Source organism: Salmo salar, chromosome 16 (assembly GCF_965601325.2).
Source record: "Salmo salar chromosome 16, fSalSal1, whole genome shotgun sequence".
Taxonomy (NCBI): Eukaryota; Metazoa; Chordata; class Actinopteri; order Salmoniformes; family Salmonidae; genus Salmo; species Salmo salar.
Genome location: NC_138306.1, coordinates 53,358,967 through 53,431,055, shown reverse-complemented (window position 1 = coordinate 53,431,055; position 72,089 = coordinate 53,358,967). Strand labels below are relative to the sequence as shown.

General features: G+C 43.9%; 1 protein-coding gene and 1 non-coding gene across 2 annotated transcripts; one reads left to right on the top strand and one right to left on the bottom strand.

Moving 5' to 3' along the window:
• Positions 1 to 12,643: 12,643 nt before the first annotated feature.
• LOC123727937 (U7 small nuclear RNA) lies at positions 12,644 to 12,700 on the bottom strand. The gene has a single exon (XR_006759899.1). It is a non-coding gene; the product is annotated as a U7 small nuclear RNA (small nuclear RNA).
• An 11,312-nt stretch (positions 12,701 to 24,012) lies between these two features.
• On the top strand, positions 24,013 to 63,049 carry nmur1a (neuromedin U receptor 1a). The gene is made up of 3 exons (XM_014149840.3): positions 24,013 to 24,398; positions 37,670 to 38,582; positions 59,928 to 63,049. The coding sequence occupies exons 2-3, from the start codon at positions 37,688 to 37,690 to the stop codon at positions 60,287 to 60,289; spliced, it is 1,257 nt and encodes a 418-aa protein (XP_014005315.1). The 5' UTR covers positions 24,013 to 24,398; positions 37,670 to 37,687; the 3' UTR covers positions 60,290 to 63,049.
• The last annotated feature ends 9,040 nt before the right edge of the window (positions 63,050 to 72,089 follow it).

The window sequence follows — 72,089 nt, the reverse complement described above, 5'->3', positions numbered from 1 at the left end:
ACATAAACGTTTTACTTGCTATGACTGTGATATGTTGGATATGTTGTTGTTTATCTATCTCAAATCAAATCAAATTTTATTGGTCACATACACATGATTAGCAGATGTTATTGCGAGTGTAGCGAAATGCTTATCTTAGTTGAATGCACTGACTGTAAGTCACTCTGGATAAGAGTGTCTGCTAAATGACCAGAATGTACAGTGCATTAGGAAAGTATTCAGATCCCTTGATTTTTCCCACATTTTGTTACCTTACAGCCTTGTTCTAAAATTGATTTAATCGTTTTTTTCCCCCTCATCAATCTACACACAATACCCCATTATGACAAAGCAAAAACAGGTTATTAGACATTTTCGCTATCACATTTACGTAAGTATTCAGACCTTCTACTCAGGACTTTTTTGAAGTACCTTTGGCAGCAATTTTAACCTTGAGTGTTCTTGGGTAGGACGCTACAAGATTAGCACACCTGTATTTGGGGAGTTTCTTCGATTCTTCTCTGCAGATCTGCACAGCTATTTTCAGGTCTCTCCAGAGATGTTCGTTCGGGTTCAAGTCTGGGCTCTGGCTGGGCCACTCAAGGACATTCAGAGACTTGTCCAGAAGCCACTCCTGCGTTGTCTTGGCTGTGTGCTTTGGGTCGTTGTCCTGTTGGAAGGTGAACCTTCGCCCCAGTCTGAGGTCCTGAGCGCTCTGGAGAAGGTTTCATCAAGGATCTGTCTGTACTTTGCTCTGTTTATCTTTGCCTCAATCCTGACTAGTCTCCCAGTCCCTGCCGCTGAAAAACATCCCCACAGGATGATGCTGTCACCACCATGCCAGCGGGATGATGCCAGGTTTCCTCCAGACGTGAAACTTGGCATTCAGGCCAAAGAGTTCAATCTTGGTTTCATCAGACCAGAGAATCTTGTTTCTCATGGTCTGAGAGTCTTTAGGAAAACTCCAGGTGGGCTGTCATGTACCTTTTACTGAGGAGTGGCTTCCGTCTGGCCACTACTAAAAAGGCCTGATTGGTGGAGTGCTGCAGAGATGGTTGTCCTTCTGGAAGATTCTCTCATCTCCACAGGGGAACTCTAGAGCTCTGTCAGAGTGACCATTGGGTTCTTGGTCACCTCCCTTACCAAGGCCGTTCTCCCCCGATTGCTCAGTTTGGCCGGGTGGCCAGCTCTAGGAAGAGTCTTGGTGGTTCCAAACTTCTTCCATTTATGAATGATGGAGGTAACTGTGTTCTTGGGGACCTTCAATGCTGCAGAAATGTTTTGGTACCCTTCCCCAGATCTGTGCCTCAACACAATCCTGTCTTGGAGCTATACGGACAATTCCTTCGACCTCATAGCTTGGTTTTTGCTCTGACATGCACTGTCAACTGTGGGACCTTAATGTGTGTGCCTTTCCAAATCATGTCCAATCAATTGAATTTACCACAGGTGGACTCCAATCAAGTTGTTTTGTTACTACCGGCGCCAACAGAGATGGCCGTCTCGCTTCGCGTTCCTAGGAAACTATGCAGTATTTTGTTTTTTTTATGTATTATTACTTTCATTGTTACCCCAGGAAATCTTAGGTTTTATTACATACAGTCGGGAGGAACTATTGGATATAAGAGCAACGTCAACTCACCAACATTACGACCAGGAATATGACTTTCCCGAAGTGGATCCTCTGTTTGGCCTACCACCCAGGACAATGGATCGGATCCCAGCCGATCCCCGATCCCAGTGACCCTAAACAACGACGCCGTAGAAGAAGGTGCAGACGGAGCGGTCTTCTGGTCAGGCTCCGTAGACGTCGCGCACCGCTCCCGAGCATACTACTCGCCAATGTCCAGTCTCTTGACAACAAGGTAGACGAAATCCGAGCAAGGGTAGCATTCCAGAGAGACATCCGAGACTGTAATATTCTTTGTTTCACGGAAACATGGCTCACTCGAGACACGCTATCTGAGTTGGTACAGCCACCTGGTTTCTTCATGCATCGCGCCGACAGAAACAAGCATCTCTCTGGTAAGAAGAAGGGCGGGGGTGTATGCCTTATGATTAACGAGACATGGTGTGATCATAACAATATACAGGAACTCAAGTCCTTTTGTTCACCTGACTTAGAATTCCTCACTATCAAATGCCGACCACATTATCTACCAAGAGAATTCTCTTCGATCATAATCACAGTCGTGTATATACCCCCCCAAGCAGACACATTGACGGCCCTGAAAGAACTTCATTGGACTCTATGTAAACTGGAAACCACATATCCTGAGGCTGCATTTATTGTAGCCGGGGATTTTAACAAAGCTAATCTGAAAACAAGGCTCCCCAAATTCTATCAGCATATCGATTGTGCTACCAGGGGTAGCAAAACCCTGGATCATTGTTATTCTAACTTCCGCGACGCATATAAGGCCCTCCCCCGCCCTCCCTTCGGAAAAGCTGACCACGACTCCATTTTGTTGCTCCCAGAATATAGACAGAAACTAAAACAGGAAGCTCCCGCCCTCAGGTCTGTTCAACGCTGGTCCGACCAATCAGATTCCACGCTTCAAGATTGCTTCGATCACGTGGACTGGGATATGTTCTGCATTGCGTCGAACAACAACATTGACGAATACGCTGATTCGGTGTGCGAGTTCATTAACAAGTGCATCGGAGATGTTGTACCCACAGCGTCTATTAAAACATTCCCCAACCAGAAACTGTGGATTGATGGCAGCATTCGCGCAAAACTGAACGCGTGAACCACTGCTTTTAATCAGGGCAAGGTGACCGGAAACATGACCGAATACAAACAGTGTAGCTATTCCCACCGCAAGGCAATCAAACAAGCTAAGCGTCAGTATAGAGACAATGCGGAGTTGCAATTCAACGGCTCAGACACGAGAGGTCTGTGGCAGGGTCTACAGTCAATCACGGACTACAAAAGAAAAACCAGCCCCGTCGCGGATCACGAAGCCTTGCTCCCAGACAGACTGATCAACTTTTTTGCTGGCTTTGAGGACAATACAGTGCCACTGACACGGCCCGCTACCAAAACCTGCGGGCTCTCCTTCACTGTAGCCAACGTGAGTAAAACATTTAAACGTGTTAACCCTCGCAAGGCTGCAGGCCCAGACGGCATCCCCGGCCGCGTCCTCAGAGCATGCGCAGACCAGCTGGCTGGTGTGTTTACTGACATATTCAATCAATCCTTATCCCAGTCTGCTGTCCCCACATGCTTCAAGAGGGCCACCATTGTTCCTGTTCCCAAGAAAGCTAAGGTAACTGAGCTAAATGACTACCGCCCTGTAGCACTCACTTCCGTCATCATGAGGTGCTTTGAGAGACTAGTCAAGGACCATATCACCTCCACCCTACCTGACACCCTAGACTCACTCCAATTTGCTTACCACCACAATAGGTCCTCAGACGACGCAATCGCCATCACACTGCACACTGCCCTAACCCATCTGGACAAGAGGAATACCTATGTAAGAATGCTGTTCATCGATTACAGCTCAGCATTTAACACCATAGTACCCTCCAAACTCGTCATTAAGCTCGAGACCCTGGGTCTCGACCCCGCCCTGTGCAACTGGGCCCTGGACTTCCTGACAGGCCGCCCCCAGGTGGTGAGGATAGGTAACAACATCTCCACCCCGCTGATCCTCAACACTGGGTCCCCACAAGGGTGCGTTCTCAGCCCTCTACTGTACTCCCTGTTCACCCATGACTGCATGGCCATGCACGCCTCCAACTCAATCATCAAGTTTGCAAACGACACTACAGTGGTAGGCTTGATTACCAACGTCAACGAGACGGCCTACAGGGAGGAGATGAGGGCCCTCGGAGTGTGGTGTCAGGAAAATAACCTCACACTCAATGTCAACAAAACAAAGGAGATGATCGTGGACTTCAGGAAACAGCAGAGGGAGCAGCCCCCTATCTACATTGACGGGACAGTAGTGGAGAGGGTGGAGAGTTTTAAGTTCCTCGGCGTACACATCACGGACAAACTGAAATGGTCCACCCACACAGACAGCGTGGTGAAGAAGGTGCAGCAGCGCCTCTTCAACCTCAGGAGGCTGAAGAAATTCGGCTTGTCACCAAAAACACTCACAAACCTTTACAGATGCACAATCGAGAGCATCCTGTCGGGTTATATCGCCGCCTGGTACGGCAGCTGCTCCGCCCATAACCGGAAGGCTCTCCAGAGGGTAGTGAGGTCTGCACAACGCATCACCGGGTGCAAACTACCTGCCCTCCAGGACACCTACACCACCCGATGTCACAGGAAGGCCAAAAAGATCATCAAGGACAACAACCACCCGAGTCATTGCCTGTTCACCCCGCTATCATCCAGAAGGCGAGGTCAGTACAGGTGCATCAAAGCGGGGACCGAAGACTGAAAAACAGCTTCTATCTCAAGGCCATCAGACTGTTAAACAGCCATTACTAACATTGAGTGGCTGCTGCCAACATACTGACTCAACTCCACCCACTTTAATAATGGTAAAATTGATGTAATCAATTTATCACTAGCCACTTTATATTATATAATGTTTACTTACCCTACATTACTCATCTCTTAAGTATATACTGTACGCTATACCATCTACTGCATCTTGCCTATGCCGTTCGGCCATCACTCATTTATATATTTTTATGTACATATTCGTATTCATTCCTTTACACTTGTGTGTATAAGGTAGTTGTTGTGAAATTGTTAGGTTATATTACTTGTTAGATATTACTGCATGGTCGGAACTAGAAGCACAAGCATTTCGCTACACTTGCATTAACACCTGCTAACCATGTGTGTGACAAATAAATTTGATTTGATTTAAAGTTGTAGAAACATCTCTAAGATGATCAATGGAAACAGGATGCACCTGAACTCAATTTCGATTCTCATAGCAAAGGGTCTGAATAATTATGTAAATTAGCTGCGAAGCCCAGTGAATGTTATCATTGGCCTTGTTTCAGTGCAGAGCTCTGTCGTGTCTTTGGCATCATTAAAAGTGAAGACTAATTTTATCAAATCAATTCTCTGTAATTATTATTACGTGATTAAACTAATCATGTAAATGTAATTAACTAGGAAGTCGAGGCACCAATGAAAATTTTCAGATTACGAAGTTATAATTTTCCGAATATAACTCTTCAGGTATTTTAATATCTGATCAGTTAGTCTTCTTATTAATGAATTATTCTTCACCTCACATCAGTCTCATTCCAAAAGTTGTAAATTGTTGGTTATCTGATTGAACCCAGCCTTTACTATGAATCATCCATACACCAATTGGCTTAATAATTTATTTACTAACTAAATAATCACAGACATGCATAAACAAAGAACAGTAGATCTGTTACTAACAGATGATAGGGAAGATTCCCTAGTGGGCTAAGCCGATATGACGGCTTGGTGGACAAAGGGAAGGGGGTGTGGACGGAGAGAGAGCGGGAAAGACAAAAGTGGTCACTACACACAATTGATAATTATATTAATTGAAATGCTAATCCTTTGCACATGAACACTCACTCATTCAGGAAAAATCCGGTCCGTCTGCTGGAGAGTTCATCCGAGTCTCTATCTCTCTCTTTCTTTTTATGCGAAGATCAAAGTCTTTCGTGGTTAGATGGATACTTCAGAGTACCATTCAGAAATGTTCTCATAGAATAGATTTTTCAGCTGTTGTCAGTAATCGCGTCCCAGGTTTACATAATTTCTAGCTGCAGACTAGTAATTAGTATCTAAGATTTACTCTTATTCTGTAGTGATCGATAGTCTAAGAGTTTAACCATTTCCAGCCGTGTAGCCAATGCTCCACGTGGTATGGTTAGGAATTCAATAACCATTCGCAATCACAGCTGACGCTGTGGATTTGCTTAGTCTAAACTCAAACCTGTGCCACCTCAGCTGACACCGAGGTATGTGGTCTAAAGAGGCTTTCCTCAGGAGGGGGTTTTACATATACTTTTTAATTTAGTTAATTTAGCAGACGCTCTCATTAGATTTTGGGTTCTTAAGAAAAAATGTGGGTCCCCAGAAATTTGGCCTGGAAACATTTCTATAGGCTATGCAATTGCGTGAGATAACAGTGCTGGCCTCTACTAAAATAGGATGATCCCATCAGCTTTCTATAGGCTAGGCCTACTATATTTATTTATCAACTTTTCTAATATTAAGCACATTGCTTATCTTTACAACAGGAGTATAGCCTACCTGGCTGGCATGAAAATGAAACACGGGAAAATTGTCTTCCATTCACTATGTCAGTGCATAGATTACATGTATTTTTTCCCCTGCCCCTGTTTCGAGACAGGTGATGATAATGGTCCATTCTTAATCAAAACAAATTTCACACATATATTATTTAGTGTATGTACAGTAAAGACCAGATTAAATCAAGAATAGTCTGATGGGTGACAACATTGGCCTATCACTTGTGAATGATATAGAAGCAATGCCTTTTTTTGAGACTTTTCCGAATCACAGTCGCACACCTCATGTAGCCCAAAGGCCTATATGTTTTGATAAGGTTTGTATCACAACTAAAGTGGCCAAATAACTTACAATTAAGCACATTAATCTGCTTTACAAGGGGTGTAGAGCCTAACTGGCGAGTGAGTTTCAAGTTTGGGGAAGATAATTTTCACCATATAAATGCACCTTTATAATAAAAGCATTACATGCATAATCACATTTTCGGTCACTTTTGATAATGGTGTTTTCCTGCTAATGGAATATTTGCGCTTAACCTGTTGGGTCTAGGGGGCAGCATTTGCACGTCTGGATAAAAAAAATGTACTCGATTTAATCTGGTTACTAATCCTACCCAGTAACTAGAATATGCATATACTTATTATATATGGATAGAAAACACTCTAAAGTTTCCAAAACTGTTTGAATGGTGTCTGTGAGTATAACAGAACTCATTTGGCAGGCAAAACCCTGAGACATTTTCTGACAGGAAGTGGATACCTGATGTGTTGTATTGACTTTAAACCTATCCCATTGAAAAACACATGGGTTTAGGAATATTTTGGCACTTCCTATTGCTTCCACTAGATGTCACCAGCCTTTACAAAGTGTTTTGAGTCTTCTGGAGGGAGATCTGACCGAACAAGAGCCATGGAACGATGATGTCCCATTAGACACCTGGCGCGCTAGTTCATGTTGGGTACCCTCGTTCCAATACGTTATAAAAGAGTATGCATTCGTCCACCTTGAATATTATTCATGTTCTGGTTAAAAAAGGCCCTAATGATTTATGCTATACAACGTTTGACATGTTTGAACGAACGGAAATATATTTTTTCCCCTCGTTCATGACGAGAAGTCCGGCTGGCTTACATCATGTGCTAACGAGACGGAGATTTTTGGACATAAATGATGAGCTTTTTTGAACAAAACTACATTCGTTATGGACCTGTGATACCTGGAAGTGACATCTGATGAAGAGAATCAAAGGTAATGGATTAGTTACATAGTATTTTCGATTTTAGATCTCCCAACATGACGTCTAGTCTGTATCGCAACGCGTATTTTTCTGGGCGCAGTGCTCAGATTATTGCAAAGTGTGATTTCCCAGTAAGGTTATTTTTAAATCTGGCAAGTTGATTGCGTTCAAGAGATGTAAATCTATAATTCTTTAAATGACAATATAATATTTTACCAATGTTTTCTAATTTTAATTATTTAATTTGTTACGCTGACTTGACTGCCGGTTATTGGAGGGAAACGATTTCCTCAACATCAATGCCATAGTAAAACGCTGTTTTTGGATATAAATATGAACTTGATAGAACTAAAAATGCATGCATTGTCTAACATAATGTCCTAGGAGTGTCATCTGATGGAGATTGTAAAAGGTTAGTGCATCATTTTAGCTGGTTTTATGGTTTTGGTGACCCTGTCTTTGACTTGACAAAACATTACACACAACTCTTGTAAATGTACTGTCCTAACATACTCTAAATTTATGCTTTCGCCGTAAAACCTTTTTGAAATCGTAAAACGTGGTTAGATTAAGGAGATGTTTATCTTTCAAATGGTGTAACATAGTTGTATTTTTGAAAATTTTGAATTTTGACATTTATTTGGATTCAAATTTGCCGCTCTTGAAATGCACCTGCTGTTGATGGAGTGCACCACGGGTGGCACGCTAGCGTCCCACCTAGCCCCAAGAGGTTTTAAAGCCTACTGCCATGTGCGCATTGCTACGCTTATAATGTGAAGAAATCGCCTAATCGTTTATCAACATTTTAAGCTAAACGTTCTGATCTGTTGCATCAGGCTCATTGCGTAAAACTGTTTTTTTTTTATACTGGTTGTTGTATTAATTTGGGATCTATCGCATTCCACAACTGGCCCAGACTATGTTTGGAATATTTATTTCAGGCACAGAATAGAATAAGTCAACTTTTGTACTATAGGGGGTAGTAGATTGACATAGGCTAGTGCTTTTGCTATTCATCTTGTTGGCTGACGAAAAGTAAATGTAGCCAGTTCAATCAATATCTTCAATATGCACCTCGGAATTGGATAAGGAAGTCCCAGAAGTGTCTATATTCACTTGTAGCCTGTGAAATTCCGTGAAATTCATGGTATTATCAAGTGTTTTATCAAGTGTATTGTCAAGTGTTTGTCAAATTGTGAATGAGAGACTGATGAAGTCAATCAAATTCAAATGTTTTTATAAAGCCCTTCCTACATCAGCTGATGTCACAAAGTGCTGTACAGAAACCCAGCCTAAAAACCACAAACAGCAGGCAATTTTTTAATTTTTTTATTTCACCTTTTATTTAACCAGGTAGGCTAGTTGAGAACAAGTTCTCATTTACAACTGCGACCTGGCCAAGATAAAGCAAAGCAGTGTGACACAGACAACAACACAGAGTTACACATGGAGTAAACAATAAACAAGCCAATAACACAATAAACAAGTCAATGATACAGTAGAAAAAAAAGAAAGTCCATATACAGTGTGTGCAAAAGGCATGACGAGGTAAAACAATAAATAGGCCATAGGAGCGAATAATTACAATTTAGCAGATTAACATTGGAGTGATAAATGAGCATATGATGATGTGCAAGTAGAAATACTGGTGTGCAAAAGAGCAGAAAAGTAAATAAAAACAGTATGGGGATGAGGTAGGTAGATTGGGTGGGCAATTTACAGATGGACTATGTACAGCTGCAGCAATCGTTTAGCAGCTCAGGTAGCTGATGTTTGAAGTTGGTGAGGGAAATAAAAGTCTCCAACTTCAGCGATTTTTGCAATTCGTCCCAGTCACTGGCAGCAGAGAACTGGAAGGAAAGGCGGCCAAATGAGGTGTTGGCTTTGGGGATGATCAGTGAGATATACCTGCTGGAACGTGTGCTACGGGTGGGTGTTGTTATCGTGACCAGTGAACTGAGATAAGGCGGAGCTTTACCTAGCATAGACCTATAGATGACCTGGAGCCAGTGGGTCTGACGACGAATATGTAGCGAGGGCCAGCCAACTAGAGCATACAGGTCGCAGTGGTGGGTGGTATAAGGTGATTTGGTAACAAAACGGATGGCACTGTGATAGACTGCATCCAGTTTGCTGAGAAGAGTAATGGAAGCTATTTTGTAGATGACATCACCGAAGTCGAGGATCGGTAGGATAGTCAGTTTTACTAGGGTAAGTTTGGCGGTGTGAGTGAAGGAGGCTTTGTTGCGAAATAGAAAGCCGATTCTAGATTTGATTTTGGATTGGAGATGTTTAATATGAGTCTGGAAGGAGAGTTCACAGTCTAACCAGACGCCTAGGTATTTATAGTTGTCCACACATTCTAGGTTGGAACCGTCCGTGGTGATGCTAGTTGGGCGGGCAGGTGCGGGCAGTGAACGATTGAAAAGCATGCATTTGGTTTTACTAGCGTTTAAGAGCAGTTGGAGGCCACGGAAGGAGTGTTGTATGTCATTGAAGCTCGTTTGGAGGTTTGTTAACACAGTCTCCAATGAAGGGCCAGAAGTATACAGAATGGTGTCGTCTGCGTAGAGGTGGATCAGGGAATTGCCCACAGCAAGAGCGACATCATTGATATATACAGAGAAAAGAGTCGGCCCGAGAATTGAACCCTGTGGTACCCCCATAGACTGCCAGAGGTCCGGACAACATGCCCTCCGATTTGACACACTGAACTCTGTCTGCAAAGTAGTTGGTGAACCAGGCGAGGCAGTCATTAGAAAAACCAAGGCTATTGAGTCTGCCGATAAGAATACGGTGATTGACAGAGTCGAAAGCCTTGGCCAGGTCGATGAAGACGGCTGCACAGTACTGTCTTTTATCAATGGCGGTTATGATATCGTTTAGCACCTTGAGTGTGGCTGAGGTGCACCCGTGACCAACTCGGAAACCGGATTGCACAGCGGAGAAGGTACGGTGGGATTCTAAATGGTCAGTGATCTGTTTATTAACTTGGCTTTCAAAGACTTTAGATAGGCAGGGCAGGATGGAAATAGGTCTGTAACAGTTTGGGTCTAGGGTGTCACCTCCTTTGAAGAGGGGGACGACCGCGGCAGCTTTCCAATCTTTAGGGATCTTGGACGATATGAAAGAGAGGTTGAACAGGCTGGTAATAGGGATTGCAACAATGGCGGCGGATAGTTTTAGAAAGAGAGGGTCCAGATTGTCTAGCCCAGCTGATTTGTACGGGTCCAGGTTTTGCAGCTCTTTCAGAACATCTGCTATCTGGATTTGGGTGAAGGAGAAATGGGGAGGCTTGGGCGAGTAGCTACTTTTTTCAAATAATCATTAGAGTCGCATGCAATGTATTAAAAATCAAAACATATAGCCCAACATTCAACCTGCCCAGGGACTGCGGTTGAAAATTAGCCGGCTGGCTAAAACCGGCACTTTTACTGAAACGTTGATTAATGTGCACTGTCCCTGTAAAAATAAAATAAACTCAAAATAAACTCAAACATTTGTATCACAACTAAAGTTACATAAATAACTCTAAATGAAGCATATAGGAGGGCTTGTTTCTTTGTTAACCGCTCAACACAGAATAGCTGTATGTGCACACTCCCTCAAATCATTTGGAGAAAATATCCTTTCTATTTTATTAAATTGTATTTTTTTTATTTAACTAGGCAAGTCAGTCAAGAACAAATTCTTATTTATAATGACGGCCTACCCAGGCCAAACGACACCCTATGGGACTCCCAATCACAGCCGGTTGTGATACAGCCTGGAATTAAACCAGGGTCTGTAGTGACGCCTCTTGCACAGAGATGCAGTGCCTTAGACTGCTGCACCACTCTGGAGCCCATATATATATATATATATATATATATATATATAGTATTCTTCATACTATAATATAAAATAATTCCACGGAATTCTAACCAAATCTTGTCTGCTAAATGAACTAGTGTAGCCCACAGCCATATGGCATAGCCAGATCAGTACCTAACATAAGGACGACTCAGAGTATGCTCTTCTGTTCTTCTGAAATAGACTACATTGTCTGTACATCATCTTTCTTTAGACCTGTCTAAAATAAATAATGGATTTATCGTGAAGGTGTAAGCTATGTAACATGGATTTATTAGACTTTTTCTTAAATGTAGTTGTTTCCAAAAGTCTGCATCAGTGGCTTGTGGAAGCCAGGAGATGCTAAATGTGTTTATGTTAATTAACGGTCAATTTACCGTCGCGGATATCATGTTACCAAAAGGTGTCCCAAAAAAATTCCACTACTCCCACGTGCATGCGCGCACGTAGATCAGTGAAGCTTCTAGTAACCATGACTGGAGAAAAAGTCTGCAACTCTCACTGAGGGTTGGCTCTTAATGAATACAAAATACTTTGCCATATAAATGACAAATGGTCATGTCATGTAACTTGTTACTTGATTCCAAGTATACGATGTTAGTTGAGACAAATGGAGGCATAAAAGGTCATCATGACACTTATTAACATTCAATAGTCCAGGAGGGCTGAGAACACCTGTTGGACGTGACCATATTGTTATTCATCAAGAGGATCTAGACTACAGGACAGCACCCAAGTATCACGAAATGACACCTTCTCCTCTGGCTCCATTGCTACTCAAATGAGAAAACTGAGTGGATAAAAGACACCCGCTGCCTTTGAAATTATACACAGTGTTTAAACGTTATATAATTGGCAGATCACTAAACAGGTACTCAACATCCCAATTGTCATTTTTATGATACAACATTTAGGTGGCTTCTTTGTGGAGCACAAACCACACTCAGACAGCTACGAAGGGTATGATTAGCAACTTGTCCATTGTCGTGCTATACCCGCATAAAAAAATACTATAGTGTACTTCAGGACACAACACGGAGTGCCCGAACACAGCTGTTAGCTGTGGTATATTGGGCATATTGTGTGTTATTGTTATTATAAACTGGTTACCAATGTAATTAGAAAAGTGTTTTGTCATACTCGTGTCAGCCAATCAGCATTCAGGGCTCGAACCAATCCAGTTTACAATATGGTATGAATACTGTCGTAATACTACTGTATAGGTATATATTATAGTATTCACTGAAGTGTACTTGCTGATTTTTCTGTATTTCATGTAGTATGTTTGCATGCTGTAGTATTTACAGTTTACTGTAGTAAAATTGTGTTTTTGTTCTATTATTTTTTTATATAAAAGGGTAGGCTTTCTCCTTGAGGAAACCTACTGGACAAATACCAAAAGAGCACATTTTCTATAACCTAGGTGGGATGGACTGGAGACTAAACAGCCTGAACTTGTGTAAAATCATTATAAAAAGTTCTAACCTGTAGGTTTCTCACTCATGGGTGGCACACATTTGGATATGGGGGAGGGGAATGGGTGGGGTATATGCAAACTAAATACTGTACTATTACTACGCTGTAAACCCCAACCCCATTTTTAACTCAAATACTTCTAGTAAGTTGAACTCGAAGTCAATGAAAAGTCTTTATTACTTAAATATGTATGTGGTACTGACTCAAAACTAAATTAGAAGTCACACCAACTAAAATGTTTTAAGATATGATAACAAATACACTTTTTTTCCCGGCATGCTCTACTGCAGGTTGATAAAAAAAAAATCTGTGTTTTTACATTGAGTGATTGATTGATTACTCTTATTTTACACAAAATCAAATCAAATCAAATGTATTTATATAGCCCTTCTTACATCAGCTGATATCTCAAAATGCTGTACAGAAACCCAGCCTAAAACCCCAAACAGCAAGCAATGCAGGTGTAGAAGCACGGTGGCTAGGAAAAACTCCCTAGAAAGGCCAAAACCTAGGAAGAAACCTAGAGAGGAACCAGGCTATGAGGGGTGGCCAGTCCTCTTCTGGCTGTGCCGGGTGGAGATTATAACAGCACATGGCCAAGATGTTCAAATGTTCATAAATGACCAGCATGGTCAAATAATAATAATCATAGTAGTTGTCGAGGGTGCAACAAGTCAGTAACACAAGAGTAAGTGTCAGTTGGCTTTTTCATAGCCAATCTTTGAGAGTATCTCTACCGCTCCTGCTGTCTCTAGAGAGTTGAAAACAGCAGGTCTGGGACAGGTAGCACGTCCGGTGAACAGGTCAGGGTTCCATAGCTGCAGGCAGAACAGTTGGAACTGGAGCAGCAGCACGGCCAGGTGAACTGGGGACAGCAAGGAGTCATCAAGCCAGGTAGTCCTGAGGCATGGTCCTAGGGCTCAGGTCCTCCAAGAGAGAAAAAGAAAGAAAAAGAGAAAGAGAGAATTAGAGAGAGCATATTTAAATTCACACAGGACACCGGAAAAGACAAGAGAAATACCCCAGATGTGACAGACTGACCCTAGCCCCCCGACACATAAACTACTGCAGCATAAATACTGGAGGCTGAGACAGGAGGGGTCAGGAGACACTGTGGCCCCATCCGATGAAACCCCCGGACAGGGCCAAACAGGTAGGATATAACCCCACCCACTTTGCCAAAGCACAGCCCCCACACCACAAAGATAAATAACATAGTTTTTTTCTAATAATTTAGTTCAAATTTTTTGCACCCATTACTGAAATGGTTGTTCCGGTTTAAATGGTTTAAGTAATCGCCTCATACTTCACCCAAGCCTGGCAGTTATTATGAATACAAGTTGTGAGTGAATACAAATTTCAACTGTAGTGTAATTTAACTCTAGTGTGATTCCAATAGGAATTACACATCACTTTGCAAGCAAGCATAAAATTCTGTCTGGAAGATTGCTGGAAAACTTTTAACCAGGATTTTTTGAAACCCAGGATTTAGAGAAAGTTGCCAGTATTTTGTGACTCTACTTGCAGGCCTGAAAGCCATGAATAAAACTAGGGCTCAAAATAAGTCCTTATGACATATCCAGTATATTGTCATAAAGAGTTTAATTAAAATGTTGACATTTACTCAGGAAATCACTTGGTGATGGCCACAGGATGGGAAAGGAATTCAATTCAGTCTCTAACAAATACAGCCATGGGTGGTAACTCTACAATTCACTTGAAAAGGCAAGACACGCTGGGATATTATATTGGAGGCGTGGCTTAGCGGGGGCATTACTCAAAACAGTAGAACTGATACAACACAAATCTGGATGCCCTACAGCAGCATTTCCCAAACCTGGTCCTTGGGACCCCAAAGGGTGCACGTTTTGGTTTTTCCCCTAACACTACACAGCTGATTCAAATAATACATTAATCATCAAGCTGTGTAGTGTTAGGGCAAAAACATGCACCTCTTGGGGTCCCAAGGACCGAGTTTGGGGATACCCTGAATGTAAAGATTATCTACACACAAAAAGCTTATTTCTCTAAAATGCACAAATTTGTTAATATCCCTGATAGTGAGCATTTCTCCTTTGCCAAGATAATCCATCCACTTGACAGGTGTGGCATATCAAGAAGCTGATTGAGGAGCATGATTATTACACAGGTGCACCTTGTGCTGGGGACAATAAAAGGCCACTCTAAAATGTGCAGTTTTGTCACACAGCACAATGCCAGAAATGTCTCAGGTTTTGAGGGAGCGTTAATTTCTCTATGTTAGTTTAGATCATTTGGCAGTACATCCAACCTGCCTAAACCGCAGACCACAGGTAACCACGCCAGCCCAGAACCTCCATTTCTGGCCTCTTCACCTCCACTTCCTGCCAATATCTAGCAACTTTGCAGGATATGTAGGTGCTGTTGTAGGCCCTCCTTGGTTGAGGACAGCATTAACAAAAAAACAGAGATAACTAGGATGCTATTTGGCGCTTAACAGAGAGTACACACTGGCAGAACACCTGACCACTGTGACTGACCCAAAATTAAGGAAATCTTTGGCTATGTACAGACTCAGTGAGCATATCCTTGCTATTGAGAAAGGCTGCCGTAGGCATACCTGGCTCTCAAGAGAAGACAGGCTATGTGCAAACTGCCCACAAAATGAGGTAGAAACTGAGCTGCACTTCCTAACCTCCATCCAAATGTATGACCATATTAAAGACACACATGTCCCCCAGATTACACAGATCCACAAAGAATTCAAAAACAAACCCAAATTTGATAAACTCCCATATCTACAGGGTGAAATACCACAGTGCGCCATCACATCAGCAAGATTTGTGACCTGTTGCCACAAGAAAAAGGCAACCAGTGAAGAACAAACACCATTGTAAATACAACCCATATTTATGTTTATTTATTTCCCTTTTGAACTTTAACTATTTGCTCATTGCAACACTGTATATAGACGTAATATGACATTTGAAATGTCTTTATTCTTTTGGAACTTCTGTGAGTGTAATGTTTACTGTTAATTTTCATTGTTTATTTCAATTTAGGTTATTATCTACTTCACTTGATTTGGCAATGTTAACATATGTTTCCCATTAAATTGAATTGAGAGAGTGAGGAGAGAGAGAGAGAGAGAGAGATTGTATTTTGGAATTTGTGTTTATTAGGGATCCCCATTATCTGATGCCAAGGAAGCAGCTACTCTTCCTAGGGCCCAAACACCACTACATATCTACAATACAAAATGTATAATACCACCAACAACAAAAAAGAAAGAGAGAGAGAGAGAGACTTATTATTATTTTCATATTGTAAATATCCAAAGTAAGCTTTGGCAGTATGTACATTGTTACGTCATGCCAATAAAGCAAATTGAATTGAATTGAGAGAGAGGAGGAGAGAGAGGAGAGAGAGAGGAGGAGAGAGAGAGAGAGAGAGAGAGGAGAGAGAGAGAGAGAAAGGATGGAGACAGAGAGCAAGAGAGAGAGAGAAAGTAAGGAAGGAGAGCGAGAGGGAGAGAGGAAGGAGAGAGAGGAAGGAGAAAGTGATAGAGAAAGAGAGAGAGAGGAAAGAGAATGGAGAGAGAGAGAGAGAGAGAAAGGAGAGAGCGAAAGAGATGAGAGAAAGAAAGGAGAGAAATATATCTATATTATATATATATATTTTATATGTATTTAAATATATATATATTTTTCTATATGTATACTTTGACAATGTAAGTAATAATGAACTTGCCATGTCAATAAAGTCAATTGAATTGAAAGGAGAGAGGGAGATGCTCAACATGAGCTCCTGATATATATTATCAGGAGTGATGAACAACAACTCTATTCAATTAGAATAGAAAAAAAAGTAACTTTGCGCCTCAACACAACAACACAGAGTGCCATGGAGCTGCTTGATAAGGTCCAGCTCGTGTCACCAAGCCACATAATCATACACACCGGAAGCAACGACCTGCGTGCTCAGCAGGTGAGGGTGGCCACTTCACTACGGGGAGTGATTGAGAAAGCCTCCCGAATCTTCCCCAACTCAAGGATCGTGGTGTCAACCCTTCTACAGGGGAAGGACTTCCACCCTGCCACAATCCAAAGAATAAACGGCAGCCTCTCCTGCAACCCAATGTACACCTGGCCCACCATCCCACCCTTGATCTGAACTGTCTCCATGACCATGTTCAGCTGTACAGGGAGACAGTCCCCATCCTTGCCAAAACTCTCAAGGACGTTACTTTAAACCGCAGCCCGACCTCTCAACCCAGAAACAGCGGAGCAATCTCCACCCCTACGACATCACCGAGACAACACCCCGGACCAGCACCCCGGACCCCCCCCCCCCAGCCACGACCACAGCACCACCAACCTTAATGCCCACCACAGCCAGTACAGCACAGACCACCCCAGCCCAGCTTCAGACCCACCCAGACGAGGCCTACCACCCCCCTCCTCCCCACCCCAGACCCCCACCTGGAGGAGCCACAGCCCAGCAGGCAGAGCTACGCATAGGCTGTGAAAGGAACAACTGGCCCAGCCCCCACCAACAAAATGAGTGACATTAAACAAAATGCTGAGTCTACTATGCTCACATGTGATAGGCCGAGGGTCATGGTAAGATGAGCACAAGAACTCCACCCTCCTCACACTACATCCACCCAAGTGGCAAGACACAAATGCTGTCTTAAATGATAAACAAATAACATTTGCATAATAAGAGTTTACGTTAATTGAAAAAATCCTATTTTAATAGTTATTGGATTGTGAGTGTTTGTCTCATTTTGAAGGTCAAGAGCAGAAACCCACACTTCCTGAAAGAAATTGCTGATGTTGATATTGTAGTAGTACAGGAAACATGGTGCAGAGGTGATGTTTCCACTGGCTCTCCACTAGGTTATAGGGAGATAGTAATACCATCCACTAAATTAAAAGGAATCACACAGGGCAGAGACTCAGGACAGGGCAGAGACTCAGGACAGGGCAGAGACTCAGGACAGGGCAGAGACTCAGGGGGAATGCTAATATGGTATAAATCTGAACTATTTAATTCTATCGAATTGATCAAAACAGGAGAATTCTTTATCTGGTTAAAATCAACAAGGAGGCTTTATCTTAACAGATAAAAACGTCTTCCTCTGTGCCACATACATTCCCCCCTCAGAGTCACCCTACTTCAATGAAGAGAGTTTCTCCATTCTAGAGGGGGAGATTAGTCACTTTCAGGCCCAAGGCAACGTACTGGTCTGTGGAGACCTGAATGCTAGAACAGCAGAAGAACAACACACTATTAACAGTCATGAGGATAAACACCTACCAGGAAGCAACAACCTTTCCCTCCCCACAGAAACAACTATGACAAAGTGAAAAACAAAAATGGAGTACAGCTCGTGAAGCTCTGTCGAACACTGGGTCTGTACATAGTCAATGGTAGGCTGAGAGGGGACTCTTTTGGTAGGTACACCTACAGCTCATCCCTTGGCAGCAGCACTGTAGACTACTTCCTCAACGACATAAACCCAGAGTCTCTCAGAGCCTTTACAGTCAGCCCACTAACATCTCTCTCAGACCACAGTAAAATCACAGTGTATCTGAGAAGAGCGGAACCCAACCATGAAGCATCACGGCCCAGTAAATGACATGGTACTAAACAGGCCTATAGATGGAATGCAAACAGTACAGACATCTACCAAAAAGCAATTCGTAGCCAAAAAAAAAACTAGCTCTCCTGGACAACTTTTTAGCCTTAACATTCTCCTACAGCAATGAAGGTGTACATTTGGCCGTTTGGAACAGAAACTTTATATTTGACAAATTAGCCTCCTTGGCTAATCTAAAGAAACATAACAGCAAACCAAAAACAATAGATAATGAAAAATGGTTTAATTTATGATTGGAGAAATCTAAGAAAGTAATTGAAAAATATATCTAATCAAAAACACAGAGAACCAGACAACAAAAACATACGCCTTCAATATGGGGAAACACTGAAGCAATACAAACACACCCTGAGAACAATAAAGGAACAGCACATTAGAAATCAGCTGGATGGAATTGAGGAATCCAGAGAATCAAACCACTTCTGGGAGAATTTGAATAAATTATACAAACCTCATCAGGAGGAATTGGCTATCAAAATGGGGATATGTGGAGAAATCACTTTGCAAACCTCTACAGCAATATAACAAAGAGCCCAGAACAAAAAGATATACAAGAAAAATTACAAATTCTTGAATCAGCAGTCAAAGAATATCATAATCCTGTGGATACCTGTCACGCTCTGACCTAGGAGAGCTGTGTTTTCTCTGTTTAGTTAGGTCAGGGTGTGATAGGTGGGTGGGCATTCTATGTTTTGTTTTCTATGTTTTGGCCGGGTATGGTTTCCAATCAGAGGCAGCTGTCTATCGTTGTCTCTGATTGGAAGCCATACTTAGGCAGCTTGTTTTTCCCTTTGTTTTTGTGGGATCTTGTTTTTGTGCAGCTGTGTGTGAGCAGCCCCAGAACGTCACGTTTGTTTCAGTTTCACCTGTTTTCTTGTTTTGTTCGAGTTCACAAATAAAAGATGTGGAACTATCGGCACGCTGCGCCTTGGCTAATTTATGACAGGGAATTCGAAGAAGAATTATTGGAAAAACTATGCACGCTCCAACCCAAAAAGGCCTGTGGTGCTGATGCTATTTTAAATAAAATGATCAAATATACAGACCACAAATTCAAATTGGCTATACTCAAATTCTTCAACATTATCCTCACTACAGGTATTTTCTCTGATATTTGTAACCAAGGATTGATCACACCAATCTATAAAAATTGAGACAAATTTGACTCAAATAATTACAGAGGAATATGCATTAACAGCAACTTAGGGAAAATTCTCTGTAGTATTATAAATATCAGACTACACCATTTCCTTGACGAACACAACGTCCTGAGCAGAAGCCAGATTGGATTTCTAAAAACATATCGTACAACAGACCACATTTACACCCTCCAAACTCTAATTGACAAACAAGTAAACCAAAACAAAGGCAGAATCTACTCGTGTTTTGTAGATTTCAAGAAAGAGTTTGATTCAATTTGACACAAAGGACTTTTTTATAAACTAATAGAAAGTGGTATTGGAGGGAAAACATATGATGTTATTAAATCAATGTACACTAAAAACAAATGTGCGGTTAAAATTGGCAACAAGCAAACAGACTTCTTCTCTCAGGGTCGGGGAGTGAAACAGGGCTGCCCAATAAGTCCAACACTATTTAACATCTACATTAATGAATTGGCAAAAACATTAGAAGAATCGGCAGCACCTGGTATCACCCTACACAACACTGAAATCAAGTGTCTGCTGTAGACAGATGACCTGGTGCTCCTGTCTCCCACTAAGGAGGGGAAACTGTACACAGATGACCTCCCACTAAGGAGGGGTTACATCAGCATCTAGCTCATCTGCACAGGTTCTGTCAGACCTGGGCTCTGACCGTTAACCTAAAAGAAAGGAAAGGAGAGAGAGGAAGGAGGGAGAGAGGAAGGCGAGAGAGAGGAAGGCGAGAGAGAGAGAGAGAGGAAGGAGAGAGAAGGGAGAGAGGAAGGAGAGAGAAGGGAGAGAGGAGAGAGATAGAGAGAAAGGATGAGGGGAGAAAGAGAGAGAGAGAAAGGAGAGAGAGAGAAGGAGAGAGGAGAGAGATAGCGAGGAAGGATGAGGAGAGAAAGAGAGAGGATAGAAAGCACAGAGAGGAGAGAGAGAGAAAGGAGTGAGAGGGAGAGAGGAGAGAGAGAGAGGAGAAAGAGAGGAAGGAAAAAGAGGGAGAGGAAGGAGAGAGGAGAGAAAGGAGAGAGAAAGGAGAGAGAGGAAGGAGAGAGGAGGGAGAGAGAGGAGAGAGATAGAGAGAAAGGATGAGGGGAGAAAGAGAGAGAGAGAGAAAGGGGAGAGAGAGGAAGGAGGGAGAGGGAGGGAGAGAGGAAGGAGAGAGGAAGGAGAGAGAGATGGAGGAGGGAAAGGAGAGAGAGAGAAAAGAGAGAGGAAGGAGAAAGAGAGAGGAGAAAGGTGAGAGAGAGATGAGAAGGTAGAGAGAGGGAGAAGATAGAGAGAGAAAGAAGAGAGAAAGAGAGATGAAGGAGAGAGAGAGGAGGAAGGAGAGGGAGAGAGAGGGGAGAAATGAGAGAGGAAGGAGAGAGAGAGAGAAAGGAGAGAGAGGAATGAGAGAGAGGGAGGGAGAGAGGAAGAAGAGAGGAGATAGAGAGGAAGGAGAGAGGATAAAGATAGGAAGGAAAGAGGAAGGAGAGAGAGATGGAGGAGGGAAAGGAGAGAGAGAGAGAGAGAGAAAGAAGAGAGAAAGAGAGATGAAGGAGAGAGAGAGGAGGAAGGAGAGGGAGAGAGAGAGGAGAAATGAGAGAGGAAGGAGAGAGAGAGAAAGGAGAGAGAGGAAGGAGAGAGAGCGAGGGAGGGAGAGAGGAAGGAGAGAGGAGATAGAGAGGAAGGAGAGAGGAGAAAGATAGGAAGGAAAGAGGAAGGAGAGAGAGATGGAGGAGGGAAAGGAGAGAGAGAAAGAAAGGAGAGACGAAGGAGAAAGAGAGAGGAGAAAGGAGAGAGAGATGAGAAGGTAGAGAGAGGAGGAAGGGGAGGGAGAGAGAGGAGAAATGAGAGAGGAAGGAGAGAGAGGGGAAGGAGAGAGATAGGAAGGAGAGAGAGAGGGAGAGAGGAAGGAGAGAGAGAGGAGAAAGGAGAGAGCGAGAGAGAGGGAGAGAGGAAGGAGAGAGGGAGAAAGGAAGGGGAGAGAGAGAGAGGAAGGAGAGAGAGGAGAAAGGAGAGAGAGAGGAGAAAGAGAGGGAGAAGAAGGAGAGAGAGAGGGAGAGAGGAAGGTGAGAGAGGAGAAAGGAGAGGGAGAGGAAGGAGAGAGAGAGATAGACAGAGGGAGAAGAAGGAGAGTGAAAGAGAGAGGAAGGGAGCAAGAGAGAGAGGAAGGGGAGCAAAAGAGAGGGGAAGGAGAGAGAGAGGGGGGGAGAGAGAGGGAGAAAGGAAGGGGAGAGAGAGGAAGGAGAGAGAGGAGAGAGAGGAGAAAGAGAGGGAGAAGAAGGAGAGCGAGAGAGAGAGGAAGGGGAGCGAGAGAGAGAGTAAGGGGAGCGAGAGAGAGAGGAAGGAGAGGGAGAGGGAGAGATGGAGAGAGAGAGGGAGAGAGGAAGGGGAGAGAGAGGGAGAAATGAGAGAGAGAGAAAGAGAGAGGAGAAAGGAGAGAGAGAGAAGGAGAGAGGAGAGAGAGGGAGAGGAAGGAGAGAGAGAGAGGTAGGAGAGAGAGGAAGTAGAGAGAGGGAGACAGAGGGAGAAGAAGGAGAGCGAAAGAGAGAGGAAGGGAGCAAGAGAGAGAGGAAGGGGAGCGAAAGACAGGGGAAGGAGAGAGAGGGAGAGAGAGGGAGAAAGGGAGGGGAGAGAGAGAGGAAGGAGAGAGAGGAGAAAGGAGAGAGAGAGGAGAAAGAGAGGGAGAAGAAGGAGAGCGAGAGAGAGAGGAAAGGGAGCGAGAGAGAGAAGGGGAGCGAGAGAGAGAGGAAGGAGAGAGAGAGGGAGAGAGGAAGGAGAGAGAGAGGGAGAGAGGAAGGGGAGAGAGAGAGAGAAAGGAGAGAGAGAGAAAGAGAGAGGAGAAAGGAGAGAGAGAGAAGGAGAGAGGAGAGAGGGAGAGGAAGGAGAGAGAGAGAGGTAGGAGAGAGAGGAAGGAGAGAGAGGGAGAGAGGAAGGAGAGTGAGAGGAAGAGAGGGAGAGAGGAAGGAGAGCGAGAGGGAGAGAGGAAGAGAGAGGAAGAGTGAGAGAGGAAGAGTGAGAGAGGAAGAGCGAGAGAGGAAGGAGAGAGAGGAAGAAGAGAGAAAGAAAGAGGAAGGAGAGAGAGAGAGGAGAAAGGAGAGAGAGAGAGAAGGAGAGAGGAGAGAGGGAGAGGAAGGAGAGAGAGAGAGAGAGGTAGGAGAGAGAGGAAGGAGAGAGAGGGAGAGAGGAAGGAGAGTGAGAGGAAGAGAGGGAGAGAGGAAGGAGAGCGAGAGGGAGAGAGGAAGAGAGAGGAAGAGTGAGAGAGGAAGAGCGAGAGAGGAAGGAGAGAGAGGAAGAAGAGAGAAAGAAAGAGGAAGGAGAGAGAGAGAGGAGAAAGGAGAGAGAGGAAGGAGAGAGAGAAGAAAGGAGAGAGAGAGTAAGGAGAGAGAGAGGAGAAAGAGAGAGAGTGAGAAGAAGGAGAGCAAGAGAGGAAAGAGAGGAAGGAGGGAGAGAGGAAGGAGAGAGAAAGAGAGGAAGGAGAGAGGAGAAAGGAGAAAGAGAGAGAGAGAGCTGGGGGAGAGGAAGGAGAGAGAGAGGAAAGAGAGAGAGAGAGAGAGAGAGAGAGTAGTAGAGAGAGAGAGAGAGGGAGAGGAAGGTGAGAGAGAGAGGTAGGAGAGAGAGGAATGAGAGAGAGAGGGAGAGAAGAAGGAGAGCGAGAGGGAGAGAGGGAGAGAGGAAGAGAGAGAGAGCAAGGAGAGAGAGAGAGGAAGTGAGAGAGAGGAAGAAGAGAGAGAGAGGGGAAGGAGAGAGAGAGAGAGGAAGGAGAGAGAGAGGAAGAGAGAGAGAGAGAAAGAGAGAGAGAGAGAGAGGGGGGAAGGAGAGAGGGGGAGAGAAGATGGAGAGAGAGATAGAGAGGAAGGATGAAGGAGAGAGGAGAAAGAGAGAGAGAGGAGGAGGTAGAGGAGAAAGGAGAGTGAGAGAGAGGGAGAGGAAGGAGAGGGAAGGAAGGAAGGAAGGAAGGAAGGAAGGAAGGAAGGAAGGAAGGAAGGAAGGAAGGAAGGAAGGAAGGAAGGAAGGAAGGAAGGAAGGAAGGAGAGAGTGGGAGAGGAAGGAGAGAGGAAGATGAGAAAGGAGAGAGAGAGGAAGGAGAGAGAGGGAGAGCGGAAGGAGAAATGAGAGAGATAGGGAGGAAGGAGAGAGGAGAAAGATAGAGGAAGGAGAGAGGAAGGAGAGAGAGATGGACGAAGGAAAGAAGACAGAGAGAGAGAAAGAAAGGAGAGAGGAAGGAGAGAGAGAAGGATAGAGAGGAGAAAGGAGAGAGAGAGGAAGGAGAGAGAGGAATGAGAGAAAGGAGAGTGAGATAGAGAGAGAGGGAGAGAGAAAGGAGAAAGAGAGAGAGAGGGGAATGAGATAGAGTGGAAGGAGAAAGAGAGAGTGGAAGGAGAAAGAGAGAGTGGAAGGAGAAAGAGAGAGTGGAAGGAGAAAGAGAGAGTGGAAGGAGAAAGAGAGAGTGGAAGGAGAAAGAGAGAGTGGAAGGAGAAAGAGAGAGTGGAAGGAGAAAGAGAGAGTGGAAGGAGGAAGGAGAGAGGAGAAAGAGGAAGGAGAGAGAGATGGAGGAGGGAAAGGAGAGAGAGAGAGGGGAAGGAGAGAGAGGAAGGAGAGAGAGAGATAGAAAGAGAGAGAGAGGAAGGACAGAGAGGAAGGAGAGAGAGTGAGGGCGCACCGGGGAAGTATATTCACCGAGTGGCAGACTGAAAGGACAGTTACTGAAAGAGCGCTCACAAACAGGGACTTAACACCAGCTGACCAGCAGGATTTCACTCTGTAGGAAATGACTGAATAAGAGCTGTAGAGCCATTACTCAAGAAGATACTTGTGTGACATCAGAGGAACATAAGGTGGGAAAAGCAGAACAATTAGGAGGTAAGACTATTCTTGCTGAGAAACTTACATAGATGTATTTTCAAATGTATTTAGAAGTTTTTACAGATGTCAGCAGAGATTTTTTGTGTCAAAATTATGGTACATTAATACAGTATAAATGGTACATTAATACAGTATAAATGGTACATTAATTCAGTATAAATATATCAATGTTTACTGTGATACAAACAATCTATTTCATACATTATTCATAGCTTTAATTGTATGCCACATTATTCATTACATTACACATTCATTACGCTATTTCATCAGAGCTTTAATAAAACCAGTCATGGCATTACAATTAATACATGATGACATCATATCGAGATCCCATGCCCTTTACAAACTGACAACAGTTTCTTCAAGGATATAATTATTATTATTTTTTTTTAAACATTGCCTTGCCTTGATCTGAACTCCGAAGCTGAAAGGTTTTGCTGATTTGGTTTGTGAGTGCTCTATCGCCTTCAATTAGTCAACCGTTCACCCCAGGGTACAGTCAGGTTAAGTCAAGCTCACTGTGACAACTACTGTATTATTACTGGTGAAATTATGTTTTCCTAACCAAGTCAGCAGTCTGTGAATTCACTTGATCTTTGGCACACACACAAAGTCTTGAAATGCAATCCAGAATTTGTACAGCTACTAATGTTACCGTGTCACATTTCTCAGCAGTTATTTTAGTCCCGGAATTCAGGGTTTTACTACTATTAGATTGGACTGGATTTCAGCCTAGTTCAATGCTTCTGATGATCAAACCTTTCAGTGGTATCTAAACTATTCTGTTGATTTAGGAGCCAAAAGTACCTATAGCCCCTCTGAACACTGCACTTTGTAGCACTTGTTGACTATAGCACTATTTCTTTGTTGGTTTTAAGGGCTTGTAAGCAAACATTACACGGTAAGGTCTACCTACACCTGTTGTATTGTGCGCATGTTACAAATAACGTTTGATTTGAAATATCGATGTTTTGTTCCGCGAGCCACTTAGTTATCACTTTTGCCTTATGGCAAGGTGCTCCATCATGCTGGAAAAGGCATTGTTCGTCACCAAACTGTTCCTGGATGGTTGGGAGAAGTTGCTCTCGGAGGATGTGTTGGTACCATTCTTTATTCATGGCTGTGTTCTGAGGCAAAATTGTGAATGAGCCCACTCCCTTGGCTGAGAAGCAACCCCACACACGAATGGTCTCAGGATGCTTTACTGTTGGCATGACACAGGACTGATGGTAGCACTCACCTTGCCTTCTCCGGACAAGCTTTTTTCCGGATGCCCCAAACAATCGGAAAGGGGATTCATCGGAGAAAATGACTTTACCCCAGTCCTCAGCAGTCCAATCCCTGTGTCACGGCTGTTTGAATGAGCAGACCAAGATGCAGCGTTTTCGTAGTTCCACATGTTTTATTAAATCAGTGAAACCGAATGCAACAATTAACACTTTAAGTAAATACTAAACAACAAACCGTGACGCTGGAGGAACATAAACCTCACGAAGAACAATCACCCACAAACACCTGTGGGACAAACCTAAACTTAAATAGGACCTCCAATTAGAGACAATGACAACCTGCTGCCTCTAATTGGAGGTCATGCCAAATAACACCAACATAGAAATACAAACCTAGAACCAAAACATAGACATACAAAAACCAGACAAACACCCCCTGTCACGCCCTGACCTAATCTACCATAGAAAATAACACTCACTATGGTCAGGACGTGACACCCTGTACCTTTTGCAGATTATCAGTCTGTCCCTGATGTTTTTCCTGGAGAAAAGTGGCTTCTTTGCTGCCTTTCTTGACACCAGGCCATCCTCCAAAAGTCTTCGCCTCACTGTGCGTGCAGATGCACTTACACCTGCCTGCTGCCATTCCTGAGTAAGCTCTGTACTGGGTGTGACCCGATCCCGCAGCTGATTCAACTTTAGGAGACAGTCCTGGTGCTTGCTGGACTTTCTTGGGCGCCCTGAAGCCTTCTTCACATCAATTGAACCGCTCTCCTTGAAGTTCTTGATGATCCGATAAATGGTTGATTTAGGTGCAATACTGGCAGCAATATCCTTGCCTGTGAAGCCCTTTTTGTGCAAAGCAATGTTGACGGCACGTGTTTCCTTGCAGGTAACCGTGATTGACAGAGGAAGAACAATGATTCAAAGCACCACCCTCCTTTTGAATCTTCCAGTCTGTTATTTGAACTCAATCAGCATGACAGAGTGATCTCCAGCCTTGTCCTCGTCAACACTCACACCTGTGTTAACGAAAGAATCACTGACATGATGTCAGCTGGTCCTTTTGTGGCAGGGCTGAACTGCAGTGTAAATGTTTTTGGGGGATTCAGTTCATTTGCATGGCAAAGAGGGACTTTGCAATTAATTGCAATTCATCTGATCACTCTTCATAACATTCTGGAGTATATGCAAATTGCCATCATACAAACTGAGACAGCAGACTGAAAATTTATATTTATGTAATTCTCAAAACTTTTGGCCATGACTGTAGATGTGGGTGTTTGGTCAATTATATTTTTAAACAAAACATGAATGGAGTGCCTTTTTTAGCTGAGCATGGGAAAGGATGTTGAGCACTCCATGAACCATGAGTGGGATTTCCAACTGTACTCACATACTCTGGTTGGAATGGTGTGGCGCAGGGGCGGAAATCCTGGGGGGGACGGGGGGGACACGACCCCCCCATCCTGGGAAAAATATGATTTGTCCCCCCCAATATATCACTGAAACATAACTATGTAATTTAAATAATATTAATAATACGCAATGAAAGCAATTGTGCTGATTATAGACACTTAATAGCTCGTTTTTAAGTTTCAAAAGATTGCGACCCCCCCACCCTTTGCTTCACAATGGTTTGATCCACTGCCAGTTCCTTAGCTTGCGAGGTAACGTAGAGGTCGTATCTACTGTCTGAAAGGCACTCAATGCACGTAACTGACGTGAGGTTAATCCAGTCAATCGCGCACACACACTAGCTGAATATGCAGAGCTAGCGCACAAATATTAACTATTAAGCTAGCTAGTACCTATTCCATTTATGTGGCGTCGTCAAAGATGGAATCTTTGCTATCGTCAATTTATTCCAAGATCAGCATGCATGTAAGTTAGTGCTTCAAAGTCCCTGTGATAAGGTTAGCGATAAACTGAACAGAACTACACTCTCTTCTACCATTGTTTTAAATATATTTAATGGTCTCGTTGCAAAAGCTAAATTGTCGCAAGGGAACTTTTGTTTATATATTTTATTTCACCTTTATTTAACCCGGGTAGCAAAGATTATAGCAAACACCACTGAATTGGTGCTCGCTAGCTTTGCAAATTCCGCTATTGTTGGAAGCCAGCCAATATGAAACAAACGATTAAAATTACAAAAGGTTGCAGCATATGTTGTGTAAATGGTGAACTCATACACCTGTCAACTCTTGTCACTGCAATCCGTTTCACATTTGCTAGCTACCTTTTAGATCGAAGCCCATATAGAATGATAGAAGATAAGACGATAGAAGCCCATCTCCTACTGTAAATAACCTACATACTGTGTGTGTAGCCAACCAGGTAGAAAAATGGCAGAAAAATGGCAGAAAAAAGACGGACATCAGAGTATTTTTCAGTACACCAAAACGCAAAGTAAGAACCCTAGTAGCCTAATATCTCAAAGACTAGTTGATAAAATGTTCATAAGAAAGAAATGAAATTATAATGGAAATGTTTCACAATGATGTCATTAGGCAGAGCAGGCAACAGATGGCACACAGACAGCAGAGTTGGGGACAGATATGCAGGGACAGACTGGCAGAGACAGGGTCTCAGGTAAGTTTGTTGAGTCTTTGTTTGGCAACATTATGAAAGGTTCTCAATTTTTTTTACTTGTAAAATAGGAACATAATTGGAAAATGCCATGGATACCCCCACTCTCAACTTAAACTGGTGACTGAACTAAGATTTGTTAAAGGCAATGGTATTGCTGTTGTGATTAGTTGTGTAGTTTTGGGTACTGGTAGTTAGGAGTACGGCAAACACCTTATTTCTTTGGTTCCTAAATATACATTTACCATATTAAACGTAGGCTATGTGTTACAGCACTACTTTTGGTGTCCCCCTCAGGAATTGCTCTTGAGAAAATGTAATGTAATTGTCCCCTCCAAAGTTGATATCAGATTTTCGCCCCTGGTGTGGCGTATACTAATTATAAAAAATATTCATGCCATTAGACTGCTGATTGGCCCTCTCCTGTCAATGACCCAACATGACATCATGTTCTATGAGGAAATGGCAAGCATTTTTCTAAACGGTCTGTTTGAGATACAAGTTTGAGGTGGGGTTTTTGAAGTGTTTTTTTTTCTTCCTCCAAACTATACGTTAGCCACAAATACGACTATTGGACGAGTCAACTACATTATTTGGGAATGAGTTCACAGAGTATGAACTTTTCACTGGACAGTTACTTAAAACCTCCAACCAACAAGGAAAAGTGTAAAAAGCGCAAAAACAGTCACAACCATCAAATGTATACAAACAGGCTTCGTGAAATAACACGAGAGAAAAAACACGCAAGCCTAGTGCGTACAAAAACACTTATCACACAAACAATCTTACACAAAGACATGAGGGGGAACAGAGGAATAAATACCTGTAAATTGATTGGGGAATGAAAACCAGGTGTGTAGGGAACAAGACAAAACAAATGGATACATGAAAAATGGAGCGGCGATGGCTAGAAAGCCGGTGACGTCGACCGCCGAACGCTGCCCTGAACAAGGAGAGGAGCCGACTTCGGCGGAAGTCGTGACAGTACCCCCTCCCCTGATGCGTGGCTCAGCGGTGCGTCGACACCGGCCTCGGGGATGGGGGCGACCCGGAGGGCAAGGCACGAGAGGAGGAACTCCCGCAGCAGTTCAGGGTCCAATACATCTGCCACCGGAACCCAGCACCTCTCATCCGGACCGTAACCCTCCCACTCCACGAGGTACTGAAGGCCCCTCGCCCGACGCCTCAAATCCAGGATGGAACGGACGGAGTACGCCGGGGCCCCATCGATGTCCAGAGGGGGTGGAAGAACCTCTCGCACCTCAGACTCCTGGAGCGGACCAACCACCACCGGCCTGAGGAGAGACACATGGAACGAGGGGTTAATATGGTAATCGGGGGGAAGCTGTAACCTGAAACATACCTCGTTCACTCTCCTCAGGACTTTAGCTTCTGGCAGGTCAGGCGGAGGGGCCGGTTTCGGGTCGAGAGCCAGACCCTGTCCCCCGGGGCCTCACTGTGGTGATGGTCTGCGCTGGTCTTTTGGCGCAGCGCGACCTGCTGGAGGTGACCATGGGCGGCTTCCCAGGTCTTCTCCGCGCATCTGAACCAATCGTCCACCGCAGGAGCCTCGGTCTGACTCTGATGCCACGGTGCCAGAACCGGCTCGTACCCCAATACACACTGAAAGGGGGAGAGGTTAGTGGAGGAGTGGCAGAGCGAGTTCTGCGCCATCTCTGCCCAGGGCACAAACGCCTCCCACTCCCCCGGCTGGTCCTGGCAATAGGACCGCCGAAACCTGCCCACATCCTGGTTCACTCTTTCCACCTGCCCATTACTCTCGGGGTGGAGGTGACGTTCCATGAACACCCTCCAGACTCTCGAAGTGAACTGGGGACCTCGATCAGACACTAAATCCTCAGGCACCCCGTAGTGCCGGAAGACGTGTGTAAACAGGGCCTCCGCAGTTTGTAGGGCCGTAGGGAGACCGGGCAGAGGGAGGAGACGACAGGACTTAGAGAAATGATCCACAACGACTAGGATCGGGGTGTTTCCCTGTGAGGGAGGAAGATCCGTTAGAAAATCTACCGACAGGTGTGACCAAGGCCGTTGTAGAATGGGTAAGGGATGTAGCTTACCTCTGGGCAGGTGTCTAGGAGCCTTACACTGGGCGCACACCGAGCAGGAGGAAATATAAACCCTCACGTGCCGAGCCAAGGTGGGCCACCAGTACTTCCCAGTCAGACAGCACACCGTCTGACCAATCCCCGGATGACCAGAGGAGGGTGATGTGTGGGCCCAATAGATCAACTGGTCACGGACAGCAGACGGACCATACTGACGCCCGATGGGACACGAGTGGAGCGGGCTCTGTACGCAACGCCTGCTCAATGTCCGCGTCCAGCTCCCACATGACCGGCGCTACCAGGCAGGAGGCCGGGAGAATGGGAATCTGATCCATGGGCCGCTCCTCTGTGTCATACAGCCGGGACAGTGCATCTGCTTTCACACATGGCCAGCAGCATACCACCCTGCATCCCACTGCTGGCTTGCTTCTGAAGCTAAACAGGGTTGGTCCTGGTCAGTCCCTGGATAGGAGACCCGATGCTGCTGGAAGTGGTGTTGGAGGGCCAGTAGGAGGCACTCTTTCCTCTGGTCTAAAAAAAATATCCCAATGCCCCTGGGCAGTGATTGGGGACTCTGCCCTGTGTAGGGTGACGTCTTTCGGATGGGACGTTAAACGGGTGTCCTGACTCTCTGAGGTCATTAAAGATCCCATGGCACTTATCGTAAGAGTAAGGCTGTTAACCCCGGTGTTCTGGCTAAATTCCCAAGCTGTCCAGCATACCATCATGGTCACCTAATCATCCCCAGCTTACAATTGGCTCATTCATCCCCCTCCTCTCCCCTGAAACTATTCCCCAGGTCATTGCTGTAAATGAGAATGTGTTCTCAGTCAACTTACCTGGTTAAATAACAGTAAAATAAACATTCTGGGAACCTGGTCTGTAGGACAGGTAGGACAGGGTAAAGAACATGGCCCACCTTGCCTGATGAGGATTCAGTCTCCTAGCTGCCTGGATGTACTCCAGGTTGCGGTGGTCAGTCCAGATGAGGAAAGGGTGTTTAGCCCCCTCAAGCCAATGTCTCCACGGCTTCACAGCCAACAGCTCCCGGTCCCCCACATCATAGTTCCACTCTGCCGGGCTGAGCTTCTTTGAGAAGAAAGCACAGGGGCGGAGCTTCGGTGGCATTCCCGAGCATGGCTCCGATGCCAGCCTCCACTATAAATGCCAAAGAGGGATCCAGATGGGCCAGCACGGGAGCCGAGGTAAACAGAGCTCTTAGGTGCCCAAAAGCCCTGTCCGCCTCAACCGACCTCTGCAGACGTACAGGACCCCCCTTCAGCAGTGAGGTAATGGGAGCAGCCACCTGTCCAAATCTCCGGTAGTAATTGGCAAACCCTAAAAATCGCTGCACCTCCTTTACTGTGTTGGGAGTTGGCCAATAATGCACGGCTGCAATGCGGTCACTCTCCATCTCCACCCCTGATGTGGAAATGCGATACCCTAGGAAGGAGACGGCCTGCTGAAAGAACAGGCATTTCTCAGCCTTGACGTACAGGTCACGCTCCAACAGTCGTCCAAGTACCTTGCGCACCAAGGACAGATGCTCGGCACGTGTAGCGGAGTATATCAGAATGTCATCGATATACACCACTACACCCTGCCCGTGCAGATCCCTGAAAATCTTGTCTACGAAGGATTTGAAGACTGATGGAGCATTCATCAACCCATACGGCATGACGAGGTACTGATAATGCCCTGAGGTAAATGCCGTCTTCCACTCGTCTCCCTCCCGGATACGCACCAGGTTGTACGCACTCCTGAGATCCAGTTTAGTGAAGAAGCGCACCCCGTGCATTGACTCCATCGCCATGGCGATAAGAGGTACCTCACCGTGATTTGATTGAGACCTCTATAGTCAATGCACGGGCGCAGACCTCGATCCTTCTTCTTCACAAAAAAGAAACTCGAGGAGGCGGGTGAAATGGAGGACCGAATGTACCCCTGACGCAGGGATTCGGAGACATATGTCTCCATAGCTACCATCTCCGCCTGTGACAGGGGATACACGTGACTCCTGGGAAGTGTAGCGTCTACCAGGAGATTTATCGCACAATCCCCCGTTGATGGGGTGGTAATTGAGTTGCCTTCTTTTTACAGAAGGCGAGAGCCAAATCAGCATATTCTGTGGAAATGCGCACGGTGGAGACCTGGTCTGGACTTTCCATCGTGGTAGCACCAACGGAAACCCCTACACACCTCCCCGAGCACTCTTGCGACCACCCCGTTGCCAGGAAATGGTGGGGTTATGACGAGCCAACCAGAGAAGGCCTAGTACCACGGGAAACGCAGGAGAGTCAATGAGAAAGAGACTGATTCTCTCCTCGTGACCCCCCTGTGTCTCCATGGCCAGGGAGATGGTGGCTTCCCTGATTAGCCCGGACCCTAATGGTCGACTATCCAGAGCGTGAACCGGGAAAAGGTCTAACCACAGGAATAATGGGGATCCCTAAACTAAGAGCTAACGCTCTGTTGATAAAATTCCCAGCTGCGCCTGAATCGACGAGTGCCTTATGCTGGGAATGCGGGGAAAACTCAGGGAAACAAACAGGTACAAACAGGTGGACAACAGAGGACTCTGGATGAGAGTGGTGCAGACTCACCTGGGGTGATGCCAGAGTGCCCTGTCTGCTGCCTCGACTCCCAGAGGGACCAACCCGGCACCGACCGGCAGTGTGCCCTCTGCGGCCACAGATGGTGCACGTGAAGGCCCCTCCTCCAGCCTCCCTACGTGCAGCCCCTCCCAACTCCATGGGCACCGGAGCGGGAGTGCTGGGAGATGGAACTGACAGAGCCCCCTCAGGACGTCCACGGGTGACCAGCAGGTTATTCAACCGGATGGACAGATCCACCAGTTGGTCAAAGGTGATGGTGGCATCCCTGCAGGCCAACTCCCGTCAAACGTCCTCACGCAGGCTGCATCGATAGTGGTCGATTAGGACCCTGTCGTTCCATACTGCTCCGGCGGCCAAGGTCTGGAACTCCAGCACAAACTCCTGTGCGCTCCTCGTCCCCTGCCTCAAATGGAAGAGTCGTTCCCCCGCCGCTCTACCTTCGGGCGGATTGTCAAAGACGGCCCGGAAGCGGCGGGTGAACTCCTCGAAGTGGTCTAACGCCGCGTCTTCCTCTCCCCACACGGCGTTTGCCCACTCCAGAGCTCTCCCCGAGAGTCATGAGACGAGGGCGGACACTCTCTCCCTTCCTGAGGGAGCTGGGTGAACGGTGGCCAGGTATAGGTCCAGTTGTAAGAGGAAACCCTGGCACTGTGCGGCCGTCCCATCATACTCCCTGGGAAGGGAGAGACGCATCCCACTGGAGCTGGATCCAGACGGGACGGGTAGAGGTAACCCCGGTTGCGCTGGTCGAGGCGCTGGAGAGACTTCCTGTCTCTCCCAGCGGTCCATGGTCTGGATAACGCGATCCATCATGGCACCGAGATGATGTAGCATTGCCGTGTGTTCCTGGACACACTACTCACTCCTCTGACCGGGGTACCTGCTCCTGCTGACTCGATGGTGGGAGTAAGATTATGTCAGGCATGTGCATACTTGTGCTGAAGTCAGGTGCAGGAGAGCAGAGAATTGTGAACAGGCGCACACTTTATTTCGGCAGGAGAGAATATAGACAGACACAGCTGCGTCCAAAAAACCTCCAATCAACAAGGCAAAGTGTAAAAAGCGCAAAAACAGTCACAACCATCAAATGTATACAAACAGACTTCGTGAAATAACACGAGAGAAAAAACACGCAAGCCTAGTGCGTACAAAAACACTTATCACACAAACAATCTTACACAAAGACATGAGGGGGAACAGAGGAATAAATACATGTAGACTGATTGGGGAATGAAAACCAGGTGTGCAGGGAACAAGACAAAACAAATGGATACATGAAAAATGGAGCGGCGATGGCTAGAAAGCCGGTGACGTCGACCGCCGAATGCCGCCCGAACAAGGAGAGGAGCCGACTTCGGCGGAAGTCGTGACAAAGGTGAATGAAAGGCACGAGAAACTTGAATGGAATAATTCATGCGACAGGGTTGGTCAGATTTGTCTTCTCTTATCATCAAAAGCCTATAGGATACAACCCACAGAACATACTGTACATATTCATGAAAAACATGTTATTGCTCTAAATCTTGTTTGCTCTGGAGTTTTGCACGGCTTTGTGTTTGTCCTGAGCCGTTGGAGCCTGCCTCTCTTCTTAGCTTTTTATCTACTAAGACAGTAATGTCAACGGATTTACATAAATTTACATAAAATATGAAACATGAAGACATCACTCTTTTATGATGCTGGATTCTCCGGACACACTAAGTGAAACATCTGGTAGCCTGATGGACACTGCTCTGTTGTCTCCTCTGTTGTCTCCTCTGTGGCGCCCAGGCAATCTTGTGTCTGTCAACAGCAGCAGCAAGCAATAAGGGCTTGTTAGAGGCATGATGGAAATGTTGTAATGTAATTGAAATGCCAAGGACAATTGACATGGCCATGGTTTGGCTGAATTGGCAGCCAGCTAACTTTCTTCTCCAGCCTGGTTCCACACAATGTGCTGCTGATAGAATGCATATGATTCCCTGCAAGAGAGGGGGAAACTCATTAAACTAGCTAATGTAAATGTATAGCCTATTACAGTCAAGATGAACACAGTGCACTAGTGAGATGTTGTCTGTTGCGTACATAAAGGAGTCTGTTTTTTTAAGTAGTTTTCCATTTTCTTCATTTTCTTGCAGATTAAAGAACAGAAACTCATTAACATTAACATAAGTTCTGTCCGAGTTTCATGTTTTTTTCTCAAACGCCTAAAACCAAATCATTCATGTCTAATCGGATGTTAATTAATTATTTAATGGGATCGTGGACATGTGGACTCTCTCTTCGACGTCTGTTCACCATGTCCTTAATCTTCCTCTGTTTATACCCGTCTCCTCCCTCTCTTTGATGTCCTCTTTAGCCATCACTCAAACGCATTGGATTAACTTCCCTTGGGTTGTCATTTTTGATGATGGACTTTCCTTGATCAGATATGAGCCACTGCAGGGGGATCGTATGTTTGTTTAGCTCCTTGCTATGACTTGTCAATATGGAGGCAACTCCAAACACCCCCCTCCCCCCCACCACCCCCCACCAGCTATTAACAAGTGTATTATATTGTATTGTATACATTATATACTGTAGATTGGCCGGCTCCTAGATCTCTATGATCCTTTCTAGAATGTCATATGACATCTATTGCCTGGCGCTGACCTCAAAGGCCTTCACGTCGCCATCAGAGGACGTTCAGAGACACCCCTGAGTGCCGTTAACTTTGGTGGTTTGTGCTCATCTGGCAAGCCGTTCAAAACCAATATACCAAGGAAGAGTAGTGGAAAAAGCTGGGGTGAGTGTCAGGTGCATGGTGCAGGGATCACAGTCACACTCCGTTGGGCTTCCATCAAGCCCACATGTATTGACACAGATGAGACTTGGATAGATGTTGTTGTCCAAGCAGTTGATTGTGAGTTGTTGGCCCGACCACCCGAACACTTACAGCTCATTTGTATCCAATGAACTCACATGCTGATAATGTAGTGCAATTACTGACTAATATACTTTAATGCCAGACCTGGTTTGGATCAAAGCACCTTGTTATCCTTGCACTCTGAAAACATTATGGGTTAAAAACAACCCAGGGCTGGGTAAATAATGGACAGAACAAACATTGGGTTATATTTGACCCAGCCAGTTGGGTCACTTAGTTGGGTTATTGAGCTATGATCCATCAGGTCAGATCAGAAGACTAGTGTGGCTTAGTATGGCCGTGGCTTTCAGATAGTTATTTTTGGCCACTCGTGAGAGTTCAATGTGCAGTGTACAAACATAACATGAACAGGAAAGACATTTATTCTCACGATAGACAAACATACCTATCTTAAAGTCAAACCCCACATTGTAATATAAACGTATGATTTTTTCAATATTATAACAAAGTGGTTACTATCCCAACATTGCGATATGCATTTGCACTTAAGGAACTCATACTCTTGTGTAAGCCTTATTAAAGCTACAAAAGTGTCAGTGCTCAACCTTAACATGTGTTGACAATACAACAGAACAGATTATTAGGAATTACATTCACGGGGTGCCAAAAATTATTATCTGAAAGCCACTTCCCTACTAAGCCACATCTCCAGTGTTCTGATCTGACCCGGTGGATCATAACTCAATAACCCAGCATCAACAACCCAACTTAAAGAAAACAGTGGGTTGTTTGTGACCCAAATGGCTGAGTTCAAATATCTCAATGTGTGTTCTGTCTAATAATTTCCCAAATTGGGTTGTTTCTAACCCAGCATTTTTTGGAGTTTGGACAATGGCCTTATGGCAAACACATAATCAAACAGGCACTATATAAAAAATAAATGTGTTTGCATGATTACTGCCTAAGTAAATTCATTTCCATGTGTCCTATATGTGCTTAGAGTAAAAAAACAACATTATGCTAGCCGTGTTATTAAAAGTTTTATTGAAAACATTCTGTGAAAGTTTTACGGAAACTTCCAAATAACCTAGAATTTCTTTTACATGGTTACATGAAAAATTCATGTAACCAGAGTAAAACGTTCTCAGAACATCCCTGCAACCTAAAAATAAAATAAACAGGGAAAATGTTCACATCTGTTCCCAAAACATTTACAAAAACATATGTTCAGGACGTGTATGGCTTCGTTCCCACAACCAATGTGATTCCAAAAACGTACGTTCCCACAACTTCCAAGGAACCAAATGTGCTAGCTGTGTCTTTTTTTAATTTAAGATCAACAAAAATTATAATTCAGTGTAATTTATGTTCATTGGGGCATGGTTTCCCAAACTTGGTCCTGGGGGCCCCACGGGTGCACATAGATTTTTTTGCCCTATTCAAATAACCAATTCACTATCAAGTTTTGCTTATTTGTGTCAGCTGTGTAGTGCTAGGGGGAAACCAAAACGTGCACCCATAGCTGAGTTTGGGAACTGAGTTTGGGAAACCCTGCATTACAGGACAAAGGTAAAGTTTCTCAGAAACTTTAAATCGCTCCCACTGAGCTTTAAACAGCCGGTAATTCGAGTTTAACCACTCTCAGTTTTCACACTGTGTGTTTATGAAAATCCTTATAGTAAAATGCTGGGAACATTATTCTGTTCAACATTAATAATCACACATTCAGACACTATCAACAGAGGGCAGCCCTTTACGTCCATATATACTAACAACATATTAATTTTGATTTTATATCCTTTTATGATCCTGCACTTTATATTTTACTAAATAACTTTTTGCTTAGTGCAGGGACTCTAACTTGTATTATCACTACAAAAGCATGTTACAGAGAATACATTTTTTTTTCTTGCGTCTGCAGGCTTCGTATCTCAACAGGATGACATCCAGGTACAACTGCTCCTTCACTGACAGCTGGGACTGCCCACAGGAGGGGATGTGTGGCAACCTGACCTCTGACCTGAACGGCAGCGGGGGACTGGTCGATGCATGCCTGACACAGGAGGAGTACCTAGAGAAGTACCTGGGTCCTCTGCGCTCCTCTGTCTTCCTCCCCGTCTGCCTCACCTACCTGCTCATCTTCCTGGTGGGCGCGTTTGGCAACTTGCTAACCTGCATCGTCATCGCTCGCAACAAGGTTATGCGCACGCCCACCAACTACTACCTGTTCAGCCTCGCCATGTCTGACCTGCTGGTGCTGCTGCTGGGCATGCCACTGGAGCTCTACGAGATGTGGCAGAACTACCCATTCCTCCTGGGCAAGGGCGGCTGCTACTTTAAGACTTTCCTGTTCGAGACGGTCTGCTTCGCCTCCATCCTCAATGTGACGGCGCTCAGCGTGGAACGCTACATCGCTGTGGTGCACCCCCTGCGCGCCAAGTATGTGGTGACACACACACATGCCAAACGGGTCATTATGACCGTGTGGGGGATCTCAGTGCTATGTGCCGTGCCCAACACCAGCCTCCACGGCATCTTTACCCTGCAGTCGGCAGCAGGAGGCACCACCAGGAAGGAAATCCCAGAGTCAGCCATCTGTACGCTGGTCAAGCCCCGCTGGATGTACAACTTGACCATCCAAGTGACCACCCTGCTTTTCTTCATGCTTCCAATGCTGACCATCAGCGCTCTCTACCTACTCATCGGCCTGCAGCTCAAACGTGAGAAGATGCTCCAGGTGATGGAGGCTGAGACAAGCTTAGGGCGCAACAGCTACTGCAACGTCCGCAGTCAGCAGCAGAAAGCCCGGCGACGCCAGGTCACCAAGATGCTGTGTGAGTATTGCTGCTACCTCTTCCACTCCCTCCTCCAACTCCCCCCGGCCCTCCTGACATCCACATAAACGTATTAATTTATGCTCATCCACAATAGCAGAGGCATGTATCTTGAATTCATTGACCCTCTCCCATCCCAGTAGACTGTTAAGTTTAAAGGGCGACTCCTGTGTGGGCTGGGTTTCTTGGGATGTTATTTATTACACACTTATGAGGTATTTTTGTGATATATTTGTAAACCCGTGAAAAAGCGACAAGCAGGGATGAATTGGGCCTAGCTCAAGACTGAGTTAAGTTGCTTGAGGGAACTTGAACGTAAAGTATGTATGCAACAAGTTTTTTTGCGCAATGAATTGAGACTGAAGGGAACGTACAACTAAGTTAGTGGATACAATAGAGTAGAGAGTAGAGTAGAGTAGTAGAGTAACTGTTCAAAGCAACTGTTCAAACATTCCCTATTGTACCTTGTTTGTTAAACTCCAGTTGCACTTTTTTTTAACAACTGCAAACCTCAAAAGCATTTTATAAGATAAAAATAAATTGGCGAAAGACAGTGACCATGTCCTTTGTCGATATATTTGTGATTGTGTCCCTCGGGCATTGTAAAGAACAGCAAAAAAACTATGGTTGTGAAAAGAACAAAGATAAAGACTCCAGCAAGACGGAGATAGATAAGCCTAAAGACCTGACTTATATGCCCTGTGTAATCTGATGATGTCTGTTTAGCATCTTTATAGCTGTTCGTTGAAAATACCCATCATATCCTGTTCTATCCCTTATCATTTCCTTTGGTAAGTTTTTAATATATGCTCTTCAAACAGACTAATCTATTGAAGATGAGATGGGGGGAAAACACTGCTCCGATAGATAAATTCATTAATTTAGCATGGTAGTATCGTTATGACTGTCCGTTTGTCATTCAAAGTAATGTTAAGAAGGTTCTCCAACAAAAATGTTATGTGCAAATTTAGTCGAATCATGACATACACTGAACAAAAATATATGTAAAATGTTGGACCCATGTTTCATGAGCTGAAATAAAAGATCCCAGAAATGTTCCATATGCACAAAAATATTATTTCTCTCACATTTTTGGAACAAATGTGTTTACATCCTTGTTAGTGAGCATTTGTCCCTTGCCAAGATAATCCATCCACCTGACAGGTGTGACATTATCAAGAAGCTGATTAAACAGCATGATCATTACACAGGTGCACCTTGTGCTGGGAGCAATAAAAGGCCACTCTAAAATGTGCAGCTTTGTCACAGTACAATGCAACAAATGCAATTGGCATGCTGACTGCAATGTCCACCAGAGCTGTTGCCAGATAATGGAATGTTCATTTCTCTACCATAAGTCGCCTCCAACGTCGTTTTGGAGAATTTGGCAGTACGTCCAACCTGCCTCACAACCGCAGACCATGTGTATGGCGTTATGTGGGCGAGCAGTTTGCTGATGTCAACGTTGTGAACAGAGTGCCCCATGGTGACGGTGGGGTTATGGTATGGGGCAGGCATAAGCTACGGACAATGGACACAATAGAATTTTATCGATAAACAGAAATACTGTGATGAGATCCTGAGGCCTATTGTGAGACCCATTTTTAAGGTATCTGTGACCAACAGATGCATATCTGTATTCCCAGTCATGTGAAATCCATAGATTAGAGCCTAATGAATTTATTTCAATTGACTGATTTCCTCAAAATGAACTGTAACTCAGTAAAATCTTTGAAATTGTTGCATGTTGCATTTAGATTTTTGTTCAGTATACTTTACAGCTGTGGTAAATATTACAAACATTTGATAATGAGGATGACGATCATGATGATGATGATGAAGAGGACGAAGACGAGGATGAAGATGATGAGGAGGGAGATGATGATGACACGGAGAAGGATGATGAGGATGATGATGACAAGGAGGAAGATGATGATGATGAGTATGGTGAACAGTAAATGCACGCCATAAAGCTCTAAACTTGGTCCCTTTCAACCAATTTATGTGAACTCAGTGTGGTTTGCTGTATTTTTTTTGTGCAGTGTGAACACTCCAAAGGAACTCAGACCCATCCAAAGAGCCCCCTGAAGTGAACCGAACTGAGACCATCTCCGGTTTGGTTCACTTGAATTCCGCAGTCTTGTTCCCCTTTGTAGGACATGTGAACGCAAAGCTCCCTAGGTTCACTTGTCATTATTCCTGCACCACACACTATTTTATTATTATTTATTCCACCTTTATTTAACCAGGTAGGCCAGTTGAGACCTGGTCAAGATAAAGCAAAGCAGTGCAACAAAAACAACAACACAGAGTTACACATAAACAAACGTACTGTCAATAACACAAAAGAAAAGAAAAATAGAAAAATCTATGTACAGTGTGTGCAAATGTAGAAGAGTAGGGAGGTCGGCAATAAATAGGCCCTAGAGGCAAAAAATAATTACAATTTAGCATTAATACTGGAGTGATAGATGTGTAGAGATACTGGGGTGCAAAAGAGCAAGAGGGTAAGTAATAATATGGGGATGAGGTAGTTGGGTGGGCTGGGTATTTCTAGTTGTCCACATACTCTATGTCAGAACCATCCAGAATGGTGATGCTAGTCGGACGGGAGGGAGCGGGCAGCAATCGGTTGAAGAGCATGCACTTAGTTTTATTAGCATTTAAAAGCATTTGGAGGCCACGGAAGGAGTGTTGTATGGCGTTGAAGCTCGTTTGGAGGTTTGTTAGCACAGTGTCCAAAGAAGGGCCAGATGTATACAGAATGGTGTCGTCTGCGTAGAGGTGGATCACTAGACTACTGCTACACTGTCAGCCCTGACATAACACCTCACACTAGACTACTGACATAACCCCTCACACTAGACTACTGACATAACCCCTCACACTAGACTACTGACATAACCCCTCACACTAGACTACTGACATAACCCCTCACACTAGACTACTGACATAACCCCTCACACTAGACTACTGACATAACCCCTCACACTGGACTACTGTTATAACCCCTCACACTGGACTACTGTTATAACCCCTCGCACTAGATTACTGTTATAACCCCTCGCACTAGACTACTGACGTAACCCCTCACACTAGACTACTGTTATAACCCCTCACGCTAGACTACTGTTATAACCCCTCACGCTAGACTACTGTTATAACCCCTCACGCTAGACTACTGTTATAACCCCTCACGCTAGACTACTGTTATAACCCCTCACACTAGACTACTGTTATAACCCCTCACACTGGACTACTGTTATAACCCCTCACACTGGACTACTGTTATAACCCCTCACACTAGACTACTGTTATAACCCCTCACAATAGACTACTGTTATAACCCCTCACACTAGACTACTGACATAACCCCTCACACTAGACTACTGACATAACCCCTCACACTAGACTACTGACATAACCCCTCATACTAGACTACTGACATAACCCCTCACACTAGACTACTGTTATAACCCCTCACACTAGACTACTGACATAACCCCTCACACTAGACTACTGTTATAACCCCTCACACTAGACTACTGTTATAACCCCTCACACTAGACTACTGACATAACCCCTCACACTAGACTACTGCCATAACCCCTCACACTAGACTACTGTTATAACCCCTCACACTAGACTACTGACATAACCCCTCACACTAGACTACTGTTATAACCCCTCACACTAGACTACTGCCATAACCCCTCACACTAGACTACTGACATAACCCCTCACACTAGACTACTGACATAACCCCTCACACTAGACTACTGATATAACCCCTCACACTAGACTACTGACATAACCCCTCACACTAGACTACTGACATAACCCCTCACACTAGACTACTGACATAACCCCTCACACTAGACTACTGACATAACCCCTCACACTAGACTACTGACATAACCCCTCACACTAGACTACTGTTATAACCCCTCACACTAGACTACTGTTATAACCCCTCACACTAGACTACTGACATAACCCCTCACACTAGACTACTGACATAACCCCTCACACTAGACTACTGTTATAACCCCTCACACTAGACTACTGTTATAACCCCTCACACTGGACTACTGTTATAACCCCTCACACTGGACTACTGTTATAACCCCTCACACTGGACTACTGTTATAACCCCTCACACTAGACTACTGTTATAACCCCTCACACTAGACTACTGACATAACCCCTCACACTAGACTACTGACATAACCCCTCACACTAGACTACTGTTATAACCCCTCACACTAGACTACTGACATAACCCCTCACACTAGACTACTGACATAACCCCTCACACTAGAATACTGACATAACCCCTCACACTAGACTACTGACATAACCCCTCACACTAGACTACTGACATAACCCCTCACACTAGACTACTGACATAACCCCTCACACTAGACTACTGCCATAACTCCGCCGCTTCAACTGTCATTGTCCATGTTGGGTCTAATGACATTAAACTCCAGCAGTCAGAGAAATTGAGAGACGATTTTAAAACATTGATAAATACGCTGCTGGAATCTGGGAAGCAGTGCGTTGTTTCCGGTCCATTTCCATCCCCACGCTACACAGATATGGTTTTTAGTCGTATACGCCAATTACACACCTGGCTTAAGGGATACTGCTGCACGATGGGAATTCCATTTGTGGATAACTTTGCAGCTTTTACAGACCGACCAGGTCTATTTCTTCAGGACAATTTACATTTTAACAGGTATGGCTCCAGCATCCTCTCCACCAACATGTCTCTTACTCTTGCCTCATGTAGAACCTCTGATACCTGACGTTGTGTATTTTCGGGGGTTGACTTTTGGGATTGTACGCTCCCATCAGACTACGTTCAATGCTCCTCTCCCAGTTTCATTAATTAGTCCCTCAATTGCAAATATGGAACAAACTACAGTTAACAACCTTTCTGCAATTCCTAGATTATTGTCCAATCACCGTATTGCGAATACTACTCACATGCAGAGAGGTATTGTTAGTAGTAATCTTGTCCCCATAAAATTGAGCTCGAAAATGGTTTATTGCTCATCCAGTGCAGCTTCAGGTGCTACCTTGGATACTCCATCTGATGTGAATTCCTGTATCAATGGCATTGGAATAATTCATTTGAATGCTAGAAGCCTGATACAAAAGTTGGACTTTATTGAAATGTTGGTCTCACAATCAAATGTTGACGTATTGGTTGTATCTGAATCGTGGCTGTGTGATTCTGTGCCTGATTCAGATGTTCAGTTGATTGGGTACAATATTTATAGAGCTGATAGAGTTGGTAGAGGTGGTGGTATCGCGATTTATGTAAAATGCTGCTTAAATGTTTCTGTGTCCATATCAACCTCTGTCCCAAAGCAATATGAATGTCTAGTTTTAAATTTGGTACTTGGTAATAATTCTCATTTAACTCTAGGAGGGGTATATCGCCCCCCCTCAGCTCCTCCTTGTACTCTATGCAGATTATCTGATATACTGTCTAATTATGCAAACTCTGAATTACTGATTTTGGGAGATTTTAACCTGGATTGGCTTTCACCAGTATCCGATAAATTAAAAGACATTTGTACTGAGCTAAATCTAACTCAGCTGATAACTAAACCAACCCGTCCCAACTTTAAGAACCCAGTAAAATCTACTCTACTAGACATTATTCTAACAAACACCCCCCATAAATACACAGCCAGTGGGGTTTTTGCAAATGATATCAGTGACCACTGCCCTATTGCTTGTATTAGAGATACCAGGCTGAAACACTCTGATCCCTGAATAATCTCTAAGAGAAATTCTCACAGCAAGCTTTTACCCTTGACTTATATCACTCTGAGTTTTTATCCACTTGCTGCTTTCTGGACCCGGTTTTAGCCCTTGCTTTTTTCTCTTCCATTGTTACCTCTATGTCTGATAAACATGCCCCGCTTAAGAATCACAGAGTAAGAAACCGAACCAGTTCTTGGTTCTCTCCTGAATTGTCAGGTCTTTTCCTGCAAAAGAATTGGGCCTGGGCCTTGGCGAGGAAAACAGGTACTCCAGCTGATTGGCTGTTTTTTAGGCAATTGAGAAATAAATGTACTGCAGCTGTCAAAAAGGCAAAATCAAATTACTTCCTTAATGCTATGACAGATTCTGCAGGAGATCCTGCAAAATTCTGGAAAACTGTTAATTCACTGAAACGGGGGAATTCTGCTGTTTCTCTTCCTAAGCAAATTACCTCAGATTCCTGTATCCTAAGTGAAAAAAATGATATTTGTGATGCTTTTAATAAGCATTTAATCTCTGCTGGTTTTTTATTTGAAAGGAAAAGTGGCCATTGTGGTACTGGCCAGTTAGTTGATTTTTCGTCTTGCTTTTCAACCGTTACTCTGAAAAATGGTAACCCTGTTTTTAGTTTCCAGAAAATAACCGAAGCAGAGGTTCTAGCTGCCCTGTGTGCCATTGATACTAAGAAATCCTTAGGCGCTGACAATTTAGACCCGTTCTTACTTAAGTGTGCTGCACCTATCATTGCTGGTTCAGTGACACACATTTTTAATCTAACATTAAGCACAGGAATTATCCCTAAGGTGTGGAAAGCAGCTTTTGTTCTGCCATTACATAAGGGAGGTGACGGTAGTGATTTGGATAACTATCGACCCATCTCTAGGCTCCCTTGTCTGGCAAAGATCCTAGAATCTATAGTCAACAAACAGTTACAGTCTTTTCTTTCTGCTAACAGTATTCTTAGCACCAATCAATCTGGTTTTAGATCTAAACACAGTACCACATCGGCCACTATGCTTGTTGTAAATGATATTGCAAATGCCTTAGATGATAGAAAGCACTGTGCTGCGTTGTTTGTAGATTTGTCAAAAGCTTTTGACACTGTAGACCATGCTATCCTTTTGAGTAAGCTGTCATCTATGGGAGTGGGCACTGATGCCTGCCGATGGTTTTATGACTATCTTAAAGATAGAACTCAGGCCGTCATGGTCGACGGGGTCAAGTCTGACTCCTTACAGTTACTTAAAGGGGTCCCTCAGGGTTCAATAATTGGCCCACTATTGTTCTCACTTTATATAAACAACATTGGTGATGATGTCAGATATTGTAAATTCCATTTATATGCAGATGACACAGTGATGTACTCTATTGCTCCAACAGCGGACCAAGCTTTAATGCAGTTGGAGTCTGATTTTAGGATACTACAGGGGTCTCTTTTACAGCTTAAACTTGTTTTAAACGCTAAGAAAACAAATGTAATGTTTTTTTCTAGGTCTAAACTCTCAGTTAGAAACACTTTTGTAATCACTAGCTTGGATGGTACTCAAATCAAACAGGTCTCTGCATATAAATATTTAGGGGTATGGTTAGATGATATGTTTTTTAAAAGAAAGCCTGTTACTGAATTGGGAAAAAAGCTCAAATTCAAGATAGGGTTCCTTTACAGAAACAGGGCTTTTCTGTCCTTTGTAAATAGAAAACAAATTGTGCAGGCTACTTTTATGTCCATTTTAGATTACGGTGATATTATCTATATGCATGCAATCGGCAAACACATTAAAACCACTGGATGCTATTTACCATTGTGCACTCAGGTTTATCACGGGTGATAGTTACAAAACTCATCACTGTATCCTATATCAACATGTGGGTTGGGCCTCTCGATCTGTGAGGCGAGAGCAACATGCTCTCTTGTTTATTTATAAATTCGTCCCGCCTAGCCCAGAGAGGTTAAAGTCCATTTTTATGCCATTTTTCTCGTAAAAAAGCGATAATATTCCAACTGGGAATCTGCGTTTAGGTAAACAGACAAAAGAAAACAAAGCATGAGGTCGACTCGGGCACGCGTCTGAGTCTCACAGTACTGTAACCAGCCACTACCCAAACGCGGTACTTTTTTTCAACCAGAGCCTGCAAAGCCACGATTCAGCTTTTTGCCGCCTTCTGAGAGCCCATGGGAGCCGTAGGAAGGGCAAGAAATTGTCAGACAGGCCACTTCCTGCATGGAATCTTCTCAGGTTTTGGCCTGCCATATGAGTTCTGTTATACTCACAGACACCATTCAAACAGTTTTAGAAACTTTAGGGTGTTTTCTATCCAAAGCCAATAATTATATGCATATTCTAGTTACTGGGCAGGAGTAGTAACCAGATTAAATCGGGTACGTTTTTTATCCAGCCGTGTCAATACTGCCCCCTAGCCCTAACAGGTTAAAGAGGACTATATGTGAAAACACCTCAAACACTGGGAATCTTTTCAACCGTTATCTGCTCCGTGTGTTTACTATCGTTACTATAAAAAAGGTCCCGGGGAAAAAAATATGATTTTAGTGGCACCAGGGGTGCTGTTTATTTGTGTGTGTAATGTGGATTAAATTAAATTAGGTGGGGGAAAAAAAGGTGGTTATGGTGCTTCTGGGAACGTTCCCGAAAGAACTATGAACAAATAGGGATTTTTTTCAACCGAAGAACGAACTCAGCTAAGCTAACAATGTAGTCAACACTGATACATTTATTAAGGTAATATAAAAAGCTGTCACGAATGGGAACCCTTCATTACTCTGGCAGTGTATCCTGAATTTTTTTATTAAAAACAAATCTAATGCAAAATGCTGTTAGCGAATGATGTCTTAAACGCAAGTTTGGAGGAAATCTCACAGCCAATTTACATCTGTGCGTACGCACAGTACAAAACAGCTACAGACTCCTCATCTTAAACAGTGCATTGTTATCACCCGATGAGCTACCAGCGGATCTAGAAAACCTCTGTTTACGACTGATATCGGATCTTTCAGTCTCACTCACAACCCTGGTAAAAGATGCCGTGGACGCGGCCTTGTCTCCCATCGTTACCACCCTGGCCGGAATGCAAACTACAATACAGGAGCAAGGCACGAAAGTAACAGAGTTGGAGAATGGCTTGTCTGGTTGCAGTGAACAAATTGTTGAGCTAGAAAAATGCTATGAAACTCTAAAAACAGAAAACAAACTATTGTAAGAGAGAGTGGACAAGATTATTGCAAATACACCAGAAGGATCCAGTTAAGTTTATCACCAGGTTTTTCGAGGAGGTCCTGGGCAAAGAATTCTTCGACACTCCCTTGGCCTTGGAACAGGCTCACCGCCTAGGCCGTGAATTCACTGGAATAGGCAGAGAGATCTCCAAATCACGACCCTTCGTTGTGCGTTTCGATGACTTTCAAGATAAGGATCGCTTCATGCAGAAAGGGAGAGAACATCCAGTGCCTTCGGAAAGTATTCAGGCTTTTTCCACATTTTGTTACTTTTTCTACATTTTGTTACATTACAGCCTTATTCTAAAATTGATAAAATATTTTTTTAATTGACCTTAACCCCACCTTTGGGATGAATTGGAATGCTGACTGCGAGCCAGGCCTAACCGCCCAACATCAGTGCCCGACCTCACTAATGCTCATGGCTGAATGGAAGCAAGTCCCCGCAGCAATGTTCCAACATCTAGTGGAAAGCCTTACCAGAAGTCTGTTATTGCAGGAAAGGGTGGACCAACTCCATATTAATGCCCATGATTTTGGAATGAGATGTTCGATGAGCAGGTGTGGTCATGTAGTGTCGTTAAAAAACCCGACCCACTGACTGCTCTTACCCTAGTCAAAATATCCTATAGGATTCCAATAATAAAAAATCCTATAGAAAATCCTATCAGATTTTGGAACCTATCCTATAGGACAAGCCTGGCCAACTCCAGTCCTCAGGGGCCTGATTGGTGTCACAGTTTTGCCCCAGCCCCAGCTAACACACCTGACTCCAATAATCAACTAATCATGATCTTCAGTTAAAAATGCAATTAGTTTAAATCAGCTGTGTTTAGTAAGGATGGGGGAAAAGTGTGACAGCCATCAGGCCCCCGAGGACAGGAATTGCATTTACATTTTACATTTAAGTCATTTAGCAGACGCTCTTATCCAGAGCGACTTACAAATTGGTGCATTCACCTTATGATATCCAGTGGAACAACCACTTTACAATAGTGCATCTAAATCTTTTAAGGGGGGGGGGGGGTTAGAAGGATTACTTTATCCTATCCCAGGTATTCCTTAAAGAGGTGGGGTTTTCAGGTGTCTCCGGAAGGTGGTGATTGACTCCGCTGTCCTGGCGTCGTGAGGGAGCTTGTTCCACCATTGGGGTGCCAGAGCAGCGAACAGTTTTGACTGGGCTGAGCGGGAACTGTGCTTCCTCAGAGGTATGGAGGCGAGCAGGCCAGAGGTGGATGAACGCAGTGCCCTTGTTTGGGTGTAGGGCCTGATCAGAGCCTGAAGGTACGGAGGTGCTGTTCCCCTCACAGCTCCGTAGGCAAGCACCATGGTCTTGTAGCGGATGCGAGCTTCAACTGGAAGCCAGTGGAGTGTGCGGAGGAGCGGGGTGACGTGAGAGAACTTGGGAAGGTTGAACACCAGACGGGCTGCGGCGTTCTGGATGAGTTGTAGGGGTTTATTGGCACAGGCAGGGAGCCCAGCCAACATCGAGTTGCAGTAATCCAGACGGGAGATGACAAGTGCCTGGATTAGGACCTGCACCGCTTCCTGTGTGAGGCAGGGTCGTACTCTGCGAATGTTGTAGAGCATGAACCTACAGGATCGGGTCACCGCCTTGATGTTAGTGGAGAACGACAGGGTGTTGTCCAGGGTCACGCCAAGGTTCTTAGCACTCTGGGAGGAGGACACAAGGGAGTTGTCAACCGTGATGGCGAGATCATGGAACGGGCTGTCCTTCCCCGGGAGGAAGAGCAGCTCCGTCTTGCCGAGGTTCAGCTTGAGGTGGTGATCCGTCATCCACACTGATATGTCTGCCAGACATGCAGAGATGCGATTCGCCACCTGGTTATCAGAAGGGGGAAAGGAGAAGATTAATTGTGTGTCGTCTGCATAGCAATGATAGGAGAGACCATGTGAGGATATGACAGAGCCAAGTGACTTGGTGTATAGCGAGAATAGGAGAGGGCCTAGAACAGAGCCCTGGGGGACACCAGTGGTGAGAGCACGTGGTGCGGAGACAGATTCTCGCCCCGCCACCTGGTAGGAGCGACCTGTCAGGTAGGACGCAATCCAAGCGTGGGCCGCGCCGGAGATGCCCAACTCGGAGAGGGTGGAGAGGAGGATCTGATGGTTCACAGTATCAAAGGCAGCAGATAGGTCTAGAAGGATGAGAGCAGAGGAGAGAGAGTTAGCTTTAGCAGTGCGGAGAGCCTCCGTGACACAGAGAAGAGCAGTCTCAGTTGAATGACCAGTCTTGAAACCTGACTGATTTGGATCAAGAAGGTCATTCTGAGAGAGATAGCAGGAGAGCTGGCCAAGGACGGCGCGTTCAAGAGTTTTGGAGAGAAAAGAAAGAAGGGATACTGGTCTGTAGTTGTTGACATCGGAGGGATCGAGTGTAGGTTTTTTCAGAAGGGGTGCAACTCTCGCTCTCTTGAAGACGGAAGGGACGTAGCCAGCGGTCAAGGATGAGTTGATGAGCGAGGTGAGGTAAGGGAGAAGGTCTCCGGAAATGGTCTGGAGAAGAGAGGAGGGGATAGGGTCAAGTGGGCAGGTTGTTGGGCGGCCGGCCGTCACAAGACGTGAGATTTCATCTGGAGAGAGAGGGGAGAAAGAGGTCAAAGCACAGGGTAGGGCAGTGTGAGCAGGACCAGTAGTGTCGTTTGACTTAGCAAACGAGGATCGGATGTCGTCAACCTTCTTTTCAAAATGGTTGACGAAGTCATCCGCAGAGAGGGAGGAGGGGGGGAGGGGGAGGAAGATTCAGAAGGGAGGAGAAGGTGGCAAAGAGCTTCCTAGGGTTAGAGGCAGATGCTTGGAGTTTAGAGTGGTAGAAAGTGGCTTTAGCAGCAGAGAGAGAAGAGGAAAATGTAGAGAGGAGGGAGTGAAAGGATGCCAGGTCCGCAGGGAGGCGAGTTTTCCTCCATTTCCGCTCGGCTGCCCGGAGCCCTGTTCTGTGAGCTCGCAGTGAGTCGTCGAGCCACGGAGCAGGAGGGGAGGACCGAGCCGGCCTGGAGGATAGGGGACAGAGGAAATCAAAGGATGCAGAGAGGGAGGAGAGGAGGGTTGAGGAGGCAGAATCAGGAGATAGGTTGGAGAAGGTTTGAGCAGAGGGAAGAGATGATAGGATGGAAGAGGAGAGAGTAGCGGGAGAGAGAGAGCGAAGGTTGGGACGGCGCAATACCATCCGAGTAGGGGCAGAGTGAGAAGTGTTGGATGAGAGCGAGAGGGAAAAGGATACAAGGTAGTGGTCGGAGACTTGGAGGGGAGTTGCAATGAGATTAGTGGAAGAACAGCATCTAGTAAAGATGAGGTCAAGCGTATTGCCTGCCTTGTGAGTAGGGGGGGAAGGTGAGAGGGTGAGGTCAAAAGAGGAGAGGAGTGGAAAGAAGGAGGCAGAGAGGAATGAGTCAAAGGTAGACGTGGGGAGTTTAAAGTCACCTAGAACTGTGAGAGGTGAGCCATCCTCAGGAAAGGAACTTATCAAGGCGTCAAGCTCATTGATGAACTCTCCAAGGGAACCTGGAGGGCGATAAATGATAAGGATGTTAACCTCTTGGGGCTATGTGGGACGCTAGCGTGCCACCCGTGGTGCACCCTATCAACAGCAGGTGCATTTCAAGAGCGGCAAATTTGAAACCAAATAAATGTCAAAATTCAAATTTTTCAAACATACAACTATCTTACACCCTTTGAAAGATAAACATCTCCTTAATCTAACCACGTTGTCCGATTTCAAAAAGGTTTCACGGCGAATGCATAAAGTTAGATTATGTTAGGAGAGTACATTGACAATAGCTGTGTGTAATGTTTTGTCAATTCAAAGACAGGCGTCACCAAAACCATAAAACCAGCTAAAATGATGCACTAACCTTTTACAATCTCCATCAGATGACACTCCTAGGACATTATGTTAGACAATGCATGCATTTTTAGTTCTATCAAGTTCATATTTATATCCAAAAACAGCATTTTACTATGGTGTTGATGTTCAAGAAATCGTTTCCCTTCAATAACCGGCAGTTAAGTCAACACCACAAATTAAATAATTAAAATTAGAAAACATTGGTAAAATATTATATTGTCATTTAAAGAATTATAGATTTACATCTCTTGAACGCAATCGACTTGCCAGATTTAAAAATAACCTTACTGGGAAATCACACTTTGCAATAATCTGAGCACTGCGCCCAGAAAAATACGCTTTGCGATACAGACAAACAGCCATGTTGGAGAGATCTAAAATCGAAAATACTATGTAAATAATCCATTACCTTTGATTCTCTTCATCAGATGTCACTTCCAGGAATCCCAGGTCCATAACGAATGTAGTTTTGTTCAAAAAAGCTCATCATTTATGTCCAAAAAGCTCTGTGTTGTTAGCACATGATCTAAGCCCGCCGGACTTCACTTCATGAACGAGGGGAAAAAATATATTTACGTTCGTTCAAACATGTCAAACGTTGTATAGCATAAATCATTAGTGCCTTTTTTAACCAGAACATGAATAATATTCAAGGTGGACGAATGCATTCTCTTTTAAAACGTTTTGGAACGAGGGTACCCAACATGACCTCGCGCGCCAGAGTCTAATCGGCCATCACCGTTCCAAGGCTCTTGTTCGGTCAGATCTCATAGTAGAAGATTCAAAACACTTTGTAAAGGCTGGTGACATCTAGTGGAAGCAATAGGAAGTGCCAAAACATTAATCAGCCCCTGTGTGTTTCAATGGCATTGGCTTAAAGGTAATTCAACACATCAGGTATCCACTTCCTGTCAGAAAATGTCTCAGGGTTTTGCCTGCCAAATGAGTTCTGTTATACTCACAGACACCATTCAAACAGTTTTAGAAACGTTGGAGTGTTTTCTATCCAAAGCTAATAATTATATGCATATTCTAGTTTCTGGGCAGGAGTAATAATCAGATTAAATCGGGTACGTTTTTATCCGGCCGTGAAAATACTGCCCCCTATCCATAAAAAGTTAAATGTGCAACCAGAGGGAAAAGAAATGTAGATCACCTTTACTCCACACACAGAGACGCGTATAAAGCTCTCCTTCGCCCTCCATGTTGCAAATCTGACCATAATTCTATCCTCTTGATTCCTGCTTACAAGCAAAAATTAAAGCAGGAAGCACCAGTGACTCGGTCTACAAAAAAGTTGTCAGATGAAGCAGATGCTAAACTACAGGACTGTTTTGCTAGCACAGACTGGAATATGTTCTGAGATTGTTCTGATGGCATTGCAGAGTACACATCAGTAACTGGCTTTATCAATAAGTGCATCGAGGACATCATCCCCACAGTGGCTGTACGTTCAGACCCCAACCAGAAACCATGGATTACAGGCAACATTCGCACTGAGTTAAAGGGTAGAGCTGCCGCCTTCAAGTTGCGGGACTCTAACCCTGAAGCTTACAAGAAATACTGCTATGCCCTCCGACGAACCATCAAACAGGCAAAGCGCCAATACAGGACTAAGATTGAATCGTATTAAACCGGTTCCGACGCTCGTCGGATGTGGTAGGGCCTGCAAACTATTACAGACTACAAAAGGGAAGCACAAACGCGAGCTGCCCAGTGACACGAGCCCTCCAGACGAACTAAATCACTTCTAGGCTCGCTTTGAGGCAAGCAACACTGAGGCATGCATGAGAGCATCAGCTGTTCCGGACGACTGTCTGATCACGCTCTCCGTAGCCGACGTAAGACCTTTAACCTCTCTAGGGTCGGCAGGGACGAAATCGTCCCACCTACGTAACAGCCAGTGGAATCCTGTGGCGCGTTATTGAAATACCTTAGAAATGCTATTACTTCAATTTCTCAAACATATGACTATTTTACACCCTTTTAAAGACAAGACTCTCGTTAATCTAACCACACTGTCCGATTTCAAAAAGGCTTTACAACGAAAGCAAAACATTAGATTATGTCAGCAGAGTACCCAGCCAGAAATAATCAGACACCCATCACAGGGCTAGCTATTTAGACACCCAGCAAGTTTAGCACTCACCAAAGTCAGATTTACTATAAGAAAAATGTTATTACCTTTGGTGTTCTTCGTCAGAATGCACTCCCAGGACTTCTACTTCAATAACAAATGTTGGTTTGGTCCCAAATAATCCATAGTTATATCCAAATAGCGGCGTTTTGTTCGTGCATTCAAGACACTATCCGAAAGGGATAAGGGTTACGCGCACGACGCATTTCGTGACAAAAAATGTCTAAATATTCCATTACCGTACTTCGAACCATGTCAACCGCTGTTTAAAATCAATTTTTATGCCATTTTTCTCGTAAAAAAGCGATAATATTCCGATCGGGAATCTGCGTTTAGGTAAAAAGACGAAAGAAAATAAAGCATGGGGTCGACTCGTGCACGCGCCTAAGCCCATTGTCCTCTGATCGGCCACTTACCAAAGGCGATAATGTGTTTCAGCCAGAGGCAGCCTCGATATCATTCAGCTTTTTCCCGGGTTCTGAGAGCCTATGGGAGCCGTAGGAAGTGTCACGTTACAGCAAAGATCCTCAGTCTTCAATAAAAAGAGCCAAGATGAACAAGAACTTGTCAGACAGGTCACTTCCTGTATGGAATCTTCTCAGGTTTTTGCCTGCCATATGAGTTCTGTTATACTCACAGACACCATTCAAACAGTTTTAGAAACTTTAGGGTGTTTTCTATCCAAAGCCAATAATTATATGCATATTCTAGTTACTGGGCAGGAGTAGTAACCAGATTAAATCAGGTACGTTTTTTATCCGGCCGTGTAAATGCTGCCCCCTATCCCCAACAGGTTAAACAAGTCAACATTCACAAGGCCGCGGGGCCAGACAGATTACCAGGACGTGTGCTCCGGGCATGTGCTGACCAACTGGCAGGTGTCTTCACTGACATTTTCAACATGTACCTGATTGAGTCTGTAATACCAACATGTTTCAAGCAGACCACCATAGTCCCTGTGCCCAAGAACACGAAGGCAACCTGCTTAAAATGACTACAGACCCGTAGCACTCACATCCGTAGCCATGAAGTGCCTTGAAAGGCTGGTAATGGCTCACATCAACACCATTATCCCAGAAACACTAGACCCACTCCAATTTGCATACCGCCCAAACAGATCCACAGATGATGCAATCTCTATTGCATTCCACACTGCACTTTCCCAGCTGGACAAAAGGAACACCTACGTGAGAATGCTATTCATTGACTGCAGCTCAGCAGTCAACACCATAGTACCCTCAAAGCTCACCACTAAGCTAAGGATCCTGGGACTAAACAACTCCCTCTGCAACTCGATCCTGGACTTCCTGATGGGCCGCCCCCAGTTGGTGAGGGTAGGTAGCAACACATCTGCCACGCTGATCCTCAACACTGGAGCCCTTCAATGGTGCATGCCCAGTCCCCTCCTTTACTCCCTATTCACCCACGACTGCATGGCCAGGCATGACTCCAACACCATCATTACGTTTGCAGACGACACAACAGCGTAGGCCTGATCACCGACAACGACGAGACAGCCTATAGGGAGGAGGTCAGAGACCTGGCTGGGTGGTGCCAGAATAACAACGTATCCCTCAACGTAACCAAGACAAAGGAGATGATTGTGGACTACAGGAAAAGGAGGACCATGCATGCACCCATTCTCATCGACGGGGCTGTAGTGGAGCAGGTTGAGAGCTTCAAGTTCCTTGGTGTCCACATCACCAACAAACTAGAATGGTCCAAACACACCAAGACAGTCGTGAAGAGGGCACAACAAAGCCTATTCACCCTCAGGAAACTAAAAAGATTTTGCATGGGTCCTCAGATCCTCAAAAGGTTCTACAGCTGCAACATCGAGAGCGTCCTGACTGGTTGCATCACTGCCTGGTACGGCAATTGCTCGGCCTCTAATCGCAAGGCACTACAGAGGGTAGTGCGTATGGCTCAGTACATCACTGGGGACTAAATTAAACAGGAGTTGTTCAATTTGATCAAAACTCTTTGGATAGTGTCGATTGATCTCAAAAAGTATTTGTATAGTTAGACAACCTTATATTTCAAAATATGAAATGATAACTCTTCTATCAGAAACCTGAAGCTATCAGGTGAATTTACACTACGCTTTCAAATCACTTGTTTTAGGCCAACAGTGTCGTAATGGTGCCTGCGGTTAGACACAGCTGTATATATGACAGTTCCTAACTAATCAATTACCTTAATTGACCAATCAATCACAAGGGAGGAGTAAAAACCCAGCAGACACTTGGTCCTACAGGAATTGAGTTTTACACCCCTGTCTTACACATACAATACTACAGCCACATAGAGAGTACAGGAATAGTATCTCGTCGATGAATGGGCATTATTTGGCGGCAGGTAGCCAAGAGCATTGGGCAAGTAACCAAAATGTTGCTGGTTCAAATCCCTGAGCTGTTCTACCATTGAGCAGTTAACCCCCAACAACAATTGCCACCTTCACCTTATTCATAGGGGTTGAGTTAAATGTGGAAGACACATTTCGGTTGAATGCATTCAGTTGTGCAACTGACTAGGTATCCCCTTTCCCCAGTTCGAATCCCGGGTCTGACGGGAAAAATCTGGTACGAAGTCAGCATGCAAACCGAAGAGTTGCTGTTAACAAATCCTAGATGCCATTGCCTGCTATTGTGCCTTTGAGCAAGTCACTTACCCCCCCCACAACAGATATACTGAAACACTGGAACCGTCGCGCAATGATAATACCATGCTCAAAGTCGCTTAGTGTCACTCATTTTGCCCATTCTAACATTCAATCGAACAGTAACTGAATGCATCAATGCCTGTCTGCCTGCTTTATATAGCAAGCTACAGTCACGTGACTCACTGTCTGTAGGAGTGAACCCTTTTCGTGAACAGGGAGGTGTACCTAATAAACTAGCCACTGAGTGCATATAGTATGTAAGAAGGAACTGGGGTACAATGACCTTACAGCCCAGAGACAAGCGGTTATACCCCTTTAAGAACACTAAACCTTTATTTCTAAGAGTGTTTGTTATTATCTCACTCTATCACTCGTGATATAGCCTATCCCTCTTATTTAGCTCGGAGGTCTTTGGGTGTAAGTCTGCCTCGGATAGATAGTTATAATTTAGCGGTGTACTTCAAGGCTTCACCCAGACTCCCAACTTGGTATTTAATGCATAAATTCATTAAGAGTGGATCTTCTCACAAATAATCCCTGAGACACTCTGTTTTTACTAAGACCATAAATTACACTGAGGTACAGTCAATAATAGAATAACCTGAGTTTAAAAAATACTTCTCTGTTCACATAGAGTACCAGTCAAAAGTTTGGACACACCTACTCCTTCAAGGGTTTTATTTCTACATTGTAGAATAATAGTGAAGACATCAAAACTATGAAATAACACATATGGAATCATGTAGTAACCAAATAAGTGTTAAACAAATCAAAATATATTTTAGATTTTAGATTCTTCAAAGTAGCCACACTTTGCCCTGTCCGCGGGTATCATCGGATGGGGCCACAGTGTCTTCTGATCCCTCCTGTCTCAGCCTCCAGTATTTATGCTGCAGTAGTTTATGTGTTGGGGGGCTAGGGTCAGTCTGTTACATCTGGAGTATTTCTCTTGTCTTATCCGGTGTCCTGTGTGAATTTAAATATGCTCTCTCTAATTCTCTTTCTTTCTCTCTTTCTTTCTTTCTTTCTTTCTCTCGGAGGACCTGAGCCCTAGGACCATGCCTCAGGACTACCTGGCATGATGACTCCTTGCTGTCCCCAGTCCACCTGGCCGTGCTGCTGCTCCAGTTTCAACTGTTCTGCCTGCGGCTATGGAACCCTGACCTGTTCACCGGACGTGCTACCTGTCCCCGACCTGCTGTTCTCAACTCTCTAGAGACAGCAGGAGCGGTAGAGATACTCTCAAAGATCGGCTATGAAAAAGCCAACTGACACTTACTCTTGAGTTGCTGACTTGTTGCACCCTCGACAACTACTATGATTATTATTATTTGACCATGCTGGTCATTTATGAACATTTTAATATCTTGACCATGTTCTGTTATAATATCCACCCGGCACAGCCAGAAGAGGACTGGCCACCCCTCATAGCCTGGTTCCTCTCTAGGTTTCTTCCTAGGTTTTGGCCTTTCTAGGGATTTTTTCCTAGGGAGTTTTTCCTAGCCACCGTGCTTCTTTCACATGCATTGCTTGCTGTTTGGGGTTTTAGGCTGGGTTTCTGTACAGCACTTTGAGATATCAGCTGATGTACGAAGGGCTATATAAATAAATTTGATTTGATTTGATGACAGCTTTGCACACTCTTGGCATTCTCTCAACCAGGATCATGAGGAATGCTTTTCCAGCAGCATTGAAGGAGTTTCCACATATGCTGAGCACTTGTTGGCTGCTTTTCCTTCACTCTGCGGGCCAACTCATCCCAAACCATCTCAACTGGGTTGAAGACGGGTGATTGTGGAAGCCAGGTCATCTGATGCAGCACTCCATCCCTCTCCTTCTTGGTCAAATAGCCCTTATACATTTACATTTACATTTACATTTACGTGATTTAGCAGACGCTCTTATCCAGAGCGACTTACAAATTGGTGCATTCACCTTATGATATCCAGTGGAACAACCACTTTACAATAGTACATCTATATCTTTTTGGGGGGGGAGGGGGTTAGAAGGATTAATTAATCCTATCCCAGGTATTCCTTAAAGAGGTGCGGTTTCAGGTGTCTCCGGAAGGTGGTCTTTGTGGCTCAGTTGGTAGAGCATGGTGTTTGCAACGCCAGCATGGTGTGTGCAACGCCAGGGTTGTGGGTTTGATTCCCACAGGGGGCCATTACAAAAAAAAAAAAAAAAAAAAAAAAAATTTTTATTTTTTAAATGCATGAAATGTATGCATTCACTACTGTAAGTCGCTCTGGATAAGAGTGTCTGCTAAATGACTAAAATGTCAACATTTGGTGATTGACTCCGCTGTCCTGGCGTTGTGAGAGAGCTTGTTCCACCATTGGGGTGCCAGAGCAGCGAACAGTTTTGACTGGGCTGAGCGGGAACTGTGCTTCAGCAGAGGTAGGGGGGCCAGCAGGCTAGAGGTGGATGAACGCAGTGCCCTTGTTTGGGTGTAGGGCCTGATCAGAGCCTGAAGGTACGGAGGTGCCGTTCCCCTCACAGCTCCGTAGGCAAGCACCATGGTCTTGTAGCAGATGCGAGCTTCAACTGGAAGCCAGTGGAGTGTGCGGAGGAGCGGGGTGACGTGAGAGAACTTGGGAAGGTTGAACACCAGACGGGCTGTGGCGTTCTGGATGAGTTGTAGGGGTTTAATGGCGCAGGCAGGGAGCCCCGCCAACAGTGAGTTGCAGTAATCTTATGATAGACCCACAAAGCGCTAGCAAGATAGGATGGCGTATTGCTGCAGAATGCTGTGGTAGCCATGCTGGTTAAGTGTGCCTTGAATTCTAAATAAATCACCAACAGTGTCATCAGCAAAGCACCATCACACCTCATCATCCGTTAACCTACTCTGCGTCTCACAAAGACACGGCGGTTGGAACAAAAAATTCTCAAATTTGGACTCATCAGACCAAAGGAAAGATTTCCACCAGTCTAATGTCCGTTGCTTGGGTTTCTTGGTCCAAGCAAGTCTCTTCTTCTTATTGGTGTCCTTTAGCAGTGGTTTCTTTGCAGCAATTTGACCATGAAGGCCTGGTTCACAAAGTATTTTCTAAACAGTTGATGTTGAGATGTGTCTGTTATTTGAACTGTGATGCATTTATTTGGGCTGCAATTTCTGAGGCTGGTAACTCTAATGAACTCATCCTCTGCAGCAGAGGTAACTCTGGGTCTTCCTTTCCTGTGGCGGTCCTCATGAGAGCCAGTTTCATCATAGCACTTGATGGTTTTTGCGACTGCACTTGAAGAAACTTTCAAAGTTCTTAACATTTTCCAGATTAGCTGACCTTCATGTCTTGAAGTAATGATTGACTGTCATTTTTCTTTGCTTCTTTGAGCTGTTCTTGCCATAATATGGACTTGGTCTTTTACCAAATAGAGCTATCTTCTGTATACCACCCCTACCTTGTCACAACACAACTGATTCGGCTGAAAAGCATTTAGAAGGAATGAAATTCCACAAATTAACTTTTAACAAGGCACACCTGCTAATTGAAATGCATTCCAGGTGATTACCTCATGAAGTTGGTTTAGATAATGGCAAGAGTGTGCAAAGCTGTCATGTAGACAAAGGGTGGCTACTTTGAAGAATCTAAAATCTAAAATGTATTTTGATGTCAATACAATATGAAAATAATAAGACTCTCTCTCTCCCTCCCTCCCTCCAGTTGTTCTGGTGGTGGTTTTTGGAATCTGTTGGGCTCCATTCCACACCGACAGACTCATGTGGAGCTTCATCGACGAGTGGACCAGCATCCAGCTGGAGGTGTACAAGTACGTCCACATCGTCTCTGGCGTCTTCTTCTACCTCAGCTCGGCCGTCAACCCGATCCTCTACAACCTCATGTCCACCCGCTTCCGAGAGATGTTCAAGGAAGTGATGTGTCATCGGCCACGGCACCCGGTGCCCAGGAAGCAGTCACTCAGTGTTACCCGGGTAACACTCCGCAGCATTCTCAGTGAGGCCACGCCCATTAATGGCATTGCTGGCCTACACGAAGAAAAGGAGCATGAGACCACCTTTCCTTGAAAGGACTTCCTAGGAGAGGAGGGAGCTTAATACATTAATCTGATCAGAGGATGATGGTTCTGGGATGATTGAGATGTTATAAGGGATTTTAAGGATCTAAGGATGTGCTTATCCAATCTATGTTATTGCTTTGGTCACCAAACCAGAGTAGAATTCTCCTGTCACTAAACTCCCTAAACACAAGAAAACAAAACAAATTCAAACCTGATGCTTTGACGTATTATTTGAGCAATTCTATGTATAAAAAAAAATAGAAACATATCTCAGGAGGTACAGACAAATCGATAATTCTCATCTAGAAGACCTGGCAGATTCTGCATCACTGCTTTTGCACTCCTGTTTAGCAGTTCATGTTCAACAGCACAAACTTTTGAACATCCAGTCTCAAGAGATGACTAAAAGCTGATTTTCCTTACAGCTCAGATTGAAAACAGGCAGAGGTGCCCTGTCAAAGCTCCTCCAAAGATGATGTCCAACGTGTGTATATAGTTCTCAAATCACTGAGTGGTTTAACAATGGTGCAAAGGATTTGCAGTACGTACTAAATAGAACTTGAGATGAGCAGCTTCAAATCAAATGTCATTTGTCGCATGCGTCTAATACAACAGGTGTAGACCTTAAAGTGAAATGTAACATCTACACCTGCTTTCTGAGCATAATAATACTTATCTGGGTATTAAAAAAGTTAACCTGTACTGAAGCACAGTAAAAAAAAATGTTATAGATGTAGTTGCACCATCAACTGCATATTTTCAGAAGCGTATGTCAATGCATGGGTTGGATATTGCTAATGAACTTGGCGCCTCCCTTCAAGAGAGTTTGTCACATTATTAACAGAGGAATCCTGCTGCAGATTGGCATTTTGAAAAAGTAGCTTCTAAATTCCCAGACACTGTATGTCTCCATCAACAATCTGGTGAATGATCTCTGATGATCTGTTTCACTAATGTAAAATGTACAATCATGAGCGTCACTATGTACAAAAACAATGTATAGATTCACAGTTTGTAAACACATATTTAACAAGTCGATGTATTCATAAAAAATGTAAAAACACCAGGAACATTTTAATCTGAATCTCTAATCAAGGACTGATTTAGACCTGGGACACCAGGTGGGTGCAATTAATTATTAGTAAGTAAGAGTATATACAGTGAGGGGAAAAAAGTATTTGATCCCCTGCTGATTTTGTACATTTGCCCACTGACAAAGAAATGATCAGTCTATCATTTTAATGGTAGGTTTATTTGAACAGTGAGAGACAGAATAACAACAAAAAATCCAGAAAAACGCATGTCAAAAATGTTATAAATTGATTTGCATTTTAATGAGGGAAATAAGTATTTGACCCCTCTGCAAAACATGACTTAGTACTTGGTGGCAAAACCCTTGTTAGCAATCACAGAGGTCAGATGTTTCTTGTAGTTGGCCACCAGGTTTGCACACATCTCAGCAGGGATTTTGTCCCACTCCTCTTTGCAGATCTTCTCCAAGTCATTAAGGTTTTGAGGCTGATGTTTGGCAACTCGAACCTTCAGCTCCCTCCACAGATTTTCTATGGGATTAAGGTCTGGAGACTGGCTAGGCCACTCCAGGACCTTAATATGCTTCTTCTTGAGCCACTCCTTTGTTGCCTTGGCCGTGTGTTTTGGGTCAGTGTCATGCTGGAATACCCATCCACGACCCATTTTCAATGCCCTGGCTGAGGGAAGGAGGTTCTCACCCAAGATTTGACGGTACATGGCCCCGTCCATCGTCCCTTTGATGCGGTGAAGTTGTCCTGTCCCCTTAGCAAAAAAACACCACCAAAGCTTAATGTTTCCACCTCCATGTTTGTCGGTGGGGATGGTGTTCTTGGGGTCATAGGCAGCATTCCTCCTCCTCCAAATACGGCGAGTTGAGTAGATGCCAAAGAGCTCCAAAGACCACAACACCTTCACCCAGTTGTCCTCTGAATCATTCAGATGTTCATTGGCAAACTTCAGACGGGCATGTATATGTGCTTTCTTGAACAGGGGGACCTTGCGGGCGCTGCAGGATTTCAGTCCTTCACGGCGTAGTGTGTTACCAATTGTTTTCTTGGTGACTATGGTCCCAGCTGCATTGAGATCATTGACAAGATCCTCCCGTGTAGTTCTGGGCTGATTCCTCACCGTTCTCATGATCATTGCAACTCTACAAGGTGAGATCTTGCATGGAGCCCCAGGCCGAGGGAGATTGACAGTTCTTTTGTGTTTCTTCCATTTGCGAATAATCGCACTAACTGTTGTCACCTTCTCACTAAGCTGCTTGGTGATGGTCTTGTAGCCCATTCCAGCCTTGTGTAGATCTACAATCTTGTCCCTGACATCCTTGGAGAGATTTTTGGTCTTGGCCATGGTGGAGAGTTTGGAATCTGATTGATTGCTTCTGTGGACAGGTGTCACGTTCTGACCCTGGTATGAGGTCATTTTTCCCTAGTAGATTGGTCAGGGCGTGACAGGGGGGTGTTTTGTCTGTGTTTCGGGTTTTCTATGTGGGTTGTCTAGAGTTTCATTCTATGTTGTCATTTTCTATGTTGTGGCCAGATATGGTTTCCAATCAGAGGCAGCTGTCTATCGTTGTCTCTGATTGGAAGCCATACTTTGGCAGCCTGTTTTTCATGGGGGTTTGTGGGTGGTTGTTTCCGTTTAGTCTTGTGTACCTGACGGGACTGTTCTCGGTCGTTTGTTGTTTTGTTGTTGAAAGTGTATTCATTAAAGTAAAAGTATGAGCAATATACACGCTGCGCCTTGGTCTCCATTCAACGACCTCTATGACAACAGGTGTCTTTTATACAGATAACAAGCTGAGATTAGGAGCACTTCCTTTAAGAGAGTGCTCCTAATAAAACACACCTGTATAAAACACACCTGGGAGCCAGAAATCTTTCTGATTGAGAGGGTGTCAAATACTTATTTCCCTCATTAAAATGCAAATCAATTTATAACATTTTTGACATGCGTTTTTCTGGATTTTTTTGTTGTTATTCTGTCTCTCACTGTTCAAATAAACCTACCGTTAAAATTATAGACTGATCATTTCTTTGTCACTGGGAAAACGTACAAAATCAGCAGGGGATCAAATACTTTTTTCCCTCACTGTAGCCTTGCACGAGCCTTGGCTTGTGAGAGCCGGAACTGTTCATAATTATCCGGTAGAACAGAAAACCAGCAGTGCTCCACATGCTCGGATCTAAATACCACTGGTCTAGACAGATGAAAAAGAGACACTGTCGGGAACCACCAAAATAATGGAGAATCATTAGGAAGTAAGAGCAGTGACATAATGTGAATGGGGAAAGTTAATCTTTACAGCCGAGGGTATTTGGCTTCATGAAATAAAGGACCTCGTGCTAATTCCAAAATCACTGGTACTTTTTGTACCATCATTTATTTAATTATTTGGGCCTTTACATTTTGGACATTAAAGCAGACACTCTTATCCAGAGTGACTTAGTCTTATGACTTTGTTTTGCCTTTATCTGAAACTATTAATTCCAAGTCATAACACTTAAAGGTATTTTGTTAAGGAAGTCCTTTATCTACTTCCCAGAGTCAGATGAACTCATAGATACAAGTTTTATGTCTCTGCATCCAGTATGAAGGAAGTTAGAGGCAGCTTTGCGAGCCAATGATAACTAGCGTTAGCACAATGACAGGAAGTCTATGATACAGCAAGCTAGCAGTTACCATAGACTTCCAGTCATTGCTCCAACGCAAGTTAGCAGTTGCGCTAATGCTAGTTAGCAATTTCCTTCAAACTGCACGCAGAGATATATAAAAAAAGAGGTATCTACGAGTTCATGACTCTGGGGAAATAGATAAAGGGCTTCATTGCTAAAATCCTGAAGTATCCCTTTAAGAGTTTAAGCTTCAGATGAATAATAAGCTTCTTTCCAGTCAAGTCAGTGTGTTGTTGTGATTCTGGACGGCCAGATGACAAGAAAGTGGGGACTCGTAGGTAGCTCGTTTCAGCTAGTTTTATCGTGTTCTTGATATCATGTCTTGTTTTGAGTTGTTTTGCACTGATGTCACTTCTATGCTAACGTTGCAAAAATTTGCTAGCTAGCTTACCAACAACTGTAACAGTGTATTTCAGAGACAACAAGTGCTCATTGTGCAACTTAAATATTGGAGACAAAATATAGTTTACAAGTTGTCAACAATCTAAGCCAATGGTGTCTGTTTTGCACCATAGTTGCACACGTGTTGTTTTTGTTACTAAACAATCAACATTTAAATTAAGGAGTAGACTACTCCACTAAAGTTATGTATTTATTTACCTAGGCAAGTTAGTTAAGAACAATTTCTTATTTACAATGACGGCATAGGAACAGTGGGTTAACTGCCTTGTTCAGGTGCAGAATGACACATTTTTATCTTGTCAGCACGGGGATTCAATCTTGCAATCTTTCAGTTACTAGTCCAAAGGCTCTAACCACTAGGCTACCTGCCGCCCCTGAATGTATACATTTTTACAGTTAAGATGTACAGGATAGCAAATTACAAGATTTATTTTTTATTATCATCCTTGAAACGGGGATTGATTTTCTGAGAGTGTACACTGCCGAATGTGTGCTTCAACAGAGCTGTGAAAAAAACTGGCCTTCTGAAGATGTGCACTGAAGTCCTGTGGGGAAAACATAAAATCTTCTGAACGCAATTTCACCAAACAAACCTTTTATCGAGGTTGGCCTCATTGAACTGTAATCCCAGCAGCTGCTAATTTCCATCTACACTTGGAGATGGTGTGTGAGCCAGGAATGTGTAAATCTGTCAGTCCTTGTGCAAGGAGCTGTCGTACCACCTCACGTTCCCATCCATCATCGCCCGAGCGACAACACGTGTGTCAGCCACAGTAACGACCATTTCGCTGCTCTGACAAAACATAGCTGTAACTGCCTGCTTGCATGTACAGTCTAACAAACTGATTCATCCCTCTAACCACACTATCTGATTTGGGATGGGGGTGTACATTTTCACATTTCACAAACCAAAGGAGAATGACCATCTGGTCAACAGTGGGTACAGACTGATCAACAATCTTGTACAGACTCTCACTGTGGAGATTTTGACTGAATGCAACTGCATGGCTCTAGCTCTTTGCTTCTTCTTCTTGTAAATGTATACCTGTGTGATTGTTTCAGTGCAGAATAGTTTCCAGGGGGGAAACTACTCTCCAGTGGGGCGGAGATTTGTGCTGTAGTGCCACTACTGTATAAAGCTGCAAGAGAAGAATATTGTACATTGGAAAACAATGGGTGAATAAAAAAATAAAATAAAAAATGCTTGACTTGGGCAGGAGCTCACCGGAGCCGAGTACCGGCACATAAAATATTCTACTGCTTGAGCACCTGTTTCCTCTTATAAAATATTAGCTGAAAAGTATTGTATAGCTTCTGCACCTAAATACAAAAAGTACCGGCTCCCAAAATCAGCACCGGAATCTGTTTCAGTCCAAGTCGAGCACTGTACTGAGTTATTATGTTCAACAGGGTATTTAATGAGGACAAAAGGAATTATTTTCTTTTTCCTTGAAATATGCATTGTGCTTCTGTTTTGATTATTAAATATGTAATGGAAAACTTGAACATGTCATGGAAAAGCTTTACCAAAATGCAAAGCTTTACCAAACAGGTTATGCCAAATATAATCTAAACTCATACAATGTAATGTCACATTTGTAAGATGAGTTCTGTGTTTGAATGCATTATAAAAGTGATGTTGATCTAGTGGTAACATCAGCAATTTCTGAGAACACACCCCCCCAAACAATAATCCTTACATTAACTGTCAGTAAAATCGATACCTGCATTGACACAGTTTTGTTAAAAAAATTGTTTTGTTTATGTTGAAACTAGTCTACAAATATTGTGTCGGTTGATTTGAACTGGATTTTAGTATGCAAATGACAGAGGTTATTACCAACCATAAATCAACAAAACGTTATTTTATGTGTTAAAAGTATGGTATTTTTCTGTCTGAAAAATAAAATGAATATACCTAAATGTTCCTCTAATTCCTTTGTTTGAAAGACATTTTAATTGTACCTGACAAACTGTAAAAAAGAGGACTTTGACCCACACACCATTATTTTACTGATGACAAAATATTCTCCATATTTCTAAATTACAGACAGTTAAATATGCATCTCTGCTATAAGGCCATTTTTTTTTGTCTCAGCAGTGATAGTTCAGCTTTTGTTTATGACCCAAGCTCCACACTGTACCCAAGGGGAATATGTAAATCAATGGTAAAGGGCACAGAGAAAGGTTGCCTCTTTTCTTCAGACAAATGGTTTTTTTTTGGAGGGGGGGGGGGGGCAATGACTCAAGCTTCCACCATGTTTCTGTTTTAGGTGGGCTGATGAGGTCAAGGCAATGGTGTACTAACCACTGGAACTTCATACTGCAATATATGTAATAGTTCACTAACAACATTTTATCTAAAGTGGGTGTGACCATCTCATCTTCTACGCTCCCATTGGACAAAGATGACTCAGGCCCACTGGTATGAAACCAACGCAGACTCTTGCAACGCGTTATTAAAACATCTTCACAGACTGAGAAGTACTTACTCTTTAATACATTTTATTTAAAAATAAGCCTTACATTATGTGGAGCCACTGTCAGAAGAACTAACAGGGGAGGATTTGCGCACAGTGGGCCATATTCTGAAAAGGTACAGTATTTCAACAAACCATTTTAGACTGCTGAACCTTGGCAGTTACGTAGACCTTATCCAAATGAAGGTCTGTCCTTGGGGGTTCTTCCTGTTTTCTATTCGTATACAAAGACTGCTAAATCACTGTCACCCTGTGTTTCCTTTCAGGAACAAATCAGTTAGTTATCCAGTGGTGATAACTATGCAAAAAAAAACATTTCTGCATCATGTCCATTCAGTATCCTGCGACACATATACAACATTCTCGATAGTGGCAACTGCTACAAGCCTAGTGCCAGAATATTAGCCAGAATACACAAGTGGCAACAATAACCTTCACTCGATTCTCACACCGTCAGATCAAGGTACATAGTTTATCCCCCAGGCTACCCTTTTTGCCCTACAGCCGGTCCTCTTCTTGTTCCCCCTGAGAACTATCTCTCTGAACTGTATCCTACTGATAACTGCCCTTGTAAAGTCAGAGTGCAAATTTCAGTTCACACCGGCAGAAAATGCAATGAGTAATTTACTTTTCACGCGTTTCCTAAAGCTTCTTTTACATTACACCATTTTCTAAATCCGTCTTATTATATTTCACGTTATGCCAATCTTACAGTGTTCTAATACCAAATTCCAAAGATGGAGGGCTTTCATATTTAAGGACTTTCCAGAAGAACATCATATGACCTTCGGGAACCCATAGACAGTGCTTTTAAAACTTTTCATATTCCACACATTTTTCCCCGACAGTCCCATAGGGGATGTCCCAAACTTCCTTAGAATATCAGGATGTCGTGGTGAATATTGTGTGAAGGCAGCACAGAGAACAGATGGCTTGTTTGTTTGTTTGTTTTGCAATATGGGACGTTTGCCAAGAAGACAAACTGTGGATTATGGAATGCAAATTACGTTGAATTCGATCATCACTAATGAAAATAAACACTAACTAACCACGTTTCCATCCACAGATTTTATTAGAGTAAAGTCATACCGTATAAAAAATATATATAAAAAGGCAGCTGTTATGGAAAGAGGAAGTTTCAGCACAAAATGTATTAGAGAAATGGCGATGGAAACACCTTTATGTGTAAATATTGATATGATAGTTTTAGGCTACAGATGAAATAAATTAACATCTTCACAGGGTGGTGAAAGTGCACAATATTTTTATTTTATTTAAGCCTTATTCTACCAGGTACATTGACTGAGAACACATTCTCATTTACAGCAACGACCTGGGGAATAGTTACAGGGGAGAGGAGGGGCGATATGAGCTTGATGCTCCTTTCCAATAAATGTTGAGGGTCTTCTTTCTGGTGACGTGATGATGATTGATGCTTGACAAATACACATATTCTCGCTCTTTTCCATAATAATCTCATCATGTATTGTAGACTAGCCTACCCGCACTGTAGCCTATCTGCAAGATGTTGGCTAGAGAGCACGTGCCGAGACCAGACTAGGCATATTTTCTATTTAACGCAACAGTTTTTGTGACAAAATGATTGGTAGAGTTGAAAATGCAATAGAAAAACATTGAACATTAGATTTTAATTCGGTTTATGAAAAATTCAGTTCAGTTTGGCGAAAACACCACTGGGTGGGAAATGTGCATATTTTCTGTCAGCAGTTGGATGGAAAGCTAATGACATTAATATTTTCATTTACGAATAACCTTTTCTCTTGTGTCTAATTACAATTCCACTTCTAATTTGATAAACAACGCAGATACAAATTTTGTCTCAGAGTAGTCCTTTGTAGCTCAGTTGGTAGAGCATAGCGCTTGTAACATGGCTACTTGTAACACCAGGGTAGTGAATTCGATTCCTGGGACCCACCCATATGTAAAACGTATGCACACATGACTAAGTGGCTTTGGATAAAAGCATCTGCTAAATGGCATATATCATATATTACAGTAATCATGTACAGTATTTAGATAATCTGATTTCTATTTAAGAAAGCATTCATGGAGGATGGATCACATTTTTCACGTTGTCACTGTGATAGATACTGAATATTGTAAGCTGTTAAAGATTAAGGGGTCAGTCAAGTGCTTTGCCAACATTTTCTGTGATATTTGCGGCATATGAGTGAAGATTAGTCCACCATTGATAGCCCCCCTCCTGGCTACACCATTAAAAACAACCTCTTGTGATGGACAACAAAATAAACATGGGTTGCATGCAGTGTGTGAAGTGAATTAATGATGTCTGCTAAGGACCACTCGTTGTTTCCTAATTTTCAATAACACGTTTTATAGTGTGGTACATTGTATATAATGACCTTAGTGACTTGATAGTCCAGGGATCAATAATACTTGATTCCATATGAGAAGTGAACACAGTATGTCATTAATTTATCTGCTTTTTCATGCAACGATTCTTCCCAGACCAAACTGACGGGGCTTTTTTTCCCCCATTGTATACCATCAATGGTAATGGCAATGTGTGAGAGGGCTGGCCGATGTCCTTCACATAAAGGGACTTACTAAAAGAATTGGACCAGTTTCTTTCAAATTTGGAGATATTCAATAATATTGAAATACAAAAAACAGGCTTCGGAATGGCAAATTTTTTTAAAACAAGACCAAGAATAATTTTTGCCAGTCTATCCCTGCTTACCTCTCTTCCCACTGGCGCTCTCCCACAAACACAAGTCTAGCTCATTATCTTATTCACAGTAGGGAGAGGGGCCTACAATTACCTCTTTAGCCAATACCAATTCAGACACAAACACTAAATTACTAGACACTTAACTGGTTCAGATGAAATGGGATCACATCTATGGCATGGCATGATATGATATGAATAACGTAAGTTAAACAGGAACCTGGAATACAATACAAACACAAATACAATATAAATAAGTGCCAACGTTCAATGGATTGTGTTGGCATCACACATCATTCCCTTCTTCCTAGCTGGACAAAAGTGATGTGGAGCTACTCTTAGCCTGTAACAAAACAAGCCACACAGTTACAGCTCTTGCCATTTGATGGTATGGTGGTGATGACATGCACCTCTCGCGAGGCACATTGCGCAGGACAACGACATTGTCCCGCTGCAGACAGCTCCTCACGCCAGACGACGAGTGTCAACCCCACCAGCTCGCCCTCTGCAGAATTAACTGGGGTTCCCCAAGCTGGGACTCCAGAATAGACCATTAGGCTGCCTCCCTCTTGAGCCCCAGGAAACTGCCCCCACCTTAGCGTCACCTGATGAAGCCGCGGAAGTAGCTCTCCTCCTAGCTCGCTTTAGCACCAGTGGACTCATGAACGGCTCACCCCTTGGGCACTGGCCACGCTCCATCCTCCAGACAAACCACTCCTCAGGTCCAGCAACCTCCTGAATGAAGTCCTGTCACCCACCATATTGCTTTACACCATGGAATAGCACACAGTTCCTTACAAACCTTTTCTTAAAGAAAAATGTAATCTTGGGTCTTGCCGTTAGGAACCTATCTCACCACTGCGAACACGTGTGAGAGAGGTGGCCGATGCCATTCACATACAAAGGGTTTTACTAAAAGAACTGGAAGAGTTTCTTCCAAATTATGAGATATATTTTTCTGTATATACTGTACCAGTCAAAAGTTTGGACATACCTACTCATTCAAGGGTTTTTCTTTATTTTTACTATTTTCTACATTGCAGAATTTATTTTATTTTTACTATTTTACCTTTATTTGTTAGGCAAGTCAGTTAAGAACAAATTCTTATTTTCACTGAATATTAGAATATTAGTGAAGACATTGAAACTATTAAATAACACATATGGAATCATATAGAAACCAAAAAAAGTGTTAAACAAATCAAAATATATTTAAAATTGTAGATTATTCAAAGTAGCCACACTGTCTTGATGACAGCATTCTCACATAAGTGTTCCTTTTGTCCAGGTGGGAAAGGGCAGTGTGGAGTGCAATAGAGATTGCATCATCTGTGGATCTGTTTGGGCGGTATGCAAATTGGAGTGGGTCTAGGGTTTCTGGGATAATGGTGTTGATGTGAGCCATTACCAACCTTTCAAAGCACTTCATGGCTACGGACTTGAGTGCTACGGGTCTGTAGTCATTTAGGCAGGTTACCTTAGTGTTCTTGGGCACAGGGACTATGGTGGTCTGATTGAAACGTTGGTATTACAGACTCAATCAGGGACATGTTGAAAATGTCAGTGAAGACACCTGCCAGTTGGTCAGCACATGCCCGGAGCACACGTCCTGGTAATCAGTCTTGCTCCGCAGCCTTGTGTAAGTTGACCTGTTTAAAGGTCTTACTCTTGTCGGCTACGGAGAGCGTGATCACACAATCGTCCGGAACAGCTGATGCTCACATGCATGCCTCAGTGTTGCTTGCCTCGAAGCGAGCAGAGAAGTGATTTAGCTCGTCCGGTAGGCTCGTGTCACTGGGCAGCTCACGGCTGTGCTTCCCTTTTGTAGTCTGTAATAGTTTGCAAGCCCTGCAACATAAGACGAGCGTCGGAGCCGGTGTAGTATGATTCAATCTTAGCCCTGTATTGACGCTTTGCCTGTTTGATGGTTTGTCGCAGGGCATAGCAGGATTTCTTGTAAGCTTCCGGGTTAGAGTCCCGCACCTTGAAGGCTGCAGCTCTACCCTTTAGCTCAGTGCAAATGTTGCCTGTAATCCATGGCTTCTGGTTGGGGTATGTACGTACAGTCACTGTGGGGACGACGTCCTCGATGCACTTATTGATAAATCCAGTGACTGATGTGGTGTACTCCTCAATGCCATCGAAGGAATCCTGGAGCATGTTCCAGTCTGTGATAGCAAAACAGTCCTGTAGTTTAGCATCTGCTTCATCTGACCACTTTTTTATAGACCGAGTCACTGGTGCTTCCTGCTATAATTTTTGCTTGTAAGCAGGAATCAGGAGGATAAAGTTGTGGTCAGATTCACCACATGGAGGGCGAGGGAGAGCTTTGTACGCATCTCTGTGTGTGGAGTACAGGTGATCTACAATTTTTTCCCCTCTGGTTGCACATTTAACATGTTGATAGAAATTTGGTAGAACTGATTTAAGTTTCCCTACATTAAAGTCTCTGGCCACTAGGAGCGCCGCCTCTGGGTTTCCTGTTTGCTTATTTCCTTTTACAGC

Coding starts and splice junctions, on each gene's coding strand:
- nmur1a (XM_014149840.3), top strand. CDS start 37,688: ATGACATCCAGGTACAACTGCTCCTTCACTGACAGCTGGGACTGCCCA. Junction 38,583..59,927: donor CCAGGTCACCAAGATGCTGT/GTGAGTATTGCT, acceptor CCCTCCCTCCAG/TTGTTCTGGTGGTGGTTTTT.